We start from the raw sequence: 69,960 nt of genomic DNA, 5'->3' as shown, positions 1-69,960 counted from the left end.
TTATTCCTCAATGGAGCTTGGAGTCTCTCAGTTCAGTCAGTTTTTTAATTCACTCTTCTCACTTTTAAGACCCCATGCTTGTCCTGTACCTGGTCTATATGCATTTATAGGATGCTTTTAAATTTATATTCAGAATAAACTTCCAATTAAACCTAGAGAGCACCTAATGTTGCTTCAGATGCTGAACCAATCACTGGTAACAAATCTTTCCTTTCTTTCTACTAATCTTCCCATCTTCCCTTCAGACATTGCCTCTGAGATTATCTGGTGTCTATGGCAAAACAGAAAACAAATAAGCAAAACAAATGTCGCTTTGGATTATTGTTTAATGCACTGATAGATTTTTCCTCAGTTATGCTAAGTCACTCCAGTTATATTTATGATTCAATAAGATGTTGACATTGCTAATTTTTATTGTTTTCTCACCTGTTCTTTCTGACTTGCTTTACATTTTTTCCTAACTTTAGCAATGGGAACCCATTTCGGTTGGATCTGGTAGGAGCCAATATAAATGAAAATGTATGTTTAATATATCTAGCCACATATCAAATTCATTTCTCATCCAAGAGAGAAGTTAATTAATCCTAAATTCTGTACTAACAACTAAACTTCACTTTCAAGGTAACTAAATATTGGGGGTAGATAAATGGCATCTCATTGTTAATCTCTTCCTTTCTCATAAATATTTACTGAGCACTCTCAATGTGATGATGTGGGGAACCAGACCCAGTCTCATCCTCTAAAGAATTCAGAGTTTAATGGAGAGACCAAAGGGCACACAGATAATCACAGGAAACATAACAGAAACTAAAATAGAAGTATGTGCAAGGTCCAAAATAAGCACTACTTTAGTAAAGTGGGTGTGCATTTTTGGAGTGTTTGGAGGAGGCATTAGTGATTGTCAGAAAGGACCATGATGAAGAGAAGGTGTTTGATATCTACTTTGAAGGAAGACATGGTGTAAGGGAGATACCTTTGTCAAAGGAATTCCAGAGGGAAAAAGTCAATATGTATAGAAATCAAAACAAATACAAGCAAGCAAACAAACAAAAAACCACAAAAAAAAAAAAATTGAAAGAATCGAGTCTGTGAGAATTCACGGTAGGAAGGGACCAAATGATAAGTTGGACATTTGCCCAGGGGCTAGATCATAAAGACTCTTGTAGTTAGTTATCAGATAATAGGGAATTCCTTGATAATGGAGAGTAAATAACAAAGAATTCACAAGAATGCAGAGGGTCAGGAGTGAACCCTGTGGTGCTTGGAAGACTTACTAAGCAGTGAGAAAGTCAGGATCCTCCTCTTGCCCCTTGTGGGAATACTCTTCACCACCCAGCCCATCCCCAGAAGAGAGAGCAGAAGGGCATGGAAAACTGAGATACTGTCAGCTCTGCTCAACAGGTAAGCAAAGTAAGAATTAATGAGAGATGGAAGCTGATTAGAATGGCAGGTAATCATTTAGTTAGCAGACTCCAACAACAAGCAATGTATGGACCATGTCTGCTTCTTCAAACAAACGGGGCTCTGGCCAAGTTTCCCAGACAACCCAATTGATTTCCATTACCCACCTTCCCAGTAACCCTGCAATGACCAGAAATAAGAAAAGGTGCCTATGATTTTCCACAGAAAACTGTCAACTAATATGCTAGAAAGTTTACCAATTTATTAGGCAGAACACTTTGACCCCAGAATTCATTTTTGTAATTCACTTAATCTCTTTGAGATGTTTTTGCTCTTTCAATGTCTCTAAGATCAGGTCAGGACAACAAGAGTAGTGCCTTGCTGAAATATATGGATTTTAATCCCATCTTTCCAATTCCTACAGGTATACGTGTGGACAATTTATGTAAAATTTATGTAAATTTCCTTAAAAATTAGATAACCTATCCTTTTAATACAGATAAAAATACTATTGTAAGAAATAGTCTAGAAAGCAAATACTGAAACACAAATTAAGCCGTCTAATTTATGATGAAGGAAACCGAATATAAACAAAAATCATATTTTCCAGGGTTGCCTGGCTGGCTCGGTTGATAGAGCTTGTGACTTTTGACCTCAGGGACATGAGTTTAAGCCCCCAGTTGGGCCTGGAGCTTACTTTAATAAAGTAGTAATTTTGGCTGGGGAAGGGTTAAGATGGTGGAGGAGTACAGGAACTCCAATTTGTCTCATCCCTAGAATACGACTAGATAGTTCTCAAATCATTCTGAGAACCTGAGAAATCAGTCAGAGATCTGAGAAAAGAAATGCTGCAAGGATACATTAGAAAAGTGACGGCCATTTGGAAGGTAGGAAGTGCGGAGGCTTGAATCTGGTGTGATACAGTTGAGGATATGGCGGAAGGGAGGGATCCAGCTTAAGGAGTCTACTGCAAAGTGTTATAAGCAATGGAGTACAAAATCAGAACTTTTAGAAGTCTGCTACAGTGGGGGACGTATCTGGCTTAAAGGTGCTCAGGTGGTGAAGCTGGGTGGAATCCCAGGTGTGTGGTCTCAGGATCCTCAGGGAGGCAAGAAGAATGGGGGTGCCCGAGTGCAGCAGAGTTCTCAGGCATAGGCGTGGGGAAGCCAGTTGAAAACAGGGAGTCTAGGTGCTGGGTTTCTACTCTGTGTAGCCATAAATGTGAACAACTATATGGTCCTGCAACTGCTCTCTGGGTAGGGGCCCAACAAAAGGCAGAATAGTGGGCCCTCCCCCCACTGTGAAGAACAGCATGGGCCCACACCACAGGAGTCCATAACATTTGGAGTTTTGGACCTCAGGTGTGCACCTGAGATAAAAATGCTTGGTCACAGGCTAGGTGAACAGAGTTTGGGTGGAAACCAGGAGGACAAGAGTGATTTACTGCTTTTCTGTGAGGGCTCGCTGAAGAGTAGAGGGGTGTTAATTTTCAGCTCTAGGGCTAGAGAGATCAGGGCATAACCATATTCATCCTGCCCATCAGTGCTTAACTATAATTTAAAACAATGATTATAAAGATACTATCTTGGCTTGAAAAAAGCATAGAAGACACTAGAGAATCCCCTACTGTAGAAATAAAAGAACTAAAATCTAATCAGGACAAAATTAAAAATGCGATTACTGAGGGGTGCCTGCGTGGCTCAGTTGGTTAATTGCCTTTGGCTCAGGTTATGATCCCAGGTCCTGGTATCAAGCCCTGGGTTGGGCTCCCTTCTCAGCAGGTAGTCTGCTTCTTTCTTGGCCCCTCCCCTACCAATTGGGCTGTCTCTCTCTCTCAAATAAATAAATAAAATCTTTTTTAAAAAATGCTATTACTGAGATGCAATCCCAAGTGGAAGCTCTAAAATTGAGGATAAATCAGGCAGAAGAGAGAGTCAGTGATATAGAAGATAAATGATGGAAAATAAGGAAGCTAAAAAGCAGAGAGAAAACAACTACTGGATCACCAAGGGAGACTTTGAGAACTCAGTGATTTCATAAGGCAAAATGATATGTGCATAACAGCGGTCCCAGAAGATGAAGAGAGGCAGAGAGGGGCAAAAGGTTTATTTGAAGAAACTATAGTTGAGAACTTCCCTGATCTGGGGAGGGAAACAGGCATTCAGATCCAGGAGGCACAGAGAACCCCCCTCAAAATCAATAAAAATAGATCAATACCTCAACATATAATAGTGAAGCTTGCAAATTTCAAAGATAAAGAGAATATTCTGAAGCAACTTGGGACAAGAGGTCCTTAAAGCTGCAAGGGTAGACACATAAGGCTGACAACAGACCTGTCCACAAAGACCTGGCAGACCAGAAAGGACTGGTGCAGCAGCCCCCGGCCAAGAACTTATGCTAAAGACAGAATAGGAAAACATGTTTGTGAGCCCCACAGGCTTTAGTGTGGACGTCAGAGCAGGAGCAGTTGGGAAGACCTGGCTTGCTCAGGGCAGAACGCTGCCCTCCCCGAAACCCCCTCAGATAATGAGCTGCCAGGAAGCCTGGTCTGCTCAGGGCAAACGCCAACCCATCCAAAACCTGACTGCTCCTGACGGTAGCCTGCAGGGTCTGTAGAAGCATGAATAATAATAGGCTTCACTTGCTGAACTTTACATCATTTACTCGTGACCTTCACCGCGATGTACTACTGTTCACGGAAGACTTCCTGAAGAATCATTAACTTTGAAGTACTCATACAACCAGGATGTGCTACAGACCAGGAGACTCCCTTTGATTACCCTTGATTGTCTTTGATTGTTTATCGCCAATGAATATGTGAGGTTGTACCTGTTCCGGGCTATTGCATTCTTTGCCATCATCCCCTGCTCCCTCGTTTCTTTCACAGCTAACCTGTCTGTGCCTCGTCCTTCTTGGAATCACTGCGGCCCCGGGGGCAGCGCCATGGCAGACTGGCATGATATATTCAATGTGCTAAATGGAAAAAATATGCAGCCAAGAATACTTTATCCAGCAAGGCTATCATTTCAGAATAGAAGGAGAGATAAAGAGTTTCTAGGATAAACAAAAACAAAAGGAATTTGCAAACACTAAACCAGTGGTTCATGAAATATTAAAAGGGATCCTTTGAGTGGACAGAAAGCCCAAAAGGAACAAAGACCAGAAAGGAACAGATGCCTACAGAAACAGCAACATTACAGGTAATATAATGACAACTAAATTTGTATCTTTCAACAATTACTCTGAATGTAAAGGGACTAAATGATCTACTCAAAAGACATAGGGTATTAGGTTGGATAAGAAAACAAGACCCATCAGTATGCTGACTACAAGAGACTCATTTTAGTTCCAAACACACCTCCAGATTGAAAGTGAGGGGGTGCAGAACCATTTATCATCCCAATGGACAAAAAGAAAGCTGGAGTAGCCATCCTTATATCAGACAAACTAGATTTTAAACAATGGACTGTAATAAGAGATGAAGAAGGACACTATATCATAATAAAGGGTCTATCCAACAGAAAGATCTAAAAATTTTAAATATTTATGCCCCTAAAATGGGAGCAGGGAATATTTAAAACCATCAATAACATAGTTAAAGAAGCTCATTGATAATAATACACTAATAATACTGGAATTTATCATTCCACTCACAGCAATGGACATATCATCTAAGCAGAAAATCAACAAGGAATCATGGCTTTGAATGACACACTGAACCAGATGGACTTAACAGATATACTCAGAGATTTCATCCTGAAGCAACAGAATACACATTCTTCTTGAGTGTACGTGGAACATTCCCCAGAATAGATGACATACTGGATCACAAATCAGGTCTCAACTGGTACACAAAGATTGAGATTATTCAGTGTTTATTTTCAGACTACAATGCTTTAAAACTAGAAGTCAAGAAACAAGAAGTCCTTTGGAAGGATCCTATGGAAGTTAAAGAGCATCCTACTGAAGAATGATGTGTCACCAGGAAATTAAAGAAGAATTTTAAATATACCTGGAAATGGACCCTCAACTTTATGGTCAACTAATCTTTGACAGAACAGAAAAGAATACCCAATGGAAAAAAGATAATCTCTTCAACAAATTGTGTAGGGAAAATTGGACAGCCACATGCAGAAGAATGAAACTAGACCACTTTCTCACACCATACACAAAAATAAACTCAAAATGTTCCAATGACATAAACGTGAGACAGGAATCCATCAAAATCCTAGAGGAGAACATAGGTAGCAACCTCACTGACCTCGGCCACAGCAACTTCTTATTAGATATGTCTCCAAAGGCAAGGGAAACAAAAGCAAAAATGAACTATTGGGACTTCATCAGGATAAGAAGCTTTTGCACAGCAAAGGAAACAGTCAACCAAGCTAAAAGGCGACCTACAGAATGGGAGAAGATATCTGCAAATGACTTATCAGATAAAGGGCTAGCATCCAAAGTCTATAAAGAACTTATCAAACTCAACACCCTAAAAACAGAAAATCCAGTCAAGGTATGGGCAGAAGACATAAACGAACATTTCTCCAAAGAAGACATACAAATGGCCAACAGACACATGACAAAATATGCTCACCATCACTCGGCATCAGGGAAATACAAATCAAACCACAATGAGATACCACCTCACACCAGTCAGATGGCTGAAATTAACAAGTCAGGAAACAACAGATGTTGGCGAGGATGTGGAGAAATGGGAATCTTCTTACACTGTTGGTGGGAATGCAAACTGCTGCAGCCCCTCTGGAAAACAGTATGGAGGTTCCCCAAAAAGCTGAAACTAGGACTAACCTATGGCCCAGCAATTAACTACTAGGTATTTATCCAAAGGATACAAACATAGTGATTTGAAGGAACACATGCACCCCAAAGTTTATAGCAGCAATATCCACAATCTCCAGAATATGGAAAGAGCCCAGTTCTCCAAGGATAGATGAATGGATAAAGAAGAGGTGGTATGTAGCTACAATGGAATATTACTCAGCCATCGAAAAGATGAAATCTGTCATTTGCAATGACATAGATGGAACTCGAGGGTATTATGCTAAGTAAAATAAGTCAATCAGAGGACAAATACCATATGATTTCACTCATATGTGGATTTAAGAAACAAAACCGATGAACACAGGGGAAGAAATGGAGAAATAAAGTAAGATAAAAACTGAGAGGGAGACAAATCATAGAGACTCTTAACTCTGGGAAACAAACTGAAGTTTGATGTAGGGGAAGTAGGTGGGGGGATGGGATAATTGGGTGATGGGCATTAAGGATGGCACTTGATGTAAGAGCACTGGGAATTGTACATAACTAATGAATCACTGAATTCTACCCCTTAAACTAATAATAAAATATGTGTTAACTAAATTGATATTAAATTTAAAAATTTTCAAAACACACATAAAAAGAAGGGTACATTAAGTCCCAAATATAGATTTCTAATTTTACTGTCCAAATCCCTTTATTAGGTGTAAAAATAAAAAACATATATATACTGTACATGTATCATACTTGGACTACTGTACTCTGAGTTCTGAGCATACTCTCTCTTCAAAAATGTATATTGAACATCATTTTAAATATAAACAGAGTTTGATGATACAAGTTTTAAAAACAAACACAAATATATCTAATCAAGTGTTTTAATACAAAAGTATCAATTATTTACATCATTGGTATGAGAAAGAAGATGCAAACATAAGGTATTTTTTCCCTCTAAATATAATGTATGTTTTGTTACTTTTTATATACTTCCTTCTATGTTTTTTTCTTATTTTTACTCAGCTCTTTAAAATGTAGCAAAATCAGTAATCTCATTTAATCAAAATATTGTTACATATACCAAAAGGGTCATGTAGAAAGAATAGTGCAAAAATATCCTGATTTTAAGAATAAAAGAATTCAAAAAGCCTCTATTATATTCTACACAATGACTTCCACAAATTTTTAGTACTATAAGGACAGGCAAAGGATTTTCATAACCACATACCCTCTGATTCTCAAAGAAAAACTATCACACTGGATGGAAAGCACAGTTATTATCTGAGAACATTCATATCCCGATCCTAAGCAAGTGCCAGGAGGTGGGCATTATAAAAGGGAAAAAGATACACAGAGCATAAGGGAAATGTCAAGAGCAGCATTTCAGGAGCAGAGAGGACAATGGTTCCTTCAGTAGACAGCTCTGAAGTCCCCCTACCCCAGAGTGCAAATCCCTTTTTTCCTGCTGACTGCTTTGTGGGAGGTTTTGGCAGTATCACTGCTTTTTACATCTTGGAAAATATGAACAAATTTGTCAAATTTCATCTTCCTATATTTTTTCCTGTCACCATCCAGCATTGGTTTTTGAGTAATATCTCTCACTTTATATCCCGCTAATGGCATATCAGCTAACTTGAGAAGCTCAGGACATTGAATCATACATTAATCTGTTGTTGGGATCAACATTGGCCAAGGTCTTGGAGTTCATTGGGCTCATCTTCAGAAATCTGAGTGGGAACCATGTCATCCATTTAAAGTACATCTGTGATGCTAAATGCCACTAGAGATGGACAACTTCTCTGAAGAAAAGCTGGCTAAACACCACTTTCAGACCTGCTCAGGGTGGAACGTCACTTGGCACCTGATTTGGCCCAACAGCTGTGACCAATGCACCCAGACAACTTCTGCTCTCAGAGTCTTGGCGTCTGTTGTGGTTTTCTTTTCAATGAAAGATAAGAATGGCTTATTTTGGAAATGCATGGTCTGCCTTTCTTATCTCTTCTCATAGTTCTTTCTCTTCATTTCATTTCTGTCTAGAAACTTCTGACTCTGTCATTCTTGCATAAATTCCTGACGTTTCAATTCTGTTCAACTGTAATATCCAGGTTATCTCTGCTAGAATAACATGTCATTTCCGTTTTGTTTCACTGAACATCCTCTTTATCATGGTCATTCTTATTTAATAAAAATAGCATCTTCTTATATCTTTCATATATATACACTATATGATATACAACATATGATATATATCTATATCTATATCTATCTATCTATCTATCTATCTATAGGTAGATAGATATATAGATATCTCAAACATATATATTTCTGTTATCTTGTCCTGAAATACATCATCACCAAAGAAAGTAGTTTTATGAGTCCATAGGACATTGGATATTTTTTTCCTTATCAGCCTTTAAAGAAAATAAATAAATTCAAGTTTGTGTGGGAAGCCAGACTAACAAGGAAGATCCTTCGCAGTATTTTCATTAGTACCTGAGAACTGATAGAATTTGCCTTTTATATCTCACTGGAAGACAAGTGACAGTATACAGTGTGCAATAGAGCTGTTAGCGTGTGGTAGGCCTACGCCCCAAATTAATCCTCATATTTCCAGAGATAATCCATAGACTATGCCAACTACTTAATGAAATACTCCAATCACGGGCTCAGTGGAAACCAGCCCAGAGCATAATGCAATTCATGACACTATTAGGGTAAGCCTTATTTCTGCTGTTCATTGGTTTTAGGAAAAGACAAGAGCATATTCAGGGCAAGATTTTTCACTGGGATAAATATCCTGCATCTGCCTCCTGCTTTACAGACTTCTTATTTCTGCCCATCTATAAACCTACTTCCACTCCTCATGCTGCCCACATCCTCCTTGGTCACAGCAAGGAGTTGCAGGAGAGGTGGTGGTGCAGGTAAAGCTCGTGAGTCAGCAGTGTCCTGGCAAGAAACGAAAGGCACACACAGATGTGAATCGGAGGAGAATTTCATGAAGTTGCCGTTAACTGAGTTGTAGGTGAGGTTAAGGATACAAAAGCAGATGTTGAAAAAAATAGTGGCTGTTTGGTAGCTGGAGACCAATATAATGACTTGATCACTTCCTTGTCCTGAACGGGAGACAATATTTTAAAAATGTTCTTGGGGGGCGCCTGGGTGGCACAGCGATTAAGCATCTGCCTTCGGCTCAGGGAGTGATCCCGGCGTTGTGGGATCGAGCCCCACATCAGGCTCCTCTGCTATGAGCCTCTTCTTCCTCTCCCACTCCCCCTGCTTATGTTCCCTCTCTCGCTGGCTGTCTCTATCTCTGTCAAATAAATAAATAAAATCTTTAAAAAAATAAAAAATAAAAAAATAAAAATAAAAATGTTCTTGGATAAACCGTACAAGCTGTAGCTGTTGCCGGTGGGAAGCCTGGCAAGTGTTTCAGGGACTGGGAAAAGAATAAAAAACCCAAACTCCTTTTCTTGCGCTTGAGTCTCCTGCCAGTGACTCCCAGTTCCACAACTTCACCAGATGCTAGAAAACAAAGGAGCCAGGGTTACACATTACATGAACCCCAAACATCGAGGGTACAGATGCAGAAAGGGCATAGAGCAGACCTAGAGAGGCAAATGGAGGAAAAGATAAATACTTCTGTGCATCTATTTCTCTCTCTCTCTGTCTCTCTGTCTCATTCTGTCTTTTCCCTCTCTTCCTCTTCTCTCCCCTCATTTCTACCTACCTATCTGTCGGATTCTTTTGGGTTCTGTTTATCCAAGTTTGGTCATCTTGCCCCGTTCTATCCAGAGCCCCATCATAGACTGATTTGGCTTTGCTCATCTGAAGTATTTTCTATTCCTGCCTCTGCATGCATATTTTTGGAAATACACTTGTTTAGGCAGATAGACTCTGGTCCCAAGTTACAGCTATCAATAAACAATCGTGATCTGTAACTCATGTCCCAATCATTTGTTTCCTTGGATGTGTCTGCATATTACTATATTCTTTTTATTTTAGAGGAGAGATACAAATCATAAATTCTGTTTTTTATTCCATTTCATTGGTTTAATAGAAAGTCCTTCCTTTTCTCACATATATTCAGGTCTTATGAATATTTTGGAGCTACTCAGAATTTTTTTTTTATTGTTGCTGTTCTTTTCAGGTGCTTTCACAAAGTGAAAAGGATATCTCAAAGTCATTCACTTCCCCGTCATCTTTGAAGTTCTAGTGTCCGTTCTAAAAGAAGCTGAAGTTCCTGTGCATCATGGAGAAGGTCACTGGTGCCTTGTGTGCTTTTCTAAGCTCAAGCAAAACACCTTCTGGAAGCCTGCCCTAAGTTCTTTAGTCCTAAGTGCATAAACCAGAGGGTTGAGGGAAGGGGGGATGATGTTGTGCAGCACGTTGAGTAGAACTGGAATCAAGGGAGCTTTAGGTTCTGCCAGGTGAGTTACTGAAACCACTACAACAGCTGTGTAGAAGAAGAGAATAAGGATGAGATGGGAGCTACAAGTGCTCAGAGCTTTGGATGCGGCTTCAGCCGAGTTCAGTCGAAGTACCGAGCGCAGAATCCAAGTATATGACAGGATTATAAGACCTAGGTCACTCCCCATTCCAATCCATGCCAGAACCAACTGGCAGATGCTGTTTGGCCTCCTGTCATCACAAGCCAGGCTGGTGACCCCAAGGTTAGAGCACAGGCAATGCTCAATCTCATTCCTGGAACAATAGTTACGCTGGGCTGCAAGCACAGGCACGGGAATGACAAACAAGCCATTTCTAAGTACCAGGAACACGGTAGCTTTTAGGATTAAGGCATTGGTGACAATTGATGGGTAGCGAAGAGGGTGACAAATTGCTACATATCTATCAAAAGCCATGCAGAGGAAGGTACCAGACTCCATGCCAAGGAAGCAGTGAATGGCATAAATCTGAGCAAAGCACTCAGGGAGGCTGATGACCTTGGCATCAAACCAGAAGATGGCCAGGATCTTGGGCACGATGGTGGTGGCCAGGCCCATGTCCACCACAGAGAGAATGCCCAGGAAATAGTACATAGGCTGCTGAAGGGCCGGGTCCTGGCAGATGGTGACGAGGATGAGGACGTTAGCACCAATTGCTGAGAGGTAGAGAAATGCCAACGGTAAGGAGAGCCAGTGTTGCCAGCTGTGGATGCCTGGGAATCCCATCAGGATGAACTCAGAGACCTGGAATTTGGAGCTATTAGAGCCTTTCGGAGATGCAGACATATTTTCCTAAGAGAAAAAGAAAATGGTTTTCAAAGTTGCTTTCTTTCAGCAGAATTATCATCAAACACTGTTTTTAAACTGTCTCCATAGAGTATAGCTTGGTGCTGAAACAAAATGTATCTGTAGTCCGTTCCTTACAGTCGTTTACAATAAATGATGAGATGTTCTGGGACTTCGACAGTAGAAGTTAAATTTCCAAAAAGCAAGATTCCCTGTTGACTATTCAGGGAGGACTCAGCATGCATATCAAATCTCTATCTGCATTGTCCTCAGCCAGCTCAATTTGTGACCATCATAGAAATATGATTTCTGTGTTTTTTTTAAATTTCCTCATCTTTTCAGAAATATTGTGGAATCAAGTGCATGTGTTTGTTTCTTCATATTTGTCTCAATCTTGCTGAGATTTTTATTAACTAACAACAAGGAGATATTTTTAAATGCAGAATTATGGAAGATTAAATTTTTTAGCTTCACTATCCCCAGTTGCTATAGATGTCCACTAATATTTTACACAGCCTCCGAAAATGTTATATCTTAGGTGTTAACAATAGGCAAACATACATATGGTGCATATTGGAAGACAAATAACTTTTTTTAATGTCCTACTTTGGGCTTTTGAGAAGGTCTCAAAGAATAGCTTGAAAAGTGAAGTGATCATGATCGAATTTGTTGATTTGAGGCGTCACATAGTAGAGTAAATCATAGAAATTTTTTTCTAGTTTAGTCTTAGGGAATCAATAAAGGCATATAAATAATAGGATTTAGGCACAGATAGTAAGATGATTGGATTTAACTTAATAAACAGTATGATTTGTCCATAATATTGAAGACACTGCCACTATCTATTCAGAGTCATGTTCAAAACTAGACTCATCTTTTGTCAGACTCTGTTGTTGTTCATGTACTTTTTATTCTGTTCAGGAGCCAACCAACCAAGCCTGAAACTAACAAATGAGCCTTTCCTGTTGGCAAACAACTTCTCCCTTGTCCTGCTGCTTCCTCCCCTTTACGTCACTCAGGCAGCCCTTCCCTTGAGCACTGCTTCTCTAGCCTTACCTGGTCGCCTTTATTTGCCTTTCCCTGTCCTTCTTTCCTTTTGTCAGCAATCTGAGTGTCCTAAACCTGGTATTCTCTTGCTTAAAATAACCCAAGCCCTCACACTTTCTATCAAATAAATTTTAAATTCCTTTACAGCACATAAGGCAGTTATGGATTTATTCCATCTTTTATCACTTGCATATAATACTCTGGATTTATTCTTGATATAGTTACTTTTAAATATAGAAAAACATATCTGAAGGAAATTAAAATTCTCTTGTGTTATCACCAACAGATGATTCATGTTCACAATTAGATGAATTTTTTTCCCAGAAATTTCTTGCTGCCTCTATGTTTGGATAAACATGTAATGCCTTATCATGGGGCAAATCATCCTTCTTTAATGGTAATGTAATTTGATGAAACCAAAGTCATCTAACTGTATTCACAGCAATTTGTGACAAAACAGACACAAACAGTTTTGGAGATGAAGCTACTTTGACTTTGGACTTTCAGGTCAGAATTCTGAGGATTTCAGCTTCTTGGCTCCATCTTGAGAGCTTGGAAGTGTGAGACCCACCTGACGGTATGAGGCCTGGTACTTTTGCCAAATACTCATATATTATTACACATCCTCCTACCTTGGACACAGCCTTGCATCTCTGATGTTTCCCCTGACTGATACTAGTGCAAACCAGTTAAGAGAAAGAGCAAATTTGAGTTCACAAAAAGGAAATAGTGTTTAAAACACTTTTTAGTAGTTAGAGATTACCAGGACATGGCATACGATCCTGCTATGGAAAACAGTTAAAATATTCATCCTGAAGATAATCTGGCAGCTGTTTTATAGATGAAGTCACTTCTAGAGCACAAACCACCCTCTATTCTCTAATTCTAGCCCTAACCCTCTTGAAAAGTTTCTCCAGCCTCTATTTCCTGCCAGGGCAGGGGGAAAGTCCATCCCTTATGCAGGATGTTGCCAAAACTACATAAGAAAAGGTTAAGGACGCTCTGGGATTTAGCCATTGTGACGATACCAAGGTTTTAGTACTTCACTCTGGTTACAAGCACAGACTCACAGTCTGAGGTCCTGGCAATGGCAGAGTTTTCCTACCTGGAAAAAAGATACAACTCTGAGAAAAGAGTATTCACGTGAGGTGAGGATGTGTTCTCAGCTGACACATGGCACAGAAATTATGAGCTTCTGGAATTTATGGGGAGTAGTAAACAGCTCAGTGATATAAGGATAATAGACTTCCCTTGGAGACGTAAAGAGAGAACAGCCCATAGAGAAGGGAGGAATCCTAGGATATTAAATCCCAAATGGTTGGAGAGATTAATTCAGAGATATGTTTCCTGTCAGTGTAACCTTGCAGCTTACATAAAGAGAAAAATACATTCATTTATGAAACCAAAATGGCCCTATAAGAAGTGGGCAACTTTATTAGTGTTTGAATTGTTCTTGACTACATTTCAGGGGATTCTAAATTCTGTGGTTATGATGTCATGCTTAAAAAAGAAAAAAAAAAACTCTTAGAGGAGAAAGTATTTATTCATTATATATATATATATATATATATATATATATATATATATATATATATTAATATACACATATATTGAGTTCCTACTGTGTTTACAAAATATGGCAGGCATAGAATGATCAATAAACTGTCATGGTCCCTGTTCACATGGAAACTGTGAACTAGTTGGGACAGGGGTTAAATAACTAAATAAAGAATCTAACATATAGATCCCTGTAGACTGGGAGAAGTGCTTTAATGCAAAAGCACCCAGAGATATGATAGCATATAATGGAGACAATTAAGTTAGTCTTGATGTCAGAGGTTTTCCAGAAGAAACACCAGTTTGTATTGAGGACACACTAGTAGTAAGAGTTGACTATGGTGTTTGTTTGATGATGGCGGTGGGGGAAGGGAAAGGATTCCAAGAACTTTAATGCTGAAATGACAGGATCATGGTAAATTCAAGGTAATAGTAGAGGCTAAATGTGGCTGGAGCCCTAAGGAGTGGTGGAAAATGAGATACGAGATGGTATAGAGCAGTTGAGCTAACAGAGGCCAGAGACTCATAAGCAAATTTATGGTAAAAGAATAATGGACCACTGAAGTTTTTAAGGAGAATTAGGACATAGCAGCAATGAAAAGACCAGATTAGATATGGCAAGAATAATTATAAGTGAATCAGGTAAATAGCAGTAATCCAAAGGAGTGATGAATGGGTGTTGAAATAAGATCAGGACAGTGAAGATGACGAAAAGTGAATAGATTTAGAAGCTATGGTGGAGGTAAAATTGATCATTTTCATGACTGAAGAATAATTACTATTTTTAAAAGTTTTTCTCTTAAAAATTCTTTTCTCCCACCAACAGTATGAGAGGGCTCCCGTTACTCCACATCCTCTCCAACATTTGTTGTTTCTTGCCTTGTCAATTTTTGCCATTCTAACTGACATAAGGTGGTATCTCAATGTGGTTTTGATTTGAATTTCCCTGATGGCTAATGATTTTGAACATTTTTTCATTTGTCTGTGAGCCATTTGTATGTCTTCATTGGAAAAGTGTCCGTTCATATCTTCTGCCCATTTTTTGATTTGATTATTTGTTTCTCATATATTGAGTTTGAGAAGTTCTTTATGGATCTTGGATACCAGCCTTTTTTTTTTTTTAAAGATTTTATTTATTTATTTGACAGAGAGACAGCCAGCGAGAGAGGGAACACAAGCAGGGGGAGTGGGAGAGGAAGAAGCAGGCTCCCAGCGGAGGAGCCTGATGCGGGGCTCAATCCCAGAACACTGGGATCACGCCCTGAGCTGAAGGCAGACGCTTAACGACTGCGCTACCCAGGCGCCCCGGATACCAGCCTTTTATCTGTAGTGTCATTTGCAAATATCTTCTCCCATTCTGTCGGTTGCCTCTTTGTTTTGATGACCTTTTCCTTGGCTGTGCAGAAGCTTTTTATCTCAATGAAGTCCCACAAGTTCATTTTTTCTTTTGTTTCTCTTGCCTTTGAAGATGTGTCATGAAAAAGGTTGCTTTGGCCGATGTCATAGAGGTTGCTGCCTATGTTCTCCTCTATGATTTTGATGGATTCCCATTCACATCTAGGTCTTTCATCCATTTGGAGTTTATCTTTGTGTATGGTGTGAGAGAGTGGTTGTTTCATTCTTTTGCATATACCTGTCCAATTTTCCCAGCACCATTTATTGAAGAGACTGTCTTTATTCCACTGGATTTTTCCCCCTGCTTTGTCAAAGATTAGTTGACCGCAGAGCCGAGGGTCCATTTCTGGAACTGTTGGTGGGAATGCAAGTTGGTACAGCCACTTTGGAAAACAGTGTGGAGGTCCCTCAAAAAGTTAAAAATAGAGCTACCCTATGACCCAGCCATTGCACTACTGGGTATTTACCCCAAAGATAAAGACGTAGTGAAGAGAAGGGCCATGTGCACCCCAATGTTCATAGCAGCATCGTCCACAATAGCTAAATTGTGGAAGGAGCTGAGATGCCCTTCAACAGATGACTGGATTAAGAAGATGTGGTCCATATATAGAATGGAATATTACTCAGCCATCAGAAAGAACAATTATCCAACATTTGCAGCAACATGGACGGGACTGGAGGAGATTATGCTAAGTGAAATAAGTCAAGCAGAGAAAGACAATTATCACATGGTTTCACTCATTTAGGGAACATAAGAAATAGCAGGGAGATCGGTAGAAGGAAGGGAAGAATGAAGGGGGTAAACAGAAGGCGGAATGAACACGAGAGACTATAGACTCTGGGAAACAAATTGAGGGCTTCAGAGGGGAGGGGGTGGGGGAATGGGATAGGCCGGTGATGGGTATTAAGGAGGGCACGTATTGCATGGAGCACTGGGTGTTATACGCAAACAATGAATCATGGAACACTACATCAAAAAAATATATTCTTTTCTCCCTCTTTTTTTTTGAGTAGAGTTGACAGAAAATGTTACATTTGTTTCAGGTGTACAACATAGTGATTCAACAAGTGTATACATGATGCTATGCTCACCGCAAGTGTAGCTACTGTGTCACTGTACAATGCTAGTACTATACCCTTGACTCTATTCCTTACACTGTACCTTCTATCCCCAGCACTTACTCATTCCATACCTGGAGGCCTGTATCTCCCACTCCCCTTCACCTATTTCACCCATTCCCCATACCCTTGCCCTCTGGCAACCCTCAGTTTGTTCTTTGTATTTATAGGTCTGATTCTGTTTTTTATTGGTTTATTAATTTGTTTCAGTTTTTAGATTCCACATATAAATGAAATCATATGGTATTTGTTTTTTTTCTCTGATGTGTTTTTATTTGTCTGATTTATTTATTTCTTAATACCCCCTAGATCCAACCATGTTGTCACAAATGGCAAATCTCATTCTTTATGACTGAGTAATATTCTATTTTATATATACAGATATAGATAGATATAGAAATATAGATATATATCTCACATCTTCTTTACTTCTTTATTCATTTGTCTATTGATGGATACTTAGGTTTCTTCCTTATCTTGGCTATTGTAAATAACGCTGTGATTACCATAGGTGTGCGTATATCTTTTAGAATTTGTGTTTTCATTTTCTTTGCATGAATACCTAGTAGCAGAATTATTGGATCATATAGTATTCCTATTTTTAATTCCGTAAGGAACGTCCATACTGTTTGTCAGTGACTCTACCAATTTGCATTTCCATCAACAGTGCAGTGTTGCTTTTGGAGATTTTAGGTAACTAATTCATTTTCTTAATAGATGTATGACTACTGTAACCTTACATTCTTTCTTAGATTGCTTGTAGTGTTTTTAATATGTGTCTATCTCATCTATATCCAGGTGAGTTACTGAAATCACTACAACAGCTGTGTAGAAGAAGAGAATAAGGATGAGATGGGAGCTACAAGTGCTCAGAGCTTTGGATGCAGCTTCAGCTGAGCTCAGTTAAGTACAGAGCCCAGAATCCAAGTATATGACAGGATTATAAGACCTAGGTCACTCCCCATGCCAGTCCATGCCAGAATCAATTGGTAGATGCTCTCTGGCCTCCTGTCATCACAAGCCAGGCTGGTGACCCCAAGGTTAGAGCACAGGCAATGCTCAATCTCATTCCTGGAGCAATAATTACAATGGGCTGCAAGCACAGGCACGGGAATGACAAGCCATTTCTAAGTACCATGAACACGGTAGCTTTTAGGGTTAAGGCATTGGAGACAATTGATGGGTAGCAAAGAGGTGACATTTGAGACCAGCTCAATTTGGGACCATCATATAAATATGATTTTTGTAAGGGATAAATTTGTTCTTGACATCTTCTTTTTGTTCACTTTGGTGAATGTTTCATATTATTTCAAAAAATAAAACTATACTTAAAGCTGGAGGATGTTGTTTACTGTGCAGGCCAGCTGGTTGCTTATGTTCAGATATTCTATACTATTTAGATTTTTCTAACTCTCTGCTCTTCAGTTGCTGAGAGGTTATGTTAAAATATCCAACTATGATTTCACTGTGATTTATCAAGCTCCCCGTCTAGTCCTATCCACCTCTTTTGTGAGTTTGTTTATGTGTGTATGTATCTGTAATGGTATTAACCACACACAAAGTTAGGAATATTTTCCTGTTCGATTGCTACTGCAATCATTATGAAATTTTGCATTTTATCATTATGCAATCATTATGAAATTTTACATTTTATCACTCCTAATATTTATTGTGTTAAAATCTGCTTTGCCAGTTATAGCCACACAAGCTTTTTCTTATGTTATATAATATCCTTATATTATAATGTTTATGTTATATATAAACATATATATTATATAACATAAACATTATAAATGTATACATATACATATATAATATATATATTACATATATATAATATGTATGTCTTCTAAAAATAATACAATTCCTTAGGATATTTTATTTTTCATTTCATTTTCTTTCACTGAATTGCTTAGTCAACTTATATTAACGTAATTACTGACATAATTTTTGTCAAGTTTACATGTTCCTATTGTCTTTTTTACCATGTCCCATCTGTTCTTTCTTTTGTTCCTCTTGCCATTTTTGGACCAATAAAATAGGTGTTATTATTGTCATTGCATTTTTCTTCAATGTTAGTTTTGTTAGCATTCCTATATTTCATTCTGAGCTTCCATAGGTAATTACTATTCTATATTCTGAATAGCATACTCCCTTTAGTATTTCTTCTCAGCATTTGTTTATTGAATAGGTATTTATTTTATCTTCTTTATTGAAGGATTTCTCATTGATCAGAATTCTAAGTTGCAAGTGTTTTTTAGGCCCTTCAAAAATATCATGTAATGTCTTTTGGCTTCCATTGTTTCTATTGAAAAGTTGACCAGCAGTCTAAGGCTGCTTCATTAAAGGTGGTGTGCAGAGATTATGGCTCTGCAAACCCATTCCACAGTATATATTCTGAATAAAACATCCCCAGTTCCATAAGGGCCTGAATGTGTGTATACATGCATGTGAGTAAAGATATTTAGCATAGTATTATCTGTGGTGACAGACACTGAAAACCTTAGATATTCATAATCAAGGAATGATTAAGAAAATAGTGTTGGTTGCATGCTAGCAAAATCTATAAAATAGAAGTAAGATGTGAAGTATACATAATTTTTTAAAATATATTTTTAAAAATAATTGAGTTAAAAGTAAGGAACATACTATTTTAGTACAATTAAATGGATGTAAGATTCTAAAATAAACATTCGTAAATGACTTCATAGTCACATGTTTAAGAATATATGTCAAACACATGGAGAATGTCAATGGCCTGAAGATAAGAAGTGAAATAAGATGAAAATAAAAACAAAAGGCAAAACAAGAAAAGGATCTCGAAATGACAGTGCCATTAAGAAAAATATAGAGGAGATAATGCTAAGTGAAATAAGTCAAGCAGAGAAAGACAATTATCATATGGTTTCTCTCATCTATGGAACATAAGAACTAGGATGATCGGTAGGGGAAGAAAGGGATAAAGAAAGGGGGGGTAATCAGAAGGGGGAATGAAGCATGAGAGACTATGAACTCTGAGAAACAAACTGAGGGCTTCAGAGGGGAGGGGGTGGGGGAATGAGATAGGCTGGCGATGGGTAGTAAGGAGGGCATGAATTGCATGGTGCACTGGGTGTTATATGCAACTAATGAATCATCAAACTTTACATCAAAATAAATAAATAAATAAAAATTAAAATAGAAAAAAGAAAAATATATCATGAAGTTTTCTTCACTTGAACTTGCACCTGAGTTTCCACGAATCCATTACTGAATTAATCAATCTGGCAGTTATTAGCATATGATGGCATTTATGGCTATTTGTACTGGAATGCCTAGGGAATGAGTACAAAAAGAAAAGAGAGTTGAGCCCAGGGATATGCTAGTATAAAGAAATCCAGAGGAAACGGGAAAGCAAATGGAACTATAAAGAATGTTCAGTGAGAACAAAGAATGACTTAGAATGTGTAATGTGTTCCAGAATTCAAGAAAGGAGAGGGATTCTAGACAAAGGAACTAATCAGTTATATTCAATATTGTTGAGAGGTAGGACAAGATGGGCATAGAGAAAGACCATTGGCTTTAGTAATATGAAAGTCATTTGTGAAATTGACAAAAGCAATTTCAGTGAAACAATGAGATGAAAGATATTCTGAAGAAAACAAGAAATGGGTAAGAATTATTTCAAGATGTACAAGTAGGGATAATGAATACTGGTAACCTTTAAAGAAATTTTGCTATCAAGATAGAAATAAAATATGAAAAGAGGCTGTTTTGTGATTAATGTTTATTTGTTTTATGCCTTTATAAATTGAAAAACACTAGAGGTTACATTTTAAAAAAACAGAAGTTAATGAGCATAAATTATGAACATCAGAGAAAAGTAATTTTTAGAAGTTGGGCGGGAAAATTCAGCTTGCAATCTCCTTTATGCTATCTGTGTCAATGGTGTAAAACTAGCATTATTTGTAGTTTCTTCATGTTAATTTAGAAAGAACTTGAATATTGTACAGAAAATATTCAAGCAATTCTTAGTTCAATTCTCAGCTCAAAAGAAGAAAAGTAACTATTGCTCTCCATAGGCTGTACTTGTAGAAATACATTTATTGTATTTTGTAGTGGTCATTAATATCTGTCATTATATATATTTCAAAAGTGTCATAATGTTACTCATAGCTCCTTCCAAACTGTGCATTTTTTGAAAGCCACCTTGAAGACGAAAGGCAGCCCACCAATTGGGAAGGAAGCAATTACCTGAATGTCTCATGCTAGAACAGACCCAGTCAGGTACAGCGTCACCAAGGTTCTCATAGGACCCCAGAGGCTTACACTTCATACACAGAAGACTTTCTAGTTTCATCTTTAGAAGTTGCGAAGAAAACAGGATTTTTGTGAATAATGAGACTATATATTTTTTCCAGGGTTAAATTATAGTTATCCATCTAGAAATTCCATTTACAATTAAAAAAAAATAGAACAATTTGGGTCATCTAACCCCAGATCATTAGTTTCACTTGATTCAATTTTCTGGATAATTGCCCCAGCTTCTCATTAGTACTTTTCTTTCTTGGAACCTAATATTACTGAGTCCTGGAAGTAAAGTTACACAGAAAACCTGGAGGTGAAAACCTCATATGGAGGGTGACAAGGCGTGAAAAAATTACTTTGGTATTCTGCAGAAAATTTAATGGGACTGAACTACTTTCATCACGTTTACCTGGAAAAATCTATATACCTATTCTTGGAAATTCTCTTGCTAAACAGACAGAGAGAAACATTCTTTCCCTTGCATTCCAACTCAGGCAAATATCCCTTTCATTTGGTCTGGGATTTGATGTCCTTAGAACCTGAAACAATCCTTATGACACAGTCTCGTATCTGCTTGGTTTTCACCCCATAGACAATAGGGTTCATGGTGGGAGGCAAGAGCAGATAAACATTGGCCACAATGATGTGGCAAGATGGAGGGATCGTGTGGCCCCCAAAGCGGTGGGAAAAGAAGGAGAAGAAGGCTGGACTGTAGGAGAAAACAATGGCACAGATGTGGGCAGTGCAGGTGCTGAAGGCCTTCTGTCGAGCATCTGCTGAAGAGAGGCTGACCACTGCCCGGAGGATCATGGTGTAGGAGATTGTGATGCACAGGATGTCAAAGCCCCCAATCAGGAGGGCAACCGTCAGACCGTAGATGGCATTGACCTTGATATTGCCACAGGATAACTTGGCTACAGACATGTGGTCACAGTAGGTGTGGGGAATTACATTCCCTTTGCAGTAGGGCAGGCGCTTGGTGAGGAAAGTGAAGGGAATGATGAGCAGCACCCCTCTCAGGAAAGTAGCAAGCCCAACCTTTGCAATGACAGGATTGGTGAGGATAGTTGAGTACCGCAGTGGGTAACAGATGGCTACATAGCGGTCCAGGGCCATAAGCATGAGCACCCCAGATTCCATCCCTGTGAAGGTGTGGATGAAGAACATCTGGACCAGACATCCACTAAAGCTGATATCTTTGAAATGGAGCCAGAAGATGCAGAGAGCTTTAGGAATTGTACTAGAGCATATGACAAGGTCAGTAAGGGAAAGCATGGCCAAGAAGTAGTACATGGGTCTGTGCAGGGAGTCCTCACAGCAGATGAGATAGAGGAGCCCACAATTCCCTATCACAGCCACAGCATACATGGAGCAGAACGGGAAGGAAATCCACACGTGCATGTCCTCCAGCCCTGGGATCCCATTAAGAATGAATGAGGCTGGGGTCAGGTCTGTTTGGTTCAGCATTAGCAGGATCAAGCTAGGATGCTCATTAATCATCTTAGAGAATCTGTGGGTCCTCCTAGACAGAGATAAAAGAAGAAAATGTTTTGGAGTCACTGTCTTAATTTCTTTTGCCTTTTTTCCTCAAGGTACATTTCAATGGCCAACCAACCAATTTTTCTGACTTCCAGGGAATATGGGTATAAATATTGTTTAAACAAATAGATAATTTTATGTGTGTATTATTTGTTTATTCACTCATTTATCATTGTAGACAACAAATACTTTTTAGTGCTTAATACTTGCCTACTTTTTTAATAGACAAATGGTGTCCATATATAAAAGACAAAGTTTGGCCATTATTTTTCTGAAGCTATTTTTATTAAACAATATTATTTAAATATTGGTAACTATATACATATTCCAGAAAAATAAACATGAAAAATCATGGAACTTTAAATAAATCATATCTTGAGAAAAAAAATATATGGTAATGTCTTTTGCATGTGGGCTTTAGGAAGTTGGAGACAGGGCTAGAAATAGGAGCCAATCATGACACACTTTATCAATCTCTGAATAGCAGGATTCTTCTAAGGAATAGCCTGAGGGTCATCCTGTTTCTCAGATTTCATACAGAAAAGTGCCACGTGTCAGAATATTTTAAAAATATTGAAATATAGTTTAATTACTATTATTTGGAGAACATAAAAGTAACCGCTAAGAATAAAAACAGAATGTACATGCATAAATCACTATAAAAATATTAACCGAACAAAACATTCTCATCATAAAAGAGAAAGCAAAGGATTCCTAAATAAATCAATAAAATGTTAATGTGACAAAAGCCGTAAAACACATTGATTGGGCTATTAGGATAAATTATTTAAACTGCCCTATACAAGTGGAGATAAAGCTGTTAATTTTATAAAGATGTGTATAGGCAGTAGAGAGGGCCATATGATAAAGAAAGCCAAAGAACAAAGTAAAATAATGTGCAGTCCTCAGAGAAAATACACATAAAGTTTGGAGCAGACATATTAATTTCAGATGAAGCAGAAATTAAAGCAAGAAAAAACTGGGTCAGATTTTTTTTTTTTTTTGAGAAATTCTAGGTAAAAGCTATAGGATGACTTTAAAGTTGATTATTTTAACCATGATAGCTTTACTCCATCTTTGATAAAATATCCATAACCTAAATCATGAGAAACACAGAAACCTCTTATGTAATTTAGGTATTAACATGAAGACTTTCCAAATTAACACTTAAGTCAGATGAAAGCTCCAGTTTTCAAATTAATGCCAATGATTTGATTTTAAGCTAATATTTCCGCTTTGTTATTAATCTCCAATTTAGACAAATAGTCAAAATAAGATAGTCTTGATTATGTGGAGACTAGGATGTCTAGGTTCCCTACGACCAAAACTGCAAACCTGAGTTCATCAATACACTTTAAAAATTCTTTACCAACGAGTTTACATTATACACTTCAAAGAACTGTCATATATCATTTACAAAAATATAAATTTAAATATATGTAGCACAGATAAATGTATAACGATACTAGGAATATAAACCTTAGAGGTCTTGTTTTAAAAGAACTTCTAGCACTTTAAAAAAATGCATTTCGTCTATAAACTTATATACTCTTCCCTATTATCACCTATCTGCCTCAGTCCGCATCTCCCTGTGCTCTAAATATTTACCCACTTTTGCAGCTTCGTCTTTAATGTAAGCCAATCTTGACAATTCTGGACAATGCTTAAGTCTAAGTCTTAATATTTTCCCTATAGTACCTACTATAAAATAATCTTCTGTATGCTCTATTTTTCATAAAGATAAATTTAATCATGTAAGAATGGCTTTATTATTACAATAAGTTTTGGGTTCTGTACAGATTTAATTCATTTGCAAAATGCCCTGCTAGTGATAGAAGCTTAAACCAGAGGCACCTGGGTGGCTCAGTCATTAACATCTGCCTTTGGCTCAGGGCCCGATCCCAGGGTGCAGGGATCGAGCCCTGCATCTGGCTTCCTGCTTGCTGGGAGCCTGCTTCTTCCTCTCTCACTCCCCCTGCTTGTGTTCCCTCTCTCTCTGGCTGTCTCTCTCTCTGTCAAATAAATAAATAAAAACTTTTAAGAAAAAGAAGCTTAAACCAAAGTGACAGAGTATTAATCACAAATTTAATCTGTTTTAAAACAAATTTAAAATTGTTTCCATAGTCTAATAGCTCTTTCCAGAGAAATTTACTGATATTCTGTTCCAGGTGTCTAGTCAGTGTTTCTGGATATTGCTACACCTTTCACCTTTCATAAAGTATAACTTTATATACCACTCATCATCACTCCTCATTTCCAGAATCTATAGGCATTGATCTGTTCCCCTCTCCCCGTCAATCCACTTGTGTGCTCGTCTCAGCCTATGGATAACCAGTGTTTTGACTGGACTGGCCCTTGTGATTCTTCTGATTAACTGCAGGCCGCCCTCAGTAGAAACCATCAGGAAACTTTGAAAGAGAACCAGGGATGTACTGTATGGTGACTAACATAATATAATTTAAAAAAGCATTAAAAAAAAAAGAAAATGTTTAATACTTACAAGTCCTGGAAATCACATGGCAAATCTGGGACCACACAGAGAAGTGAGGCCCGGGGACTGTGTGGGGATCTGGGCTTCTGTTCTTATTGGGGTTGAGGGTGGAGCCTAGGGTATCTCAGGCTCACTCTTTATCAGTGTATTTAAAACATAAGAATGGGAATTTAAAGCACAGCAAGAGAAAAAAACAAGTGGCCCAAAAGGTCAATTGTCAGAATCACCCAAGATGTGTAAAACAAAGGAGGTGTGGGGCTTATCCAGTCAGGTGTGTGGCTGGTACTGTGTTTACCTGAGATAGCATCTTGGAAGTGGGTGCCTCTCTGAAATGGATGCCTTGGCAATCAAAATTTAAATCAGGCACTTGCATTACAAAGAAGAAAAACCAACTATCAGGGTTCACACTACTTCCTCCCACTAAACCATTCTGAATTCTGATGACAAGACAATAGGTTCTTCCTGGTAAGTAAAGCTACATAATATATATTGGCCTAAAATATATTTTGGTATAAGTAAGAATTTCCAGAGTCTAACTCAAGTAAAATCAGACACTCATAAGGAAAAAAGGGAAGGCAAGTAGGCAGCAAAAGAAATTTGAACATGGACTCTCATGACCTAGAAATGTTCTTTATATATTTCCCGTTATTCCCTGACAGGGCATTCTTGGTTTCCATCACTCCCAAAGCACATACACCTATACAGTTAAGAGTGTTTATATAGATGCATGGGCATCGCGAACGCTTAAATGAATTTTTCATGCCAAAGGTGGGGAATAAATATTTCTATCAGCCCCTGCATCATTGTCTTGCATTGCTTTCTGACTTGAAACTAGGTCAACAGAATAAAACATTTACATCTGTGGGTTGGAAAAAAAGCAGTTAGTACCAACCTTAAATCCTTTTTCCTCTTTACCTCTATGTCTAAAATGGAAAGTATCTTGCACTGACCCCTATATTGTTCTATTTAAATACCTTAGTTTTGGGAAGGAAAAACAAGGAGATAAATATATCCGGTCCTATTTCCCAGGAACTTGATTGTCTAAACATCACAGTCTCTGGGCAAGTTTTTAACTTCTTGTTATGAAGACTGCTGACCTGAGCCTGAAGGAAAATAAATGTTATATACCCCAAGTATCCTAAGGGAACATTTCAAAGCATCAGAGTTTACTGCTGGTATGGGAATCAAGCTAAACTCCAGGGGCCCCAAATGGTGACTGACAAATATCTAAACCTGTATCTGTATATATGTGTGAATGCATGTGTCCATATAAATATATATAATGCGAATGTGTGTGTGTGTGTGTGTGTGCGTGTAGATAGATACCTGGATATAGATCAGAAAGGAGATATTTTAACAGAACCTAATGATTTCACTACCCCAGAGGTTTGGCTCCTTTCCCTATGAAGTTTCGCAAAAACCCCAAGGGAACCAAGTTGGATATTATGTGAATTATGTGAATGATTTACTCGCTCTATTCATTAAATTACTCTTTTAAAATAACCTTTTAAAATATATTTATTTGTCTCTCAATTGAAATAACATTTACCAGTATATACTTTTAAATTTATTAACATGGATATATGCTCAAGTATTGCTTTAATAGAAATGGAATATTACATTATTACACATATATAGCTGTTTTTATATAATTAAGAGTGAATAACTAACATATTAAATGTTCTTTCAAAAGAAGGTTTTTAAGACTGTAAAATATTTATTAAATAGATGAATAGAATTTAAGTATTTTTTCTATTATTTGATATCCACGGCTTTTCTATTTAATAAAAATACTACAATAAATATAATTGTTCATGAATCATATATGACACTCTATTATTTATTTAAAACAAATAAAGGTTCCATTTTGTCATGCCAAGAACAAGTTTATCTTCAGAACATCTATACTAATTTTGTTGAAGAAATGGATATGTCAATGACATTTGAATTTATAGTTGCTGAATAGCTAAAGATAGTGACTTTTATTTTTTAATATCTAGCCTTATTGTGCTCAGTTTTGAATTTTTAAAATTATTTCTTCCTTATGGACCTCACTGAAGCTTCCTTTTTGACCTAATATAATTTCTTTGGGAACAAGGAGGAAAATATTATTAACACAGAAGAAAAGCTAGGATTCGGGGCGCCTGGGTGGCGCAGTCATTAAGCGTCTGCCTTTGGCTCAGGGTGTGATCCCGGCGTTCTGGGATTGAGCCCCACATCGGGCTCCTTGGCTGGGAGCCTGCTTCTTCATCTCCCACTCCCCCTGCTTGTGCTCCCTCTCTTGCTGGCTGTCTCTCTCTCTGTCAAATAAATAAATAACATCTTTAAAAAAAAAAAGAAGAAGAAGAAGAAAAGCTAGGATTGTGGGGTATCACAAATGTCACAGCAGAGACATTCCGGAGAAGCAGATATGGTCAATAATACAAAGTGTTGTAAGGAAGTCCAGTTGGAAAAGATTACCGGTGGCTTTGGTGACAGATGCTTCACTGGAAACTTTAATTTGTGGTTGAAGTCAGATTATAATGTAGGAAGGAATAGGAGTCAAGAAAGCAGAAGTAATTAGATCCAAAAATATTTTCCAGAAACTTCCATAAAAAAGGTCAAGGGAAATTTTGCTATTAGGTCAATGTACCAATAAATTCAAACGCTTGTAGAAATAAGAACTAGAAGAAGTGAGTTATGGTCTGAGCTCCCTAGAGCATTTTTTGTGAAGCTTCCTTGATCAGAAAAAGGAATTAGTAATAAATATGTACAGTAATAAAGGAGGAAACAATGCATATAGATGTCAAAAGTTAATGTGAAGATTAGAATTTGAGGTAGTTTACTTCTAATCATGTCATTTTTCTTTACAGACAAAGAATGAATGGACTATAGCAACCATGAGGGGCATGGGATACATAAGAAAACCAAAAATGATAAACACTATTTCAAAGCATGCAGCAGGTAAAAGCATAGCAACGTAGCAATAGGTTCCTACTTGATATCCAAAATTGTGAGCAAACAGTGTTTGCAGTCTGCATGTCTGTGTACTTTCTTCAAGACTGATCCACACTCTGAGGATAGGAACTTAAAATACAGAGTACAGAAGCGTCCCAGAGTTGGGATGTAGGGTTTGTATGCTGGCGAGATTATAGATCTGAAGCATAAAATTGGAAGTCAGCTGATGAACTATGGTGTTTAGAATTGTCTAAAATTCTTTCTAATCTGTTAAGAATATCTCAATTTGAGGATTAGAATGAAAAATTAAGTCAGTACCACCCCTGCACTGACAATCCTCCTCTAGAACAACATAGTGATTTTCTTTCCTTTGAAAACCGGACAGTATTCAGCATATTTTATTGAATTGTAATATTTCAAAACTATTTCTCCCCACCTGTGTGAAGTATCACAGTCAAAATATTCATATTCTTGGGAAGAGAAGCTTTAAAAAGCTGGTCCTAGTGTTCAGCCCTTAGGACTGATACTCTTCAAGGGAGAGAGGGTCTATGAATTCCCAGCAGGGGGTTTTGTGTCTCCTCTACCTGGCATTGTGGGATGGCTCCCTTTTCCTGCTAAATAAATGGACGAATGAATGGCTAAGGCTTCCTCATCTATTGGTTTATGTAAGTGACTGTCCTTTGTAAGTTTAGAGATAGAAGTCAATGACCTCTGGGAGGCCCTTGTAAGAATGTGTAAGAATATTTGGACATTGCTTTTCAGGGAATAATATCCAGGTCACTTGGAATTAAATTGGCTCCCTGGAGGGTGGAGACAAGAATATATCCGTGGGATGAATATTCCCATTTAGAAATGAAGGGCTATTCCTGACCTAGCCTATGCTCTCATCCATAGATGTCTTATTGTTCTGTACCAGAAGATTCTAGGTTTCAAGCCCTAGCTCTCCCATTTGCTGATATTGTGGGTATTGGTGACTCCTTCTCCTCTTTTGGTTTCAAGTGCTAATGGAGAAAATATAATATTTATGCAAAAGCATGTAAGTACTTGGCAGGTCTACTTTCTTTAACTGTGGCTGTATGTCCTATCTCCTGATCCTTACAGATGGTAACACAGCAGCTACAGTGCGAAGTATGAGGTTAGAAATCCATGCCCACTGTATTAGGAGAGGATCAGAAAGTGAGGGAAGTTTCTATGACTAGGCAGAGGCTCTTCTGACCTAGGTTGGAAGAACCTTCTTAGGTTATACTTCTGGGATGGAAGTTAAGGATGCTGAACTAATTTGACCTCCTCTGTGATTTTTTTTATTATTATTATTCTTAGAAATGGTTTAGGAGGTACTGTAGAGGGGCTCCTGGGTGGCACAGCGGTTAAGCGTCTGCCTTCGGCTCAGAGCGTGATCCCAGCGTTATGGGATCGAGCCCCACATCAGGCTCCTCTGCTATGAGCCTGCTTCTTCTTCTCCCACTCCCCCTGCTTGTGTTTCCTCTCTTGCTGGCTGTCTCTATCTCTGTCAAATAAATAAATAAAATCTTAAAAAAATAATAAAGGAGGTCCTGTAGAGGACATCAGTGCAAGACTAAAACCTCTTTCCAATCTCAAATACTGAAGATTGTTTAATCTTGAAAATCTTTTTTGGACCAAGTCCCTTCTATACCTCTGGATCATTCAGATACCTTGACGCCAGTTCCCTGCCCCCTTTGAAACACCCTGACAACCCTTTCCCGAATTTCTTTAGTCTTAACTCCATATACCATAGGGTTAAGAGCAGGTGGGAAGAGCAGATAAACATTGGCCAAAAGAATGTGAATATGGAGTGGAACATGGTGGCCAAAGCGATGGGTAAAAAAGGAGAAGAGGGCTGGTGTATAAGAGATAAGGATGACGCAGACATGAGAACCACAGGTCCCCAGGGCCTTGGACCGAGCTTCATGGGATGAAAGACGAAGGACAGCTCGTGCAATAAAGACATAGGAAAGACCAATGCAGAATAAGTCAACCCCAATAACCAACAGTGCTGCTGTCAGCCCATACACACGGTTAGGCCTGGTGTCTCCACATGCTAGCTTCACAACAGCCATGTGCTCACAGTATGTGTGGGGGATCACATGGCTTTGGCAGAAGCTCAAACGCCCAATGAGGAAGGGACATGGGAGCATGAGTATGGAGCCCCGCACCATAGCTACCACTCCAATTCGGAAAATGATGGTGTCGGTGAGGATAGTAGCATAGCGAAGTGGGTGACAGATGGCCACATAGCGATCAAAGGCCATGGCCAGAAGCACAGTAGACTCCATCATGCAGAAGGCATGAATAAAGAACATCTGTGCCAGGCAGGCAGAGGCAGAGATGTGTCCGGCTCCACACCAGAGGATGGCCAGAAGCTTGGGAACTGTGCAGAAGGAGGCAGCCAAGTCAATGGTTGAGAGCATACACAGGAACAAGTACACAGGCTTGTGTAAGGCTGGTTCAGTGGCAACAACAACCAGAATGGTGATGTTGCCCACAACTGTGGCTGTGCCCAGGCAGCACACCGGGAGTGAGAGCCACGAGTGAAATTGTTCCAGACCTGGAATGCCCAGGAGGAAGAAAACAGAGGGGTCCAGGTTAGTGTGATTAGGAGACTCCATGGGCTGGACAAAAGCTCTGGGCATCTTCTCTGGTCAGAAACCCCCACACAGTATCACATTACCTAAAGAGACAACACAGAACAGAGTTATGAATGAGCCTTGAATGACACTTCCTAGCTATATAATGTTAGGCAAGTGTTATCATCTCTAAATGGGGATAAAAAAAGTTATGTCCCCTCGAGTTGTTAAGAGAATTGCATTGGTTAATATTTGTACAGAGTTCTGAATAGTACTTGATACATAATACTTGTTAAATAAAATAAATGAATGTGAAAAAAAGATTCAAACAGGCATTTAAAGAAATCAGAATTGTCTTCTAGCTAAGATTAAAGAAAGGTATGAACTTCATCCATTCTTCCCAGGAATATCACACACACACACACACACACACACACACACACACACACGCACTCTTTTCTGAAGTATGGGAAGAGAGACGGTGGGACTGTCAGTCCAGAGTGCAAAGTGCAATCACTGGATGGAGCTGGATATTGTTCTTGTTTTTCAACCTAGAATGGATTCTGGTTTGGGACCCAGTGCTTGGAAATTATTTCTGATCTTATTATTATCATAGTTGTTTCCACTCCTTTCACTAACCAAGAGGAATTTTCACATATTCCTGATCAACTTATATTTCTGATTCCTAAGATGTTCCATCCACCCTCACATGTCTGATTTCCACTTCCCAAGATGCTCAAGTTAACCCTTGTTGGACTTCATCCTATTTCTAAAAGAGAAACGTCCAACCTTTTACAGTCCACTCTTGGGTTAATCTTTCATTCACATTGTAACCGTGGTTCTTGGTGATTTCAAATGAAGGATGTAGCCAAATCCTCAATTTCACTCTTCCACAATGTCAAGAAGTGATTTGTAGCTACTTTCACTCATGCCTGGATGGTGATGTCTCATCTTCTGTTGAAGAAAAATCTTATACTACTCTTTCTCCCACCTTTCCCAGACCTCCTCTTCCTAAGAGGACACAGCCTACAATGGGAAGTACTTAAGCTCAAAGGAAGCATCCAGAACATGTGAAACCATGATGGTAATGAGATAGAAACAAAAATCTAGTCATTAAGATAAAAGCTGAGAAATCACTTTAACTTGAAGTTTTCAAAACAGGAATAAGAACTTCACTGCCCAGAAATTTGTTCTATGAGTTCAACCACAAATATTTAATGTGAACCTCCTCTTTAATGATCCTTATTCTAGAAACTGGATAACGAGTACTAGAATAATCAGTACAAAAAAAGCCACTGATTCTGGGAAATTTAGGGAGTTAGAAGACAGCTATCAAAGGGAAATTGAGTCCTTGTTACAACTCTCTCTCTTTCATTTTTTTTTAAAAGATTTTATTTATTTTTCAGAGAGAGAGAGAGAAAGAGAGAAAATATGAGCAGGGAAGGGGGCAGAGGGAGAGGGAGAAGCAGGGTCCCTACTGAGCAGGGAGCCCGACATGGGGCTCAATCCCAAGACCCTGAGATCATGACCTGAGCCGAAGGCAGACACTTAATGGACTGAGCCACCCAGGCGTCCCTATAACTCTTTCTCGCTCCTGTTGTGTATGTCAGATGAGAATAGAAGTAAACTCTCTTAGGGGCACCTGGGTGGCTCAGTCATTAAGCGTCTGCCTTTGGCTCAGATCATGATGCCAGGGTCCTGAGATTGAGCCCAGCGTCGGGCTTCCTAGTCCACTGGGAGCCTGCTTCTCCCTCTCCCATTCCCCCCGCTTGTGTTCCCTCTCTTGCTGTCTGTCTCTCTGTGTCAAATAAATAAATAAAAATCTTAAAAAAAAAAAAAAGAAGTAAATGCTCCTATTCTTTAATGGACCAGATACTGTGTGTGCAGTCACTGGAGAAAAAATCAGGGAAGTTTCTCCATCTTCTGCACAGAAGAGCTTTCATTACCATTTAGGTGGGTTTAAGAGACAAAAAAAAAAAAAAAAAAAAAAAAGAAAGAAAGAAAGAAAAGAAAAGAAAATTACCAGATAGACCAAACATGTTGGTAAACAAAATCAACTATTTTCTCAGAAATAAGGACTAACAGAGGAGGTTGGTGACAAATGGTATGCTAATTACAGCTCAGGGCCAATAAGCCACATAACTTCCACAGAAGAGAGAGAAATGTAGCTTTACCCGCAGGTGCATACAAAGATTCTCATTGGTCACAGGGCTCTGTGAGCTTATGCCTAGGTAGGAGGGCAGAATTAGCAAAGACCTAAATTTCTGATCAATTTGACAAAGGGTCTTGTCTTCCCTAAGGAAAAACATTTCAAGGTGAAAGTTTTAGCTTGTCTAAAAAATGTGACTATTATTGATGTGATTTGAGCTCTTTAGATCTCCATCTAATATTCAGACAGGAATACAATCAGATATCATGCTTGCTTTGACATATTCTCTAAAGACGTAGGATATTTTGGAAGCATAGGACCTTTGAGTTTTTAAAGCAGAAAGGTGTGGTGGTTAAATAAATAAATAAATAAATAAATAAATAAATAAATAAACAAATATAAAAAAGCTGTTAGACATTGGAATCCATGAAACTGAGAACAAATCCTCATATTTACCTCTTACTGCCAGTGCTGCCTTGGACAAATCAATTTTCTTCTAAGATCATGTATTTTTTCAACCTGTTTTTTGATAATAATAATAGTTTGTAAGGTTGTTGAAAAACTTTAAAAGTACCCAGTAAAGTTTGTGGCCCATAGAAGGTATCAATAAATGTCATTTACTATTATCATTGCCTTTATTTTAAGACAAAATTGATCTCATCTCCAATACAGAATCCTCCCACAGCGTCCTAGGTCATCTGGATTCTAGTCTCCGCATGAACAGTTATGTAATGAGAACTGTCCAGTTGCAGAGCAAGCTTGCTGATAAAATTAATATTCTTTGTAATTTTTTCTGTATGCCCTCTGAGGTCACATGGCAATCATTAGGAGATTGGAACACAGCTTCCCCTGGCTGCTCTTGCCTAACCTGGACACACCCAGCTCTGGTTTCTATGACACAGATTTGCTTGATGAGTGAATGTGGAGCTCTGCTCAGCTGAGCTGCTCAACATAAATAATGGAGCAGGAGTCCGGTGCACAAGCAGCAACACCACCCAACCACTTCGTTTTTGCCAGACTTTCCTACGGTTTTCAGTCGGCTCACAAACTCACTCACCCATAGCCAGGAGGCTTAACCTGATGATTCTTCGGTGAGGTTGCTTTCTGTGTGTTAGGTCTCGGACTCCATGCTTTATGGTTTTTTTCTTGTAGAAGCTGGACGGAGCACAGATTACCACGTATCACTTGATTAGATTAGTGGCTAGAAGTAAGTGAACATAACTTGCCGTTCTTGTCGTTTCTTTCTGAGGGATCCCAATTTTACACACACCAACCCCTTCACAGGGCTCTGTTCTCTTAGCAACTCACCCACATTCATCACCACCCCCATCCAACTCACAGGAATGAGTCTCTTAGTCTCACAGCATCTCTTTATAAAGTAGTCTATGATGTTGATAAATATGTATGACCATTCTTACTCATACTCCAGTGTGAACTTGTCCCTCTGACTCAATCTCTGATCCAATTCTTATTGTGACATTAAAGCCAATGCCCTCAGTAAGATACAAGTTCCAACATCACAATTCAGGGAGAAGACTGGGGAGAGAGAAGACTTTCCATGCCTGAAACTGCGCCACAGACCAAAGGTTGTCACTGTGTCTGCACAAGAGCACAGGTAAAGGTGGCTGAAAAAGCTCAAAGCCATCATTTTAGAACCCTAGACCATGAACATGTTTAAGGTAATCATTAAGGTCCTGCTGATTCCCCTGCCCAAGTTCTTGGTATTGATACAGTGTCTGTCTATTTCACTAGGTACAGACATTTCTCTGAAATGCTTAGTGGATAAGTATTTCTTATTAGTAATTTCAGGAATATCATAGTAAGTGTCTTCAACTTTCTTTGCAACACCTCCCGTTTCCCTGCTCTGGCTGACATATCACTTGCTACTTCCTTTGCTGGCAGCTCTCCACTCCATTCCTCTTTCTATTTGGCCTAATGCCAAACTAAAACTTTTATTGTAGGAAGCCTATTAACTAAAACTCTAATACAGACCACACAGGGGTGTTATTCAGCAACATCCCCTTTCCTGGCCTCTAAATACCCTTCCTGCTTTGAAGTAAACTTCCCACCACCAACTGCACAGATAGACTTCTCTTGAGGACTAAGAAATATCTTTTCCAGACTCTTTCCCTAGCCCAAACTCACATGACTCCAGGACAGCAGAAATGAGAAGGCACAGCAGTTTGGAAGCATCCTCAGAAGACTGAAAGAGCATAACTAGTCTCCCACCCTCAACTATCTGAATGTTGAGCTGAGAGGTTGTTATAATGATGAGACATATCTTAAAGGACCCCCAGAGATTTCAGTGGGTTGCACTGGATTTATGCCTGGAGCCATCTAGGGAGCTTCTGTGTTCCCTAGGAAATTGAGCAGCTAAGCTTTTGTCTTCTGGTTGACCAAATGAGAATGTAGAAGAGAGAGCAGAGGCTTTTGTTAAAGAGGCAGGAAAAAAGTATTTGCAGTCTACTCTCTTGGAGCACTTTTTAAAATTCTGTTTTGGTTTTAATCCTCCACATCTTAGTGCTGGCACTGTTTATCTAAGGGCACCTAACATTTTAGAGGCACTGAGGCTGTAGGGACTGTGGGTATCTGATCTGAATCCCTCTCTGTTTCCAATGCAGCCCCATTCCCCAAGGATTCTGGGACATGCTCTCCTTCCTCTTGCCCTTGGTGGTTATCCCTGGCCTCTTCTGCTATGTTTACTCCTTCCTGGGACTCCACTATTACTGTATATGTCCCCGGACTGGCCATTGTTACACAGCTGCAGGATGACTGGCTTTGTGAGATGTCTTGCCTTTTTTTTTTTAATATTATCCATGCAAGATGTAGCAAGCTGCTGATGGAACTCAATAGGAAATTACACTCATTGATAGAAGATGTGAATTGCCAAAAGCAGTTTTTTACCATAAGAAATAATTATATTGAGAAGACTTACACATTAAACATTATCAAACTTATATCTCCTGGTGTCCTTTGCTGTGAATCTATATTCATTGTGTTTATCTCAGTAAATTGTGTTGTTAGAGAATTTCTTTGCATTAATCCATAACCCAGTTTTTTTTCTGGGTCTAATTCACTCTTGGCCAAAACTTCCATACACAGAGAATTTATTTGGCATAGCCTCACCACTCATACACTTTACTCCATCGTGCATCACAAGCCTCTTTCTTATCATGAACAAGTATCTTAAACTCCTCTTCCCAGAAAACCAGCCCCAGCTATCATCTAGGACCCCAAATGATGCAGGGAAACTTCCAAATATTATCTTTGCAAAATTATGGTTTCTGTCCACAATTAACTGTAGGACTTGGTCTTCTCATCAGCTTTTCAAATACTGCTCTGGTCATTTTCTCCTTTAATCACAACATATTGAAGTAGATCTATCCTCACCGTGGGCAGTCCCTGCAACTGGACCAGAACTAAATTCTGGTCGGCTGCATACAGTTGATCCTAGCTCCTGAGACTCTCTAAGCCAGCAGTATTTGAACTTCAGTGTGCTTCAAAATTACCTGTAGCTCTTATTAAAACACAAGTTGCTAGTCCACACCCACAGAATTTCTGATTCAATTAATTTGGAGTAGATGGCTTCGCAATTAGTGCTGATGCAACTGGCTAGGAGATCCCATTTTAAGAACCACTGCTCTAAGAAAAAGAATATTAAAATTTTGTCTCAAATTCCAGTTGGGTTTTTTTCCCAGTGTGGTCTGCACTCCTGATGTGTTCTATCAGGTAGTGTAGCTGCCACAAACATCTTCAAATAAGTCACTTAAAAAACCCAGAGCAGAGCAGGCTTGCAGCAGCTTTCCTTTTACAGAAACATCCCCTGAAACGTCCTATTTGCCTACAGCTAAAAGTGCCTCCAGAAAGCCTTCAATTCATCACACTCTTGTAGGTGAAAGGAAAAAATAAAAATAAAATGAGGAAGAAATAAATAATGTCTTTGTTCATTCTCCGGAACAAGCCAGCAAGTTCCAGGGAAAGTCCCAGGTGGTGCATTCTGCGGAGGCTATGATAGTGCTGTGGTGGGTCAGCTTGGGCAGGCTAAACTACACCCCCCAGAATTTCCATTCTGGCATGTTCCATATGCGGTGGGCCACTAGACATAGTCTCTAGTGAGGGTAAGAGGATGGAAGGGAAGCAGCAGTCACGGTGTGTCACACATGCAGCTCTCAGTGATTCAAACACTCATGTGGGTGCTACATAGATGTGCCAACACACCCCAATCAGTCGACTCTAAATTAGGGGAATTAACCTGAGTGGGCCTTTCTTAATCACTTGCAAGGCCTTAAACGGGGCCTAGGTCTTCCTAGGGGAAAGAGAGAATTGCACTGTGGAAAACAGGCTCAGTCCATGCCTGGGGTGGCTCTAGCCTGCTGCGACCGTTTCTTCCGGACCATCTGCCTCGTGGGTTGCAGACTTCCTGGGCCAGCACGAGTACCATATAAGCCATTCTCCTGAAGAGAACTATATCTGTATTTGCATTATATCTATATTTATAATCTCACTATGTTTTTCTGTTTGTTTTTGTTTTCAGTTATGTTTTTCTGATTGAAGCTTGACTGATACAGAAACTAATGTGTTTTCTTATTTCATTGTATTATTGATGTATGTCTTTCAGGACTTTAGGGTGTTTGGGAAAAGAAAAAGGACAAATAAAATAAATATTAGAAATGGAAAACAGACATAAATCACATATGGCAAATATGAAAGTATTACATGGTGTTACTACAAAAACCCAATGAAAATAAGTATAAAATCTTCGACCAACTATACACATTTCAAGAAAATATAATGGGAAGCAAGTGGTGTCAGGTAGTGGCAAGTCAAACAATTAGAAGTGTGTAATAAATCGTGAAAATTTGGAAGTATTTATAAATGCTTCTAAAGAAAAACTACAAAGAAATCCACTAGCATTCCTACTCCTTCCATACTGAACAATGTACTGGGGGTCACAGCCATGCAATCAGAAAGGAAACTAATAATAAAAGGAATAAGAGGGGCACCTGTGTGGTTCAGTCAGCTAAGCATCTGCCTTTGGCTCAGATTATGATCCCAGGGTCCCAGGATAGAGCCCTATGGCAGGCTTCCTGCTCAGCAGATACTCCGCTTCTCTCTCTCTGTCTCCCTCAGCCCCTCTCCCCTACTTGTGCTCTCTCTCAAATAAATAAATAAAATCTTAAAAAAATAAAAGGAATAAGAAGTGTGAATATTAGTATTTGTGTTGAAAGTAAGAGAATCTACAGAGAATTTGTAGACTATTGAGAGTTCAACAAGATTGACATATACAAAGTCCACATAAAGAGATGGAAAAATTTTAAACATTAGGGAACAATGTGAGAGTTTATTAGTGAATTTTATATTTATTGCTATATATTTACATTTTATTTATATGTGATTAAAAAGAACATCATGCCATGATCTTGGATGAAAGACTTAACACCCTAAAGATGTCTAATTTCCTCAAATGGATCTGTAAATTAGATGTAAGCCCAGTTAAAACTCCAAAAGGAATTCTGTAGAACTTGTTAAACAGTAACATTTGTATTAAAAAATAAAAATTTAATAATAGCCAAGTTTGCAATAGCAAGGTGAGGAGATTTGCTCTACTGGATATAAAGTATTATTAAATAACATTTGTAAAATAATAAAAAGCCCAGAAATAGACCCACACATTTATTTGACATGTATGCCATTAATAATCAGAAAGGATAGGATGTACTCATCAGTAGTTGGAGTTGGCTATTAATATATTTTAAAACAGGGGCCCCTGGGAGGCTCAGTTGGTTAAGCATCTTCCTTCAGCTCAGGTCATGATCTCAGGGTCCTGGGATCTGGCCCCACATAGGGCTCCCTGCTCAGTGGGGAGTCTGCTTCTCCCTCTGCCCCTCCTTCCCCCTCATGTTTTATCTCTCTCTCTCAAACAAAAAAAATAATCTCTTTAATTTAAAAAATGTACTTTAAAACATAATGAATATGATCATTTCATGATCCAAAGACATGAAACATTCTAGATGGGTTAAATTCTTGAAATATTACAGGCTTATATCTTGATGATCCTGGACAATTAAGAAAAGTAAGACAAAAATGTGCATATCAGAAATGACACTGGGTGGGGGAGAAATTCCTTTGCCTTTCAGGATTCTTCTAGCTGGACTAAGAATCAAATTGACATGAGACAGGTTAACAGGAAAAATCAAATTTAATTATGGCGATATCTCTCCCTGAAGCAGGTCCTCTACCCAATTATTTTAGGCAGTTGTAGGGAGTGGTCAAAGTTTCTTCTTGAATTTTCCAGGCTTTCTTTGTTTTCAGATCAGCATAATCTGCACGCTGAAATGGCACACCTTGGGGGCATTCTGCCTTGGCTCCTACAAAGCAATTGATACAGTTCACTTTTTCGTGATTTATGTTAGCATGATATGGAATAACAACATTCAATAGATAAGGAGAAAACTATTGAAACAGATATAAGTGATAATATATTTACAAACATAAAATTAAAATTAATCTAAATCAATTTTTAAAGAGACTAATAACCATTTAAAAAGATAGGAAAAATACACAGAAAGAAAGTTCATGTGGTTAATAAATTTAGAAGAAAAATGCAATTGTAAATAACAATTAGATGCCATTTCATATGCATCAGATTAAAAAAATTAGGCCACACCAAGTGCTAGTAAGAATATAGGGAAATGAACACACTCAAATATTGTGGATGAATGTGTAAGGTGACAGAAGTATTTTGGAGAGAAATTTAACAGTATGTAGTAAAGGTGAAAGTACGCATACACTTGAGTAAAGCAACTCTGTTTCCTTGTATATATTATATTGTAGGATATTTCCAACATTGTAATACCATGGAACTTCAAGAAAAGAAAAATTACAGCATTATGGTATAAAGAAATGAAGTTTCTCATAATTGGAGACAGCTCAGCCTCCATAATAATGTTCCATTTCTACCCCCAACTCCAGTCCTAACCCCCCTATTTCTAACCTCACTCCCACCCCACTCCCGCCCCATCCCACTCCCAGCTGCCATAAGACTGAGAAGATCAATAGCTCAGCATACCTGTAACTTATTTATTATCACAAAAGGCATATTATTGCAGGTCGATTAGGACACTAATGCAGAAAACCTCTTGTAAAAGGAGACATAAAAAGGATGTTCTTTATCTGTGATAGCAAAAGTTAAAACATTCACATGAAAATTTTTGAAAAGTTGCATTATATTAAAAGGACGGAATGTTATGTTACAGATAAAATCTAGAGCTAGATTATGCAAAATACTGCATGAAAATGTTATACAGTAAGACTTCTATGTTTAAACACATGTATAAAGTCAAGCAATACATTTTAATAGCTCATTCATAATTATTAAAGAAACAACGTGTGTGAGAAGAATATATGCTAAATTTAAGTCATTAATTGAGTGTCAAAGAGAATAAGGACTCTGACCTTCTGGCATTTAATGGACAGAAGGCAGAAATGGTGAAGTTCTACACAGTGAGGACCTATAAGAAATCTCTTGATTATTATCTAGGCCAAAATTTAAATACTAAACATAAGTATTTTATAATAATATTTATAATTTATAATATTTATAATTTATAAATAATAAAATATTTGTAATATGCTAAAGTACATTAGCTTTAGATGTCTTTTGTCATGGTAATGCTACATAACAAAGCAACCCAAAACTTAATGGTCTATGCAGTAGGCAGAATAATGCCTCCACACCCTTCAAAAATGTCCAAGTCCTAATCCCTGGAATATTTTAGGTTACATGGCAAAGGGAAATTAAAGTTAAGTGTGAAATTAAGTTTGGTCAATGGTCGACCTTGAGATGAGGAGATTATTCTGGATTTTCCAAGTGGGCTCAATGTAATCAAAAGGGTCTTTATAAGTGAAAGAAAAGCCAAAGAGAGAGAGAACCAGAGAGATTGCAGGGTGAGAAGGACCTACTCTTGCTGGCTTTGAAGATGGAGGAAGAAGGCTAAAAGCCAAGAAATGACAGTGCCTTCTAGTATCTGGAGAAATCAAGGAAACAGATTCTTTCCTAGATCCTCCAAAAGGAACATAGCCCTGATGACCTCTTGATTTTCACCCACCAAAATCCTTCTGGACTCCTGACCACCAGAACTATAAAGTAACAGATTTGTGTTGTCTTCAGCCTACCCGTGTGTGATAACTTCTTACAGTAGCAGTAGGAAATAAATACAGTTTATAGCAACATGAATTTTGTTTCAGTTCTACTTCAGTTAGGCACTGCTCACAGTTAGGCACTGCTCTATACATGAGACAAGTTGTATTAGCTTGGTTTCAGGATTCAAACGGAATACATGTGAAATCACGAACACTCCACGTGTTTTCATCCTAGAGCCCAGACTAAGGAGTTAGAGGCCACCTGGGGTATGCTCTTCTCAGAATAGATGCACACCAAGAGCCAAGCCCAGCTACACAAACACAAAATTTAAATTTCCCTGAGAAGTAATTAAAAATTGGTTCTACCTTAATTTATTTAGGACTTCGCCAAGAACTGTGAAGTCATTGATGGCAAAAAAAAAACATGTTGTATTTGAGTTCCTTAGACCACTGACCTCAATCCATCTGTATTTGCAACTGAAGAGGAAACAGAATTTGTCACTTCAAAATATGCCTCTTTGTCCTAAGAATTATTTTAGCTTGGTTATTTTTAAGAAACAGCAGACAGAAGAAAAGCTCTAAAAATTGAACAGCGGTTACCCTTTTGTAAGGGACATTTACACTTATAAGGGAAATCTCCATTTGTTTTGGGGTCTCTCCCTCTGTTCCAGGAAGAGAAGGAGGAGCCTACATCACTGGACATTTTTATCAGTGGAGAAGACAATGGTTTAAATCTCCATTAAAAGCCTTACCCTCCGTGGGGAGCCTGGTTGGCTCAGTCAATAGATCATGTGACTCTTGATCTCAAGGTCATGAGTTTGAGCCCCATGTTGGGAGCAGAGTTTACTTCACACACACACACACACACACACACACACACACACACGCACACACACACACACAAAACCTTGTTCTCGTTTACTGTGCTTTCCATAATAACCTCCATAACTGCTTCTCCTCTCCTCTCCCCACCCACCAACAACCTCTTTTGTCTTTAGCTAGAGATAGTATTTAAGACGGTGGGTGGTTTGGGCCACTTCAGAGAATTACTCAGTTTCCTCAGTCTCTCCCATGTATACAGGAGATATACATGTTATCAAACTTCTGTTTTCCTCCTGTGAATCTTTTTATTTCAGGGGTGGCTCAGCCAAGAACTCAGTGTGGTGAAGGGAAAATTATTTTTCTCCCCCACACAACTGTCCTATTCACAGAGACTAACTTCTAACTTCACTAGGTTTCTATTTCTTGTCATGCCTGAATATTGCATATTAAAAGACACTTGTCTTTATTACATACATGTATTATACATACTTGTGTGTATTATACATATACTTATCACATATATGTATGTATCACATATATACAATTGTTACATCTATCGCAAATTACTTTTTATCCTTTGTATTACAATTGGGAGATTATACAGATTTTAAATCTGTTAAGAGGAGATGCATGTAAATTCAAAGCTAAGAATTGTTTAAGGAAATGTTCAGTTGGAGAGGGATAGAGCCATTACCCTAGAGTAAAGCACACATTAATACAAAAAGGGCAACATCTTCTCCACATCTTCAAGGTTTCCACCAAGAATTACAACCATGCCTTCATCATCTCAAAATGAAAAACATTATTACTTAGTATCTTCATCAAAGAGAAAAATAGTTTAATTACAAAATCAATTTTGTAAGGAACCTTTAGCTTTTTAAGGTAAAGGCATTCCCAAAAGCTGTTCCTACTTTGACAGAAGTGGGAAGAAATATAACTGAATAAATATGAAGACTTACATGTTTAAAATGTGACTCTTGAGAGCTTGCTCTGAATCTGTGATCAGCTGCAACTAACCATGAATGTGTTATCAGATAAAAATTTATAAATACTCTCCATGTGCAGTTCCTGGAACACAACTGACCATACATTAATCCAGTGCTTCTCAAGGTGGGGTCCTCAGAACAGTAGTATCAACATCACCTGGGGACCTGTCAGACACACAAATTGCTGGGTCCCACCCCAGACCCACTGAACAGAAATACAGTGGATGATGCTCAGCAATCTGCATGTGTGGCTTTGTTTTTAATATTTTATTTATTTATTTGAGAGAGAGAGAGCACATAAGCAGGGGGAGGGCTAGAGCGACAAGCTGACTCCCGCTGAGCAGGCAGCCTGACATGGGGCTCCCTCCCAGGACCCTGAGATCATGATCTGAGCTGGAGGCAGACACTTAACTGACTGAGTCACCCAGACATCCCCAAGCTGTATTTTTAAAAGCCCTTTGAAAGGTTGAGCACAACTGCTGTATTCTTTTCAACGGTGGTTGTACAGAGAAATTCATTACAGAGGCATTTGGATACAAAATGACTGTCTTTGTGTCTTCCAAAGTTAGGGTCCATCCAAAAAATTCTATTCTCTTTTGATAGGAAATTACCATTTGCTAAATCAGCACTTTGTTCTCCTCTTATAATGGCACAGAGGTACCTGAGTTTCCTCAAAAGCAGTATTGTTTTGCGTGAGGATTATAAACTATTACCTATTAGAGGCATGACTTTATTCAGAAGTCCCTATGAAAAGGGTTGAAGTTGTGTCTATAGGCATCCACCAAACAGAGAGAAGTCACGTAACACCATCATTACGTGAAAACTGGAGGGGTGCCTGGGTGGCACAGCGGTTAAGCGTCTGCCTTCGGCTTAGGGCATGATCCCGGCGTGATGGGATCGAGCCCCACATCAGGCTCCTCTGCTAGGATCCTGCTTCTTCCTCTCCCACTCCCCCTGCTTGTGTTCCCTTTCTCGCTGGCGGTCTCTCTCTCTGTCGAATAAATAAAATCTTTAAAAAAAGAAAAAGAAAACTGGAAATGGCCAAAATTGTCCCTTTTCCTCTGAGAACCACTCTTCAGGTGTTGTTGTTTCTTGAGTACCAGGCCCAGTGGGATCCCCTAAAGAGCTACTTCTATTACCTTTCCTTTTCACTTGGCTTCTGGAGAGTTGTAGCTATGCCCAGAGTTCTTGGGTGATGAAATACTAGAGTTCAAAATTTCCCTTATATAGTATGAGAGGTTTGGTCCACTGCAACAAGAAAGCTTATATGTTGTATCCCAGGAATAATTTGAAGAGGAGAGCTGGGGTGCGCAGGGAGCCCCTTTCCAGGAGCTAAAATCAGCTCACATAAAAAGGAAAAATAGTGTGCCATGAAACATGAAATAGGCAGATTCAAGTTATGACTTAGAATAACAAGGCTCTGGTTATCAGAAGAGAAGAGGGGTAAGAAGAATATAGTAGAACATTTCTAGGTAAGTTCTGATGTTAATCATTAAAACTACCCCTACCTCGTCTTTCGATTGGATTGAAATGCCTAAATGCCTTCTGTCTGCAGCCCCCTCTAATTCTATTTAACTGGCATCAATTTGCTATCCACCCAGCCACCTCTACCCCAGATACCTAAAAATAGTGCCCCACTTCTGAAAATTGAACAAGTTTACAGAGGATGTGGAGGGGTGAGGGAGTAAAGATTCAAGAATCAGATGGTTTTGAAATGATGCAGAAGCACTGTCACATATGACAAAATAGAGTTGATTTACAAAACCCGACTCATAGCGAGTACTTAATAAATGCAAGTTTAATTAGAGAGGAATTGCTTAAAGAAAGGAAATTTAGCTGAAGTGCTATGCAATAGAACACAGATATATGGACAGAGCCACAAAGTGGGCAAGAGCAGAGAAGTGAGGATACGAGTTTGTCAAGAAAAAAAGAAAGGAATGTGGAAAGCATTTTAGGCAAAAGGAACTGTTAGTCATGGGTCCACTCCTGACACTGTCCCCAGAATTCCATGCACTTGACATCAAGGTCACACTGAATTTCTCACTGTTACTTAAATATACTTAGGCTTTCTAAATATTGGCAAATTTTAAACCCCTCGGATGTTTCTAATATGCAGCCAGAACTTGGAGCCATTCTTTCGACTATGAAGTATGAAGATATCAGGAAGAAAAAAAAATGGCTGTTTCAGGAGATAATATGTGGTTTAGTATGAATAAAAATAGAAGTTTGAGAAGCAATTATATCATCACAGACACACATTAAGGTAGGGAATGGGCGATATGAGGGAATGTGGGGAAATGGAAGGACAAGAGGAAACACCCTAAGTCAGGAACAAAATTAGCATGCTTCCTTAAGAAGAGCAAAATGGTCAAGAGTGAAGTGAGCCAGGGGAGAGAGTGGTAGAAGCTTGGAGCTGAAGGGGTGAGCTGAGGCTGAAGGACACTTTGCATATCATGAGTATCATGAGTATTCATGACCGGAGTGCTTTGGAATGCCTTGTACATCATGGCAAGTTCTTTGATTTTATTCCTTCTATAATAGGGAGCTATTGAGGATAATCATATCATGTTATTTATGTTTTTAAAGATAATAGGGCCAGTCTACGGGCAACAAGCATTATGTAGACAAAAGAAGCAGAAAGACCAGTGAGGAGATTATTTTAGTGGCCCAAGTGAAAACAAAATATGTATTGGCTAGGAAGGTGGTGATGTCAATGAGAATAGCTCAGAGTCTCATTGAAGAAGGGAAAGTCAGTTGGCCAAGAGAGTAGTATAATTTCAGGAACAGGTTTTTAGGCAGTTAAGGTCAGATTTCAATATGAAAAGCAAAGGAAATCTTTACTCAAGGATTGTATAAAGACAAGAATAATAGTTAATAATGAATGAGGTCAAATTTTAGGATGAGAACTAGAATGAGGTAAGCCTATACTTTTTGAATCATACACAAAATATTTAGTATAAGCAGCCTTTTTAAATATTTTATTTATTTATTTATTTAAAGAGAGACAGGGTGGGAGGAGGGGCAAGGGAGAGGGAGAGAGAATCTCAAGCAGACTCCATGCTGAGCACAGAGCCCCACATAGGGCTGCTTAAGATTCTCTCTCTCCCTCTCCCTCTGCTCCTCCCCCCTTTAAAAAAAAGTGCACCCTGTAAGACTACTTTCCAAGGAGAATTATTCACTAGTATCTTCTACAAAATGCTAGTGACAGTGTTAACTTCATTTGGGCAAAATTCTTCTCTCCGTGTTATTGGTCCTGGTTTCCTCCCTGCCCCTCCACACACTCTATTAAAAAGATTAGCTTTCTTTTAGATGCCTAAGTTTAGCACAATTATCCATCATAATGCAAATATATGCATTATGTATCACTAATCATCTCCATGACCTCAACAGCTCAACGGACTTTCTAAATATCATTTTACGTGATAATGTTAAGTTCCCTAAAATGTGAGACTATGAGTAGAGGTTATAGGCACAAATTAGATATACATAACCTAAAAAATAGATGAAATGGACAACATGTGGGAGATGAAAAAAATAGATACAATGCAGGCAGGTATTTGTGGAAGGGGTTCTTGCTTTACTGCTTAGAGTGTCTATAGATCTTTGGAAAGAAAGAGAAATTCTGTTAATTCATGATAGGAACTGAAGAATAAAAGAGCCAGTGGGCTCCAATTTGAAGTAAACGCCTCATGATTAAAGGCAATTCAATCTATACATGAATCAGGGCCAGTTGTAAATGAAAGAAAGATGCACAACTCATGCAAAAACGTCAAAGGACTGTTCATTGAGTGCGTAAATACTTGAATGCTAGCGGGAAGCAGCCATGGATGGTGTCCTTATTTGAACAATATATCTTTTATATATTGTCTGAAAAGCAGAGGACCCCAAAAGGAGAAAAAGCTTCATGACCAGAGAGTGTGGATCCCTGAAAGAGGGACAACACATAAAAGCAAAGAAACTCAAAGGAAATTTCCCCCAACAGCTCAGCTCTTCTGCAACAAGGGGTGAGTAGGCATATTTCTTCTCTAGTTGGGAAGCTTCCCTATGAGAGGATCATGGATCTTGTATCAGCTTTTTCCATCTTTTAATCAAGGGTAAAAATATTTTCTTCTATTCTTACTTAGGACTCCAGAAATTTTTTTTGAAGTATTGAACAGCTGAACTGGACAGGTAGGAGTAAAGGTCCACTACAACATCCTCTATACAGAAAAGAATCCCAAACCTCAGCTCACAAAGAAATGAGTGTAAAAACAATAGAGTTGCTTACAGATAGACTTGAAGCCAGATTGCAGACTCCATGACCCCAAAGGTATTTTTCCATCTTTCTCTGAGCCCCATCTCGGCACGTCATTAAAAGTCAAACCGGTATAAACAAACCACCGCACGTCTCATTGACAGGTGTCTAAACTTGCTTTAACAACCACCAACAGTTTCTACCATGCTAATCTTCAACCATTCCAGCTTCTTGACCTTCACTTTGACGGGCATACCAGGCTTAGAGTCGCAGCACTTGTGGTTATCTCTCCCTTTCTCTTCTATGTTTTTGGCTATCCTCATCGGCAACGGTGCCATCCTCTTTCTGGTGGCCACAGAGCCCACACTTCACAGCCCAATGTACCTGTTCCTGGCCTTGCTTATGGTGGCTGACCTCATATCTGCTCTGGCTCTGTTGCCCAAGTTCCTCTGCCTCTTCTGGTTCAATGATAAGGACATAACTGCCAAGGCCTGTTTCACCCAGATGTTTTTCATCCATGGAGCATCTGTGGTACGATCAGCCCTACTTGTTGCAATGGCCTTTGACCGCTTCATGGCTGTGTGTGAGCCATTACACTACAATACGATTCTGAGTCATTCTTTAGTTGGACGCCTGGGATTGGTGGCTCTAGCCAAGGGTGTGATTCTTATTCTGCCCATGCCTCTCCTACTTCAAAGGTTGACATTCTGCCACGTGGTCATTCCTCATACCTACTGTGACCACATGGCTGTGGTGAAAATGGCCTGTGGCCATGCCATACCTAACCGTATCTATGGGCTCTTTGTGATTCTGCTCGTGGTGGGACTTGATTTGCTGCTCATTGGCTTCTCTTATGGACTCATCCTGCAAGCTGTGGTACGCCTAAACTCTCGAGACACAACCTGCAAAGCCCTCAACACCTGTTCAGCCCACCTCTTTGTCATTCTTGTCACTTATGTGCCTGCACTCTTTTCATCTCTCACCCACCGCATAGGTCACAGTATCCCACCTCATGCTCATGTTCTCCTTGCCAATCTCTACCTTCTTTTACCCTCAGTACTCAACCCTATCATCTATGGCATAAAAATGAAGGAAATACGGCACAGGGTAGCTAAATGCCTTTGCAGAGGACCTGCATAGGCTGTGAGTGTAGACAATATGCCCGTGAGTAAATAAACAGCAAGGACAGATGACATTGCTTTTGCCCAAATATCCAAGACCCAGTTGTATCTCTAAATGACCTGTGGAACAGATAGATCTGGAAGAGTGTCTGGGGTGGTTTCTTAACATTTTGGCTTGTTCTGTTTGGGCTTGAACACAGAACCAATATATTCATGTTTTCATTGAGCTAATAACTAAAAAGGAAGAGGCCAAGATGGCTCTATGTCTGTTTAACAAGAGCCCTCTTACAACACGGGTCTCCTGATGCCTTTCACATCTGTGTTCGTGTTCGTAAGTACACACAAGATTTTTCTGTAAATAATCCAAGATCACCTTTCCTTGTCTGGGTGGAAAGTTTATACTTGCTTTCGTTTTCTATTTTCTATTTTTTGAATTCTGTGTCTGTTTCTAAAGAATGTCTTAATACTGAAAGGGATCTGACATACTCATTTTCTTTGGATACCACCTTAACATGTAGTAACTCTTCAGGAAATCGAGCTTTTCAATAGGAATTGTTTTTAATGCAATGGCAAGGCAACATGTTCACAATACCAATTGGATGATTGCAATGATGTGGATGCTTATAGCCAAAATGAAGGAGCTTGAAGAAGACATACAGACTCAGAATGTGGGGACTATTGAAATATGTGTCACAGAAGGTTTCATTGCAAGGGAAAATGAGTGTCCAGATGACTAATTCAACAGGCTCCTGAGACCAGGAAATTTACCTTAAAAAAACAAAACAAAAACAAGCTTATGTTAACAGGAAGCTACCTGTTCCTCAAGCAATATTCCGTGGTGACTCAAATCATGCATGAACAGCAGCTTATATGATGAAGCCTTGTCACGCTGAGATACTTAAATCGTTGTAGTGATTTCTATCCAATCATTTTAAATACATAGTTATCATAAGGTCAATTGCGTAATGTAATAAGGCAAATACAAGATTGGGTAGGTAGGCAAAATGACTCCATTTCTAACAAAAGTTAAAATGAATCTATGGGCTAAGAACTACCAAAAACTAAGATAGTCACAGTTTGGGGATGCCTGGGTAGTTCAGTCAGTTAAGCATCTGCCTTTGGCGCAGTTCATAATCCCAGAGTCCAGGAATCAAGCCCTACGTCAGGCTCCTTGCTCAGCAGGAAGCCTGCTCCTCCCTCTGCCTGCTGCTTCCCCTACTTACGCTCTCTCCCTTTCTCTCTCTGATAAATAAGTAAATTAATTAATTAATCTTAAAAAAAAGGTAGTCACAGTTTTAGCACAGTTTTAAAGTTAAACAATTGTGATTATTGATGGTAAAGTCAGGAAAAAGAACCCTAAATTTCTAAATCCTTCTTAAATCTCTATCCCTGTGCTTGAGATACTTAAAAAGATATGACACTAAGAGGTGTGTATGTACTTTTAAACCCAGCCAGGACTTCTGTCCAGTCCTGACCTCCTCTCTACTCTGTTCAGCTTGCCCATCTGTAAACCTTAAGAACATCTTCAGTTTATGTGGCCTTGACTGAGAGAGCCCTCTGTACTAAAGATTCCTTTTCCTTTAATTTTCCTTAGTCTTGCCTAGCCTTCAGAGTATGAAGATGCTTACAAAACAGGGGGGAGGGATCATATTACCCTTTAAGAAGAGAAAGAAACCATTATCTCCAGTCTATTCTGCTATTTATCTCTCTTAGTAAACAAATTTCTTAATTCATTCTTAACTATGAAAATGTTTTTCTTATGAAGGGTGTCCTGGGGGAAGTTTGGCCTGGGGGAAGGAAACAGAGTAGAAGCAGATAATTAATCTACGGTGGCTTCCCTGTGCCTTTGTGCACTTCATAACTCGGATTTCCCATTGAAGGGTGGAACATAGAGAGAGGATTTATGCCTGACACTGACTTTTGGCCACCACCATGATCAGCATGTCAGAGTTTAAAAAACTAAGCACATAAAGGATTGAGTATTCTACTGTTATCAACATAATATTAATGATAGAGAAGAATGGTAACGTTCAAACTTTAGATAAACATGTGAGGACACTGGATAGTAAGAAACCATAAAGTTCAGGGCAATAGCTAAGGTTGAGGTAGTTTTGTGCTAGAATAGGAGTGAATGGAAGAGTCCTATCTTCTGTTTCTGACGTTCTATTAATTTCAGCAGAAATACCATCTGTTGTGACTGGATAAAGAAGATGTGTGATATATATATATACATATATATATATGCAATGGATATATATATCCATATATAATGGAATATTATGCAGCCATCAAAAAATGAAATCTTGCCATTTGCAATGATGTGGATGGAACTAGAGGGTATTATGCTAAGTGACATAAGTCAATCAGAGAAAGACAATTATCATATGATCTCACTGATATGTGGAATTTGAGAAACAAGGCAGAGGATCATAGGGGAAGAGAGGAAAAAGTGAAACAAGACAAAACCAGAGAGGGAAACACACCATAAGAGACTCTTAATCTCAGGAAACAGAGGATTGCTGGAGTGGAGGGGCGTGGGAGGGATGGGGTGGCTGGGTGATGGACATTGGGGAGGGTATGTGCTACGATGAGTGCTGTGTATGGTGTAAGACTGATGATTCACAGACCTAGTACCCCTGAAACAAATAATACATTATATGTTAAAAAAAAAGAAAAGAAAAGAAGAAAAGAAAAGAAATACCATCTGTTGAAGTGGCTCTGTGCTAGTTATTCTAGGTATTTGTATATATAATAGCTCATAGAACCACTTCCACTCTAACTCAAGTTGTGTAGTAATACCCATTTTGCAGATAACTTTACAGAAACTAAATTTCTTTGTAATTTCCCCATAATTATGCAGGTAGTAATAATGCTTGTAGAATTTTATTTACGTAAGGAATTGGTCTGAACAGATGCATGCTTTACTTCGTTGAATAGTGTCCCCCAAAATTCATGTTCACCCAGAACTTCAGAATATGACCTTATTTGGGCCTTTGTAATCAAATTAAGACAAGGTTATACTGGATTAGAGTAGGACCTAATCTAGTGACTGGGGCCTTCATAAGAAGAAGGAAATGCGGACACAGACAAACACGCAAGGAAGATGATGTGAAGAAACAGAAGGGAGAGAGCCGTGTGATGAAAGAGGCAGAGGTTGGAGTGACGTGTCTTCAAGCCAAGGAATACCAGGAATTGCCAGCGCTCATCAGAAGCTAGGAGAGAGGCCAGGAAAGACTCTCCCCTTTAGTCTTCAGAGCGAATGTGGCCCTGATGACAGCCTGACTTTGGACCAGCTGTAGCTTCCAAAACTATAAGAGGAGAAAAAAAATTGTGTTAAGAGACCTACTTTGTTTTTGGTTTTAAGTTTTTATTTAAAATCGAGTTAGTTAACATGCAGTATTATATTAATTTCAGGTGTACAACTTATCATTCAACAATTCTATACATTACTCAGTGCTCATCACGATAAGTGTGTTCTTAATCTCCTTCATGTTTTTCACCTATCCCGCCCTCACCTCCCCTCTGGTAACCATCAGTTTGTTCTCTATAGTTAAGAGTCTGTTTCTTGGTTTAACTCTCTCTCCATTTTTTCCCCCTTTGCTCATTTTTGTTTCTTAAATTTCACATATGAACAAAATCATATGGTACTTGTCTTTCTCTGACTGACTTATTTTGCTTAGTATTTTACTCCCTAGCTCCCACCACATCATTGCAAATGGCAAGATTTCATTCTTTTTCATAGCTGAGTAATATTCCGTTATATATATATGTATATATATACATATACATACATACATATGTATATATACATATATACATATACATACATATACATATATACATATATATAAAATATATAAGTGTCTAATATGTATGAGATGTACATATCTGATATGTATATATCATCTTCTTTATCCATTCATCATTTGATGGACACTTGGGCTATTTCCATAATTTCGCTATTGTAGGTGATCCTGCTATAAACATCAGAGTGCGTGTATCCCTTTTAAGTAGTATTTTTGTATTCTTTGGGTAAATACCTAGTAATGCAATTGGTGGGTTGTAGGGTAGTTCTATTTTTTAATTTAAGTTCAATTATCCAAAGTATAGTACATCGTTAGTTTTTGATATAATGTTCAATGATTCATTAGTTGCGGATAACACCCAGTGCTCATCACATCATTTTTAGCATTTTGAAGAACCTCATAATGTTTTCCTCAGTGGCTGCACCAGTTTCCAAAGAAGACATACATATGGCCAACAGACACATGAAAAGATAATTAATATCACTGATCATCAGGAAAATATAAATCAAAACTATAGTGAGTTACCACCCACAGCTGTCCGAATGGCTAAACTCAACAACAGAAGAAACAACAGGTATTGGCAAGGATGTGGAGAAATGGGAACCCTCTTGCCCTGTTGGGAATGCTAACTGGTGCAGTGATCTAATTTGTTTTAAGCCCTAAGAAACAAGTGTACATATGAACTATTACCAGTCATTAGCTAACTGGAATGTTTATATTATATCTTTGTATTTTAATGTTTATATTTCATGTAGTGTATTTCGGTGATTAGGTACAGTAAGAAAGAAAAAGGTACAGTAAGAAAGAAAAAGAGCTACAGTAAGAAAGAAAAAAATGCATATACTCTTTCCTCTAATAGTCACATTTCTGCTTCAATAATACTTGTCATATGCAGGGGGAAAATGGTTAGTATAACAAGGTGCTTATTATACATTTTTGACAAATAAACATCTGTCCATCAGTAGGTGACTGTTGGAATAAATGTTGACAATCATACGAAGGAATGCTCAGGAGTCATAAAGAATAAAATAGGTCTATTTTTGCTGATAGGACACAATTGCTAAGAAGTAACACTAAGTAAACACATTTAAAAATTTATAATGTGTTTTCATGTGTGTAAATTATGAACATTAATTCAATTTTGCCCATAGAAGTTACTTCTTGTTTAATGTTCGCTATAAATCTTTTTCTATAGAAGACATATAGACACCTATCTTAAGATGCATTTTCTTGGGGCACCCTCGTGGCTCAGTCAGTTAAGTGCCTGCCTTCAGCTCAGGTCATGATCTCAGGGTCCTAGGATTGAGCCCCACACCACGCTCCCTGCTCAGTTGGGAATCTGCTTCTCCCTCTCCCTCTCTCATTGCCCCTCCCCCATCCACTCATGCCCACACAGTCCTCTCTCTCAAATAAATAAATAAATAATATATTTTTAAAAAGATGCAACTAATGAATCGTTCAACACTACAACAAAAACTAAAGCTGAGCATAATTTTAAAAAGATGCGTTTTCTCATGTTCACTTAGAAATTAAACAAAATTTAGAATATTCTATCATCAAATTTACAGCGGTACTCAACAATAGCATATATTTAGATATCAATGACTCAATCCTACTTTCAGGATTCTGAGTTATCCAGAAAACAAGAATTGATTATATCAGAATGGGAAAAAATGTCCTAATGTTATTGTGTTATTAATGTGTTACTAAAAATAATATGTTTATTAAACACACTAGTAAAAATAATAAGTTTTAGAACATCTAAACACGAAATAATTGGTGTTGCCCTTAATACTGTACTTAAGCAAATGACAGACCATTCAAATAAAATGTGATAGAAAGAGACTTGATACAAATTGAAAATTTTTTTTCACCTGTCAACCATTGCTTAAACTTTCTCTTGTCAGATTGTATGCATGTAGCTCAGTAATCCAAAGTGGAACGTGCCTGAAATCAGACCACCTCCAGGACAGCTCTGCTACATGACACTGGTACCCACAGCCCACAGTTCACAGCAAAATCTCCTGAAGTGTGATGGAGTTTCCTTCCATTACATTCAGCACGTTTTTGCATGGACCTGTTTGACTACACTTCTGTTCTTCTATTAACTATTTGAGCTAATATTTAAACACTCAATTTCTGGCCTCTGTCCCTATGAGTTTTAGAAAGCATCTAATCTGTAGCTTCTTCCATTGAACTATAATATAAAAATGCTGAGAACTTCCTAATAGTCCCCAAAACAATAACAAGACTTTTTATTTTTTTGCATTGAACTGTATACCTTAAACAAACAAAATAAAGCAATGTTTGTCAAAAGCTGAAGAACTGACCACTACAGAAAGAGGTCCTCAGTTGGTGGCACATATTCAAAGTATCCATCTCTCAGATTTATGTATGTATACATGTATGTATGCATACGTGTGTGTGTGTGTGTGTGTGTGTGTGTGTGTGTATAGACACACATATGCAGACAGAATGGAGCATTGAACTGTTTGATACGGTTACTGACATGGAAGACTCCAAGAACAAAGAGCATGATATTTTAAAAACAGGCAAAATGCAACAAGGGACACCCAATAGATTGATGGCTTTGGTTAGCTAATGTGAACTAATAAGCTAAGAAGTTGTAAAGATGCCAGCACATTCTTGGGCGTATTGATCTAATAAAACAGCCAGCCACAGGACTGAAGTTTTAAGAACAGAACTCCAAAGCAGTGGTACTTTAAGTAGAGGCAGAAAAACTCACCTAAATATCCCTTTTTTTTTTTTTAAATATCCATTTTAACTCATAGCAGGGATGTTTGGAAAAAGCATATTCAGCCTCATAATATGGAATTGTGTGTCATACAAGCAGAAATGAATTATTTAAATGCACAAAGTAAACAAGCTCGCAAAGCTACATTGGACACTTGAGATAAGAATAAGGAAAATCTCCAAGGTTCTCACAAATGTCCGCGCCCCTGCACAGCCACGGAAGGCACTCAGGAGAGGCTTGTAGTGGTGCTTTCACTTCCGTCAAAATGGAGCATGAGCTCAACATAGCTCAGGTTCACAACCAAGGGAAAGTGTAGGAAGCGCTACAGGAAAAGGAGCCCTGCAGCGAGAGAAGAAGCATGGTCTTTCTCAGAAGTCCCGGACAGTGAGGCAGGGGACAGGGAGACCAAAGGAGGGGCTCCGCCAGCTTCATCTGTCTCTATTCCTGGGTCTGTTTCACGACATTTGTGTCGGAGGAGACTGCTCATGGGTAGGAAAGTGTGATTTACCAAAGAAACAGAGTAGAAACATCCAGAAATGAATGAATTAAGAAAAAAAAAACCAGCCAAGAATATACCCATTGCCCCATGTCGAGGGGCAGGAAGACTACTTCAACAGGCAACAGCAGAGAAAGGAAAAAGCAAAAACAAAAAACCTGCTGCAAGTAAAAGATCAAAGCTAAGTAAGTGTCTGGGAATATGGATGGGAGAGTCAGCATTGTGAGAAAGGGAACTATATCTAGATAATTATATTTATGCGTTAATATTTTATTTTATTTATTTTTTTATTTTATTTATTTTTTTAAAAGATTTTATTTATTTGACAGATAGAGACAGCTAGTGAGAGAGGGAACACAAGCAGGGGGAGTGGGAGAGGAAGAAGCAGGCTCCCAGCAGAGGAGCCTGATGTGGGGCTCGATCCCAGAACGCCAGGATCACGCCCTGAGCCGAAGGCAGATGCTTAACGACTGAGCCACCCAGGCGCCCCAGTGCATTAATATTTTAATATGCAAGGCAATTACGAGTACACATAACAATGTCTAAGTGATTGACTTTGCGAAGTGACATCACGTGGAAGTAGATGGACAATTTTATATCCTATAGTGTATCCTACCACATTTGATTGCCTTTCCGAGTGCAGGTATTATTTTAACAGCAACAACGGAAATTGGGAGAGCAAGCATAAACAACATTCTTATTTCGTTCTGTGTGAAAAAGAAAACTTGGAGAAAAATAAGGATTGAAGAGAGCCATGCGCATCATTAGACACTTTTTCAGAGCTCTTTAAAATATTTTTAAGGATTATTTTTAGGGAATATCTGCTCAGGTTGCCTGAGTTAGCTGTAACTGTGGAAACTAAGTTATCATAATAAAGATAGATGATCTTATTACTAAAAGTTAGAAAATTCAGATAATAATTCTGTTGGATGGGCTCAAGATGTGAGCTCCCTGTTAATCTCAAAGTCAATCCTCAGGCTTCATGTGAGGCCTCAGGCGTGTGGACTGTTTCAGGAGATAAGCCCCATGTCACTTCCTAATGCCCTTGGTCCCACTTCCTCTTCAGCCACTGGTGCTGTGACCAGTTCCGGGCGGGTGCAACCAGATAGTGGACATCAGGTCACACCTGGTGCCTGGAGCTCCTTGGCATGGGACTTCTCCAACTCCATGGCATGGGACAGCCCAGCCACCAGCTCTGCGGTCATGCCTACACAACCCCAAATTACTGGGGTTGAGAACAGAGGAGCCCTGAGCTCCACAGGAGCCACTGGGTAAAACCCTCTCAGCTCTTGGGGATGACAGTTCTGAAATGCATTTCCTAAGACTCTGCAGCTGGTCCTGGCAGAGCTGGACACCGGTCCCCACTAGTCCTGTGCCACTGGATAAAAATTCCCTGTATTGGCTTTTCCTCTTCGGGTTTCACTCCACCTGTTTTGCACACCCAACCCCTGTGATCGCTTTTCTAAATAACACCCCCGTATTCAAGCTTTTGTCTTAGGCCCTGCTTTCTGGCACACCCAGCATATGCTCCCCAGTGGTGAAAACTCCAGGGCTTCTGCCCCAAGACCTCAGACTCCAGTGAGAGGTGTTGCCTCCCTCAGCATTTTTTCGGGTTAATTATATACAAAACCATTATATAATCATTGGTATAATTATTTATAATTGATTTGGGGGCTTAGGACATCTCCAGGCAGTAATCCCTCAGGAAAAATTATGAAAATGAAATGGATTCGGCATTGACTCAGCCTCCAAAGACCTGACAGCCAGGCAGAAAGTGGTTTAAATTTGACCAAGATACCAACACATACGAACGTTGTTCTCATTTTTGCACGACTAGGAAGATTCTATAGGGTGAAGGGTAAACTAGTCTATTAATCTGTCTGTCAACATAACAACACTGCAAGCATTATTAAGGTTAACTAACTGCAAGCTTATGCACTCCTTGCTTGCAGACGTAAGTGCCTTGCTCTGTAGCAGAACCAACTTACTTTCCTTGAGATCTGCAGACCACTGGCCTTGAGGAAAGAAGGACCAAACCTTCCCAGAAGATAAGTCCTGACTTTATTCAAAGACAGCTGCCAGGGACGCCAGAGGGTCTGTTCAGGTATCCACATGAGAATAACTGCCTGTGTACCTCCCTCTCCTACAGAGAGACACCCGACCTTTTCCCAAGCCTTCCCCTTAACTCCTTCCTGTTGCACCTGGACAGGGAAGATGTCTTAAAGACATTAGTCCACCACCTTCCCAAGTTGCTGGCTTCCTGGAAAAGCTAACCTTTCTCCCCCTCCCCCCCCGGCCATCACTTGTCTCCCTGATATTGATTTTCCAAGCAGAAAGCAGCCAAACCTTAGTTGGGAAGCAGTACTCTGTCCCATATCATCATCTGGCACATTTCCAGCAAGGCCACAGGAGAGAAATCAAGCTCATCCCGCAGTAAGAACAATCAACCACAAATTAGTAACACTTAGGAAGAAAAATATAACCCCAGCGAGAAAGGCTGACACAGCTAGGCTTCCCTTCTGTGGCTTCTCTGATTTTCTAGTTCCCCAAGTTGTCCCCGAGTCAGCTGCTACTGCCGTGTTCCCCAAGCGTTCTCCCAAGTGTATTGTGTTCAGGACTTAATAAAATTTTAGCCCAAAAATTCAGTAAAACAAAGAAAGACTTCTCTGTTTACAGAACAGGTCACCAAAAAACAAAAGGAAAACTATTACAGCAGATGGACTCCCTTCTGTACCCAAAAGCCATTTGAATCAGATGAAAAGGAAATCACTCTCAGATCTCAACAAAACCTAAGCCTCCTGCTATCCAAGCTCCTCAGATTATGAGTCTCTCAGGCCTGTTCACTCTCTGCTACTTATTTGTCCATTAAATTATGTATCATAAAACCTTGTGCTTGGGGTTTTGTCTTGGTGTCAATTGTGTCTATGCTTTGTGGAGGATTCGATGTCTGATGTTGGTACTTCCTTCAGCCAGGCAGGACCCTGCTCCTCACTCTCTGCTCCCGTTTCTTCCTTTCATAGAAAAGGCACTTCCCTTTTTTAATATATAATAATATTTTTTATTATATTATGTTAGTCACCGTACAGTACATCCCTGGTTCTTGATGTAAAGTTCGATGATTCATTACCCAGTGCACCATGCAATACGTGCCCTCCTTACTACCCATCACCAGCCTATCCCATTCGCCCACCCCCCTCCCCTCTGAAGCCCTCAGTTTGTTTCTCAGAGTCCATAGTCTCTCATGTTTCATTCCCCCTTCTGATTACCCCCCCCTTTCATTATCCCTTTCTTCTCCTACCAATCTTCCTAGTTCTTATGTTTCATAGATGAGAGAAGTGAAATAAGTCAAGCAGAGAAAGACAGTTATCATATCACCTTATATCAAGCTCTGAAGTATTCTACCTTCCTCAGTCCTTGTTATTGAACTGTTCAGGCTACTGGAAACGTTTATTATCATTTCTGACAGCAGGCACAACACTCTGAAGAAGTTTCATTCATTTCCCTCTGGTTGAAGTATTGTAAGACTTCCATCTACACAGTGGCCATGTGACATTGAGGGTAGACATCTTATTGACTAAATTTTGCCTCATATGAGTTCTACAATATGATGAACATGCTAGGACCTTCTTCTTTCAAGCTCCATGCAACCTCTAATACATGCCGTCACATCACATTAATTCTCTAGAGCAAGAAAGAATATCCTCGTACTGTAACGAATTCCCACATTGGGGCACAGGATCTCAGCTCCACGCAGCCCTGAGTACCCATTCAGGACTTCTTCCCGGGCACCCACAGAAATTGCCTTCCAGTATAAAACAGACTTGTACAACTAAAACCATTAACAGGACATTCTCAGAAGGTCTCCTTGTACGAGAATCTTGCCAAACAGTGAAATACTTGAGAGGAACAGGAGAGGTGACTCTGGGAGTTTGAACAAGTACAAAATTAGGTCAAATGCTTATAAACCTTTAAGCTCAGGAGCTTCTCTTTTTTCCTTTTCCTCTGAAATGTCTCTGAGTGTTACAGATGATGTCTCCTGTGCATATTCCTTGGTTCTTCATGGAAACAACAAAGTCTTCTACCCAAAGGTAAGGCCAGCCAGCAGAGAAAATAACATAGTCACTATAAATAGTGTCTTGTACTTTCCGTGTCCCTCCTCACTGTCCCCAATCGACACCTCCCACTTCCCCTTAAACACCCAACAACAAACGCACACTCACAGCCAGCACACCTTGGTACTGCATGCGAGTTGGCGTGCAAGTCCTTATTTGCTTTATGTTGCCTGGATAGGACACATTCCACCTTATTTCACAGGCACTCAGTGTGTATTTTCATCCAAAGTGCTTTAGAAACACATAATTTGGTCAACTACCATGTCAACTATGGAGAGACTATATCATTACTTTCATTTCAAAAGAGATGATACTCTTCCTTTGGAGATACTGAACAAGATCTCCTGTCCCTTCGCCTCTCTGTGCAAGATTTCGGCAGTCAATCTGACAGTCTGACACATTTCTGCCACTAGCCAATTTGCCCAGAAATTGCCTCCACTTAGCACGTTTTCCTCATCCACCTCACCCACCAGGGCTGGTTGTTCAGACAGGCTTCTGACCATGGGCAATGGTCATGGGCTCCTTCGTCCAGCACCCATATTTGGTCAGTTTGTCCCGAAACTCCTTAGTTTTCACTGCATAAATAATAGGATTGAGCGTTGGAGGTACAAGGAAGTAGAGGTTTCCAAGAATGGTGTGCACATGCAGTGGAATTCCCCTGCCAAAGCGGTGAGTGAGGAAAGAGAACAGTGAGGGAGTATAAGAGATAAGCATGACACAGATGTGTGTGGTGCAGGTGTTCACTGCTTTGTGGTGGGCTTCCTTCGAAGAAAGTCGCAGGACAGCCCGGATGATAAGCACATAAGAGGAGGCAATAGCTGAGATGTCTAGCCCTGCAACCAAAAAAGCCACCACCAGACCATATATTCGGTTGACTGTGGTATCCACACACACCATCTTCACCACAGCCATGTGCTCACAATAGGTGTTTGGGATGACATGATTTGCATGAAAAGGCATCTTCTGGAGAAGGACAGGCATGGGCAGAATGAAAAGGATGGCTCTCACTACACTCAGTAGGCCGATGAGCCCAATGCGACTATGGGAAAGGATGGTGGCATAGCGTAGGGGCTCGCAGATGGCCACATAGCGGTCAAAGGCCATGGTCATCAGGATGGCAGACTGCAAGGCAGATATGGAGTGGATGAAGAACAGCTGGACCAGGCAGCCCACAAAGCTGATCTCATTTTGGCCAAACCAGAAGATGCACAGCACCTTGGGAATGGTGGTAGTGGACATGCCCAGGTCTGTGAGGGCCAACATGCAGAGGAGAAGGAACATGGGCTTATGCAGGGAGCGCTCTGTGCAGATGACGAAGATGATGGTGCAGTTCCCAAGGATGGTGACGAAGTACATGGAAGAGAAGGGGATAGAGATCCATCTGTGTTTGTCCTCCATCCCAGGAATGCCTTGGAGAATGAGGAAAGGTGGATGACCCAGAGAGGCATTGCAAGCAGTCATGGGGACACCCTGGTGCAGTTCCTGAGAAGAACAATAAAAACCTTCATGAGCCTCAAACTGAAAAGAATCATGGGTTTCAAAGTAGAAAACAAAAGGGGGGAACATTAAGGTACACAAAACTTGTTCTGAAATCAAGGCAATATATATTACAGATCATAGTCAAATATTATATGCCTCAGTATATAACATACTGTGGTAGTCCAGTAATAACAATGTGGTCTTACAACATTAATATCTCATAGAATATATTCATTTTGAATATCTTTATTAAAGATGTGCTTAATTTTCACAAATAGACCATGTCATTAAGTTTATAACTAATATGTGAATATTTCAATGGGTATCCTCTGTAAGAATAGAACTTGAAGAATGTGAGACAAAAATGGATAGATATACCATGAAACATGACAGAATATTCAATACCACTCTCAGTAAACAGAAGATGAAACAGGTCAACAAAAGAGCTTTTCAGAAATACGATAGGTTAAATGCTTACAACAGAATTGTTCACCAAACCTTTAGGATACACATTTGTAGCACATAAGGGACTTGGAGGGTCCTCTGATGACAACTGTTCAATGAGTATCAAGAATGAGCAGGTGGCAGGCTTCTGGGCACTTGACACAAGGCTGCCAGAATGGGACTATGAAGCCCAGCTCACCAGGAACCACTCACCTGAATGTGAGGCAGCGTGTGGGAAGCTGGGCTCGGACAACTTCTTCAAACATGTGTGTCTGAGTGTGGACAGCTGTCTGTAGCTGTATGTACATGCACAACCATATGGCTCCTGGACCGCACACTCAGGGCCCTGCATGTCCCCACTCCTCACTCTCAGGCACCCAGAAGACTTGGTGTGGCCATTTTAGTCACTTAAGGAATGGCCCCCTGGGTGCCCAGATTAGCTCTTTGCCACTCCCTCCTTCCCCAAACACACACAACAAGGCACCACTGCCATTGTGTGCAAACTTGACCCTGGAGGTTTCCCTGAGCTCCCAAGGAGATGGGGCTGGTCAACCCTAGGGGTTCTGGGCATGTTGCAGTCTTTGGCAATAATGGATGAGCCTCTAGAGAGAGGTTGAAGTTAAAGCTGAATCTGGAACTAAATTAGGACCTGGGAGCTTGTATCCCCAAAGTCCTCTTTCCCAAATGGTGTAGCTGTGGGAGCCCAGTCAGTCCTTACTCTTTGGCTGGGGTAGTCACGCTCCTGAAGGCATCAGAGGTACAGCCCCTGTTTTTGGACACCCTGATAAAATACTGTTATCAGCTCTAGTTCTGTTGATCCTTAGAGTCTTCCAGGGTTTTTTCTGTCTTTCCCAGGCCAATGACAAACGTAGACATCTCCCACAATGTATTTATGCATACTCACCTCTCCTAAACAGCATCCGCTCAACTTCTGGGTCCAGATGTGGCAATATTTATTTATTATTAGTTCAGAGGAAGAAAGTTTGTAAAAAAAAAAAAAAATTCTGCCATGTCCATTACAGGATGCACAACACCAAACATTGTCAAAATCACGCAAATTCACTTCAGGAGTGGAATTCAGAAGGCCAGATTCTAAACCATGATGTAGTGCAAATTCTGTTTACAAACAGGCCCTGTAGGGAGTCTCTGTTCTGAGTCAGGTGTCAGCAGGAGGGAAGCAGTGGCTGAGGGAGGGAGTAGCAGATGAAGGGTGTGGAACAATGGATACATCTAGAGAAGGAATCTCCAAGAAAAATAGGCAAGTATAGGTGCATCTGCTCATAGACACATCTGCACAGCTTCCCCCGCAGTAAGCTGGTTCTAGTACCGTGCCCAAATCCTGGGCTCAGTCCTTCTTTTCTCTCTGCCCCAGAGAGAGCCTGATGGATAATAATGACAGGTAGGAACCAGCAAGACTCCACTACTGTCTCAGTTTAACATTCATGATCCTGAGAACTCCCTGCATACAATTTCTAAAGGATCTTTTCTTTTAGCTTCTTTGCCCAAAGTTGTCTCAAGTGCTGTAGTATTGCCCGGAATCTCTGACCTCTCAGTCACAAGTTTTAAGCTTGCTCTTTGGATAATCACACTACTCAGGGAGAGTAATTCCCGTCTGATTTCTCCCCAGCTACTGTACCCTGACCATTAGCATCACGTTTGTCACATAGAGGGCAGATCATAAGAGCCAAATAAATGAATAAGGGAATGAATAAGCCTATAAATAAATTCTTCATATGAAGTAATTATTGTGTCCTAGTTTATGAGATCTTACGTGGCTTGTTTTCTTGTGTTTATAAAAACCAGAAGCACAACTATATTTGAAGGCTATGTCTTCTCCTTCAGTGAATTCATAAATCAGGGCCAATCCAATTTCAATGCTTCATTCTTCTTGGAATCTTGACGAAATGATTCTGAAATTCAACTGAGAATGGGGCCCTAGGTGGCTCAGTTGTTTGTGCCTCTAACTCTTGAATTTACTACATTCTAGGGGTTATGAGCTCGAACCCTATACTGGGCTCCACCGCAAAGCCTGCTTAGGATTCTCTCTCTGCCTCTAACTCTGCCTGTCCTGTCTGCCCATGCTCTCTCCCAAAATACATAAATAAATAAATAAATAACCTTGAAATGCAACTCGAAAAACAAACATCAAAGATAGTAATGATATAGATAGGAGCTCTTACCCTACTAGAAACTATAATGTATTACAAAATGGTTATACTTGAAACAATGAAGCTATGGTGTGGGTAGGCTGATTATTCGAGCAGAATAACATCAATACAGATGCCTAAGTATGTATGCCATATATTATATGATAGATAATGTATCTGAACAGTGGAGAAAAATAGATTATAGATAATAAAATTATATTATATTATTAGAAATATAAAAATAAAAAAATCTGTATTTTTCATATAGCTCATGATGTTCTCATGTCTAGGTAGGTCAATATAGTGTTCTCTTCTTTTAATCTATGTTGGAAACGCAAAGGTGATAAAGGCTAATATAGCATGTATCCTATATTCACAATGTAGATTTTAAAAATGTTGCAAAAACAGTAAGTGCTTCCTGTATACTTTATTTGTGTGGCATTTCTTTTTCTTAGCCTTCAAAGATGAATTGTATCCTATAAGTCCCTCAACATTTAATATTTTTTATACATTTACCACATAAATGTGAATCCTAATTCAATGAGTATCGTGCCATACATTTTAAGGTCTTTATAAATGGGTTTATGGAATGCCAGCTTACAAACCTTGATTTTTCTCAACGTTGTAATTGTGAGATACACTCATGTGGATGCACGCATGCAGGTCTGGGGAAGTATTCCTTATTGCTATAAAAAGATATTTTTCACTACTCAATAGAGGTACTAAATGCACCCATATATTTTAATAAGTGGATACCACAGTTAATTAATGAAATTATTTGAATGAAGGTATTATACTTTCTTGAGTCGTCTTTGCTGAATACTTAGCTTTATGTATTATTTATAACACATTTACAATTATTTATAATTATAATGTTATTAATATTTTTATATAAAGCTGTCTTTCTGTCTTTCTGTCTTTCTGCTTTCTTGACTGGCTATATCAAGAAAGCAGAAAGACACTGGATGATAAAAATTTTAAAACATATGTGCCTTAGTGTGTTTTGTCATCTTTGAAGTATGAGCCCTGATATGACCAGTCAGGCCAGGAGCCACACAGGCGTGTGCTCCCGAACTCTCCAAGTGAGCATGCCATGGGAAGGTAAGTGGAAAGTCAGAGACCAGGGGCTCACAGGTGAGTGAAATCAGGGAAGGTTTCTGGGAGTGACCGGGCCATAGATGGAGTTTATGCCAATACCCAAGCAGAAAAGAGTGAGAGAGGCATCCTTCCCTGGAGCCATCTTGCCTTGAGAGATCCTTGTAGGTGAGGTGAGAGTCATCATTCCTACCTCACTGAAGTCCAGGCTCTGGGACTCAAACAGCCTCATTTTCAGAAGGGACATGAACATTAAGTTCATCTGATTGTCCTCTCCTCAAAAGAATTTTAGAATGTGGAAACACCTAGGACAACATCAAAAAAAATTCTATAGTCATTAAAAAGAATATTGTTTCTTCTATCCCCTCTTTACCTACAACTGTTTTATTAAAGACCAACGAATTTTGTGTGTTTTCTCAATTGCAATATGCATTTCTCATATCCTACTCGTTTATTACTTCATACTAATATTCACTGTAGCTATAAATTGTATCGGTAATGTTATGATGAGATTTAATTACTAACGAAATTACTATTTTCTTTGAAATTGAAGCCATAAAATAGATTTTGCACTAATATGAAATGGTCGCTAAGAACTAGTATTATTTAACAAAATGAACCAATAAAAAAGTATAATAACATGTTCCCACTTGTGTAAATGGTAAAGTATAACTCTATGTTCCATAGAAGATGTGTGAAAGTGCCCATGGTATGTTAAGGCTGCATTTTTCTTAACTTCACTTAGTAACTAGCCAAAAATTAGAATATCCTACCACCAGATTTATAGTGGTCCCCAACTATAGCATCTATCCAGATGTGGTGACCAAATCCAGTTTTCAGGATTCTAAATTCCCTAAACCTCAGAATCTGGCTACATTAGAATGGGCTAGAATTTCATTTTTTTTCCCTATCTGCCATTATTTATTTAATTTCCAAAACATTTCACATAAAAATACATTGAATAATTATAAATTATTGATGTAAGCCAGACATGATTTAGGTGCTTTACGTGTGGACAAATCTGTGATGTAGAATCTATCATGATTCTTATTTTCAAAACAATTCATGGTTGGATTTAACTGTCTACTTGCATTTCTTCTACTTTATTTTTAATTCTGTATAGTCAACATACAGTGCTATATTCATTTCAGGTGATTCAACAGTCCCATATATTACTCACTGCTCATCAAAATAAGTGTCTACCTTCACCTGCTTCACCCATCCCTCCACCCAAGACCCCTCTGGTAACCAAACACCAATTTGTTCTCTGTAGTTAAGAATCTGGTAAATGAATTCAGTAAGGTTGCAGGATACAAAATCAATGTACAGAAATCTGTTGCATTTCTATGGACTACTAATGAAGCAGCAGAAAAAGAATTTCAGAACACAATCCCATTTGCAGTTGCACCAAATATAATAAAATACCTAGGAATAAACTTAACCAAGAAGATGAGAGACCCATAGTCTAAAGACCATGAAACATTGGTGGAAGATTGAAGAGGACACCAAAAAAAAAAAAAAAAAAAAAAAAAAAAAGGAAAGACATTCCATGCTCAGAGATTGGAAGAACAATTATCCTTAGAGTTTCATAATGTTTGTGCTGTTTAAAATAATTTTTAAAAAACCTTTTAGAACATCTAAATACAAAATAATTGGTTTTGCCCTGAATATTGGATGTAAGCAAATGGCAGACCATTCAAATGAAATGGGATTGAAGGAGACTTGATACAAATTGAAATCATCTTTTTTCACCTGTCAACCATTGCTTAAACTTTCTCTCATCATTTGTATGCATGTAGCTCAGTAATCCAAAGTGGAACTTGCCAGAAATCAGACCACCTCTGAGACAGCTCTGCTACATGGGACTGGCATCCACAGCCCACAGTTCACAGCAAAATCTCCTGAAATGTGATAGAGATTCTTTCCACTGCAGTCAGCAGGGTTTTGCGAGACCTGCTTGACTTCACTTCTCTTTTTTATTAACTATTTGAATTAGTATTTAAATACTCAATTTCTGTCTTCTGTCCTGTATACATTTGAGAAAGTATCAAATCTGTAGCTTTTTTCCATTGAACTATGATACAAAAATGCTAAGAACGTCCTAGTAATCCCCAATATGGAAACAGGACTTTTTGTTCATTTATTTGTGCTTGTATTGAGCTTTATAAGCTTAAAGAAATTAATAAAAAAATAAAGTAATATCAGTCAAAAGCTGAAGTATTGACCACTGGAACAAGAGGCCCTTGGTGGCATATATTCAAAGTATCAATCCATATATATATATATATATATATATATATATATATATATATATCTCCACATCTATATAAATGTCTAAATATCTGTGTATGTGTGTATAGACATCATTCCCACAGGATCGAGTATTGACCTGCATGATACAGTTACTGACATGTCAGACTCCAAGACCAAAGAACATGATATTTTAAAAACAGGCAAAATGCAACAAGAGACACCCAATAGATTGATAGCTTTGGTTTGCTAATGTGAACTCAATACAGCTAAGAAGTTGTAAAGATGCTAGCATATTCTTGGGTGTAGTGGTCTATTAAAGCAGCCAGCGACATGACTGAAGTTTCAGGAACGTAACTTCAACATAGTTGTACTTAAATAGAGACAGAAAAACTCACCTAATTTTCCATTTTAAACTCATTGTAGGTATGTTTGGAAAAAGTATATGCAGCTTCAAAGTATGGAATTGTGTGTCACACAAGCAGAAATGAACTATTTAAAAATACAAACTAGGCAAGATGGTAGAAGACTAGGGAACCTTGTTTCATCTGGTCCCTTGAATTTAGCTGGATATCTATCCAACCATTCTGAACAACCATGAATTCAGCTGGAGATGTAAGAAAATGTATCTGGAACTCTACAAGTAGAAGTGATTGGTTTTTGCAAGGTAGGAGTTGTGGAGATGTGAGTCTGTGGGGAGGTACCAGAAGATAAACAGAGGGGGGAGGGAGCCTCCATAAGCCAGCATGGAGCACAAAATCAGAACCCTTAGAAATCTGCTCCAGTGAGAGACATCCCTTTCTGAAAGGGGGATGAAAAGGGCAGAATCCTAGGTGGGTCAGTGTGATCTCAGGATCCCAGGAGTCACAGAAGGAATGGGCTGCCTGAGCTAGTAGAGTGCCCAAGCAGTGGATAGGGGAAACTAGTTACCGTCAGCAAGCCCAGGAGGGACTCAGCTTGGGTTGCTATAAATTGCAAGCTGGGCCAGTTAGGGGACCTCTCTCTGCCTCAAGCACCCTGAAAAGGGTTGGAATGTGTGGGTCATCTGCCATCCCCCAGGAGGTGCAAAATGGATGCACCCACAACTGGACAACAGCTCTCGGGGTGGCAGCCATGGAAAGGACAGTAGGGCAACACCCAGCAGTTCCCTAAGAGCAGCTGAGTGGGATACGCACAGGAGCTCGCAACTGCTCTCAGGCCCTGGGCACACAAAGGGCAGTGATGTGGGTCCCTGAGACTCCCCCCAGGAGGATTACTCTTATGCAACATAAGAGTCCATGGAGTTTGGGTCCCACAAAAGTGAAGACTGTTTGTCCCAGAGGGTTAATTGAAGAGGGGAACCGCGCCTTTCAGCTCTGGGGTCGATGATCAAGGCACGGCCATTTATATTCTCATCCTCTAAAAAGATGCAGAAAGCCTCCAGCAAAAAAAATCACATAGAGCATCAGCTTAAAATTAGCACATCCCCCTGGCAAGGAGTGGTGCAAATCCGCCCAAGCAAAGATACCTGGGAAGCAGCAAAGCAGCCCCTCCCCCAGAAGACAATCTGGAAGAATAGGCACAAACTAGGTTATGGATCCCACAAGACTGTAACACTCCAGCACCAGGGGATAATAGTTTATTCAGCTTGACGTATTTTCTCAAAATTCAGTTATCTTTCAGTCTAAAATTTTCTATTTCTTTTTTTTTTACTATTCCCATTTCAACTAGTTTCTTATTTTACTAACTTATGTTTTTAAGTTACTTTTAAACTTTTATTTTTTACCTCTACGTGTAATAGATATATGCTTCATTTTAGTCCTTTTTTTCATTCTTCGATTTTATTTTTGTAAATAGATAAGTTTTGCTTTCTTTGCAATTTTTGGAGGTACTATCTTCTAACTCACAGACCAAAATTCACTCAGGAACAAGTGGATCCCCCTGCTTTGTCCACCCTGCAAGACTATAGTCTCTCCCCCCAACAGTTTATTTTTTTCCTCCTTTGCTTGTTCTGTTTTGCTTTTTGATCACTTTTCTGTTTGGTTTCCAAACACTTCAGATTTGTCTAGGGTATATTTTCCTTGGATCAGGGTTGATATTTTGGACTCTGCTCACTTGCTCACCCATTCTTCTGTGGGCACAATGACTAGAAGGAGGAATTCACCACGAAAGAAAGAACTAGATGTAATGTTCTCTGCCACAGAGCTAAGCGATACGGATATAAGTAAGATTTCAGAAATGGAATTCAGGATAGCAGTTTTAAAGTTAAAAGCTGGGCTTGAAAAAAGCATAAAAGACAGTAGAGAATCTCTAAGAGCAGAAATGAGGTCTGATCAGGCCAAACTTAGAAATGCTATAATTGAGATGCAGTCTAAATTGGATACTCTAACAGCTAGGGTGAATGAGGCCGAAGAAAGAACAAGAGTTCTATCCCCAAAAACAAGAGTCCCAGGGTCTTTCCCTTGGCTTCTCAAGGGAATTCTACCAAACATTTAAAGAAGAAATAATACCTATTCTACTGAAGCTGTTTCAAAAGAAATAGAAATGGAATGAAAACTCCCAAACTCATTCTATGAGGCCAATATTACCTTGATTCCCAAACTCATTCTATGAGGCCAATATTACCTTGATTCCCAAACCAGGTAAAGACCCCATCAAAAAGGAGAGTTACAATCCAATATCTCTGGTGAATACTGATGCCAAAATCATCAACAAGATCCTAGCTGTAGGATCCAACAGCACATTAAAAGGACTATCCATCATGACCAGGTGGGATTTATCTTAGGATGCAAGGGTAGTTCAATGTTTACAAATCAGTGAGATAGAACACATTAATAAGAGAAGAGACAAGAACCATATGATCCTCTCAATAGATGCAGAAAAAGCATTTGACAAAATACAGCATCCTTTCTTGAATAAAATTCTTCACAGAGTAGGGAAAGAGGGAACATATCTCAATATCATAAAAGCCATCTATGAACAGCCCACAGAGAATATCATTCTCAATGGGGAAGAACCAAGAGGTTTTCCCCTAAGGTCAGAAACACGACAGAGATGCCCAGTCTCACCACTATTGCTCAGCATAGTCCTTGAAGTCCTACCTTCAGCAATCAAACAACAAAAAGAAAGAAAATGCATTCAAACTGGCAAAGAAGAAGTCAAACTCTCACTCTTTGAGGATGATATGACACTTTATGTGGAAAACCCATAAGACTCCACACCAAAATTGCTAGAACTCATACAGCAATTCAGCAATGGGGCAGGATACAAAATCAATACACAGAAATCAGTTGCATTTCTGTACATTAACAATGTGACTGACGAAAGAGAAATTAAGGAATCAAATCCATTTAAAATTGCACCAAAAACCATAAGATTCCTAGGAATCAACCTAAACAAAGAGGTAAATTATCTGTACTCTAAAAACTACAGAACACTTATGAAAGAAATTGAGGAAGACACAAAGAGATGGAAAAATATTCCATGCTCATGGATTGGAAGAATAAACATTGTTAAAATCTCTACGCTACCCAAAATCTACCCATTCAATGCAATCCTTATCAAAATACCATCGATATTTT

General features: G+C 39.1%; 5 protein-coding genes across 5 annotated transcripts in view; 1 reads left to right on the top strand and 4 right to left on the bottom strand.

Annotated features, from left to right (window-relative positions):
* Positions 1-10,433: 10,433 nt before the first annotated feature.
* On the bottom strand, positions 10,434-11,405 carry LOC113248254 (olfactory receptor 56B1-like). Its single transcript, XM_026489623.3, has one exon. It carries the CDS (start codon positions 11,403-11,405, stop codon positions 10,434-10,436), a length of 972 nt encoding a protein of 323 aa, XP_026345408.2.
* Positions 11,406-21,317: 9,912 nt separating this feature from the next.
* LOC113248266 (olfactory receptor 52N4-like) lies at positions 21,318-22,310 on the bottom strand. The gene has a single exon (XM_026489632.3). The coding sequence runs from the start codon at positions 22,308-22,310 to the stop codon at positions 21,318-21,320; it is 993 nt and encodes a 330-aa protein (XP_026345417.3).
* Positions 22,311-29,438: 7,128 nt separating this feature from the next.
* Positions 29,439-30,428, bottom strand: LOC113248228 (olfactory receptor 52P1). Its single transcript, XM_026489586.2, has one exon. The coding sequence runs from the start codon at positions 30,426-30,428 to the stop codon at positions 29,439-29,441; it is 990 nt and encodes a 329-aa protein (XP_026345371.1).
* Positions 30,429-46,899: 16,471 nt separating this feature from the next.
* Positions 46,900-47,835, top strand: LOC113248267 (olfactory receptor 52P1-like). The gene has a single exon (XM_026489633.3). The coding sequence runs from the start codon at positions 46,900-46,902 to the stop codon at positions 47,833-47,835; it is 936 nt and encodes a 311-aa protein (XP_026345418.3).
* An 11,633-nt stretch (positions 47,836-59,468) lies between these two features.
* The window catches only part of LOC113249817 (olfactory receptor 52P1-like), a 13,432-nt gene continuing 2,940 nt past the window's right edge, over positions 59,469-69,960 (bottom strand). The window contains exons 2-3 of the mRNA XM_057316629.1: positions 64,344-64,426; positions 59,469-60,467 (exon numbers count right to left, since the gene is read on the bottom strand). Coding sequence (XP_057172612.1) covers positions 59,469-60,467; positions 64,344-64,426 — 1,082 coding nt within the window. The remainder of the gene's footprint in view (positions 60,468-64,343; positions 64,427-69,960) is intronic.

The sequence above is a fragment of the Ursus arctos genome, unplaced genomic scaffold (genome assembly GCF_023065955.2).
Source record: "Ursus arctos isolate Adak ecotype North America unplaced genomic scaffold, UrsArc2.0 scaffold_22, whole genome shotgun sequence".
Taxonomy (NCBI): Eukaryota; Metazoa; Chordata; class Mammalia; order Carnivora; family Ursidae; genus Ursus; species Ursus arctos.
This window is presented reverse-complemented; position numbering and strand designations above follow the sequence as displayed.

Bases quoted from the DNA above. Each gene is read 5' to 3' on its own strand.
- LOC113248228 (XM_026489586.2), bottom strand. From the start codon at position 30,428: ATGCCCAGAGCTTTTGTCCAGCCCATGGAGTCTCCTAATCACACTAAC.
- LOC113248267 (XM_026489633.3), top strand. From the start codon at position 46,900: ATGCTAATCTTCAACCATTCCAGCTTCTTGACCTTCACTTTGACGGGC.
- LOC113248266 (XM_026489632.3), bottom strand. From the start codon at position 22,310: ATGATTAATGAGCATCCTAGCTTGATCCTGCTAATGCTGAACCAAACA.
- LOC113248254 (XM_026489623.3), bottom strand. From the start codon at position 11,405: ATGTCTGCATCTCCGAAAGGCTCTAATAGCTCCAAATTCCAGGTCTCT.